This window comes from Silurus aristotelis, assembly GCF_946808225.1.
Source record: "Silurus aristotelis genome assembly, chromosome: 5".
Lineage (NCBI taxonomy): Eukaryota > Metazoa > Chordata > Actinopteri > Siluriformes > Siluridae > Silurus > Silurus aristotelis.
The window spans coordinates 3,131,735-3,203,823 of NC_139578.1; the positions used below are offsets into that span (position 1 = coordinate 3,131,735).

A 72,089-nucleotide genomic window follows, 5' to 3' on the forward strand; every position below is an offset into this window, starting at 1 on the left:
GGTGCTATGATCTGGGGTTGCTACAGTTGATCAGGTCTCAGTTCAGCAACATTATGTGCCCAAATAATGAGGTCACCTGAATATAGTGAATGACCAGGTTATTACATCAATGGAGGTTTTCTTCCCTGATGGCACAGGCATATTCCAAAATGACAATGCCAGGATTCATCAGGCTCAAATTGTGAAAGAGTGGTTCAGGGAGCATGAGTCATTTTTACACATGGATTGAACACCACAGAGTCCAGACCTTAACCCCAATGAGAATTTTTGGGATGTGCTGGAGAAGATTTGCATCGGTCCGACAGTCTTCAATAGAAGATCTGGGTGAAAAATTACTCCAAAAATTTTGTGATATTGCAGAAGCTTATCGAAACAATGTCATGGCGGATGTGTGCCATAACCAAAGCTTAAGGAGGTCCAACTAAATATTAGAGTGTGAGACTTTTTCTTTTGGTTAGACAGTATATATATATATATATATATATATATATATATATATATATATATATATATATATATATATATATATATATATATGAGTGGTAGTTTGCAGACGTTAGCTGCACACACATCCCACTGCTCCCAAGCATTTTCGGTGTCTTCCGCACACACAAGTAGCTCATTCATTCACACACACACACACACACACACACACACACACACACACACACACACACACACACACACAGCCCTGAGTAGTCTTAAATAAATCCAGCACACGTGAATCGGGCCTTACCCTTCTCTATTCAGCAAAAAGGGAAATAAATACCAGTGGAGGGACTGAGCCCTGCTCCTCTGGGATTTGGACCGAGGGATAGAATGAGAGAGCAAAGACTGGAAAAAAAAGGGAAAGAGAGAAATTCTAAAACAAGATTACAGTTGAATGGGGAGAAGAAAAAAAAAACTGGCTAGGCTTCGAAGGACGATAGATAGATAGATAGATAGATAGATAGATAGATAGATAGATAGATAGATAGATAGATAGATAGATAGATAGATAGATAGATAGATAGATAGATAGATAGATAGATAGATAGATAGATAGATAGGAGAAAAGACTAAGAAAAAGAAAAGTGTGAGAAGGAGAGAAAGAGAGAGAGAGAGAGAGAGAGAGAGAGAGAGAGAGAGAGAGAGAGAGAGAGAGAGAGAGAATAGACAGACAGACAGACAGACAGACAGACAGATAGATAGATAGATAGATAGATAGATAGATAGATAGATAGATAGATAGATAGATAGATAGATAGATAGATAGAACTAAAAAGAAACTAAAAAACAAATGGCTCAAGTGTTCCTGAGAAGTATATATACTTTAATGGACTCTAATGTAGATGTTGCCCTGCAGGAAAAACTGTAAAACCATTAAATGGTTACATGTACTTTATGGATGGATGGATGGATGGATGGATGGATGGATGGATGGATGGATGGATTGAAAATCAAGTACATAGACCACACTATCAATATAAGAATCAGAAACAACCTAAGAAATCTTTTAAAACATCCTTAAGGTCATTAGTTTGGAACATCATCAAGCATCAAGCTGAGCTGGTGGTTTATGTGGTTCTGATTGACTCTGCCAGAAGGTTAGGAATTGGTAGAACTTTAGCTAAAATATGACCAAAAATAATAAAAAAATAATTTAATAATTTAAAAAATATGATTAAAATAATGACCCAAACCAAGATCAGTTGTATCCAGTGTAGGGGGGAATACATTTTGGAATAAAGCTTTTTAAAGATTAATGGTCCACTTTTCATGTTTAACAAAAGTACATTTTGATATACAGTAAAATAAAACTGTTCTGCCTGATGTTCTATTTAAAAAAAACACAAAAAAAGAAAACAATATTCACTTTAATACGCTATTAGTCCAGATGATGAGCGCTTTGTTTCCTAATGATGGAACGATCTAGAGATCTGTGCTTCACGGCGGATTAATTGGCCGTACCGAATGCTTCGTGATCCAGCTCTGGGACGGTAGTAAAGAACAATGGTGGCGTAATCCGAACCTCAGGATGCCTGCAGCTCCCAGTGTTGAAATGCACTGCTGGCCCATTTTATCCTGCTGATAGAGCTAATGAACAAGTGGCTGCTTTGTCTGGGAGAAACAGAAAGAGAGATGGAGACGAAGAGAAATGTAAGAGAAAGGGGAGGGTGAAGATGTCGTGGTAAAAGAGACCGTTCGGCCAATAGCGCTTTAATCGCTATAATTAATTAGCAGCTGATCCATTCATAGGTTGTCTTTTTGCTTTTCTCCAACCAATGATAGATAGTATGGCATGGATTACCAATTATGGTTTAATATGGAGTTAACGAGAAACAGGGGGAGAGAGAGAGAGAGAGAGAGAGAGAGAGAGAGAGAGAGAGAGAGAGAGAGAGAGAGAGATCAACAGAGTAAAAAAACAGGTAGAGAGGTAGATGAATAAAACGCGACAGTCTGACAGACGGGTCAGAAAAGTAAAACAGACAGACAGACAGACAGACAGACAGACAGACAGACAGACAGACAGACAGACAGACAGACAGACAGACAGACAGACAGATAGATAGATAGATAGATAGATAGATAGATAGTTGCGTGTTGAACATTAAAACAAAATTACATTTACATGAACAATTACATTTGAATGAAATAAATAAACTGCCGTTGCTTTGCTTGGATGGATGGATGGATGGATGGATGGATGGATGGATGGATGGATGGACGGATGGATGGATGTGACTCAAATGTGTTAGCATCCATTAAGGGGGCCAAATAAACCAAAATATAATTGATTCTCTTAAGTACATAAATACATACATAGTGTACATACATAAGACAGATAGAAAAAAATAGATAGATAGATAGATAGATAGATAGATAGATAGATAGATAGATAGATAGATAGATAGATAGATAGATAGATAGATAGATAGATAGATAGATAGATAGATAGATAGATAGATGTGTGTTGAACATTATCGAATGAGAAAAAGATAGATAGATAGATAGATAGATAGATAGATAGATAGATAGATAGATAGATAGATAGATAGACAGACAGACAGACAGACAGACAGACAGACAGACAGACAGACAGACAGACAGATAGATGTGTTGAACATTATCGAATGAGAAAAATATATATATAGATAGATAGATAGATAGATAGATAGATAGATAGATAGATAGATAGATAGATAGATAGATAGATAGATAGATAGATAGATAGATAGATAGATAGATAGATAGATAGATAGATAGACAGACTTTTCTTCACTGATGTATAACATACATTTAACCTTAATTATATAAATTGCCAGCAATTACTGCTACGTTTTTTTTTTTTTTTTTTTACTTCACGCTATTCATATCACAAATGTTTCTCTTTCAGCTTGCCTTGTTATGTCTGGAAAGTGCTCGGGCCTCACAACACTTTTTCAGCAAAATGTCCAAACAGTTGCTGAATGCAGCACAAGCCGTAATCACAAAAGCCCTGGGCTAGGGACGTTTTATTTTAAGCTAAGCCTTTGGAAGTTTGATCTGACAGCCCAGCAAGATACCGCCGTCGGTCAACATACACAAATGAGATTCATAGGTCTGCAGGCTTATTATTATTATTATTATTATTATACATCTACATGAGACATGAGTAATTGTATAGGGATTGTATAGGTGACAGCTTTTCGACAGGCGTTGCTTATTAAACTAGCAGGATTGCATTTTTTTTCCTCTTGTCCCCAGGCTTGTCATAGCCTCGTTTTAGCTTTCCGATATGTCTGATTAAGTAATTAGCAACTCGATGGAAATGGAAAAGAAATAGCAAGTGGTACTAAACGCTCGTGTGTCTAATAGCTAGCAGACTTGCAGCACAATCAAGAGTTTATTCCACAAAGCTGGGCTTGATCGAGAAGCACCAAACCACATGAAATGCTGTTTGGAGTTTGCTAAATGGCCTGCTGGACACTCATGAATCATATGGAGACAATGTTTGAGTACAAAATAAAAATTCTTGGGGCTTTAACACAAAGTGCTAGCTTTGGCAGAGACCCAAAGTGAACCCCCGGTGGTGGTGGTGGTGGCATTGTATCAAAAGTTACCCCGTGGGCTGGTGGTTGGTTCTTTGGCGAATGCCTTCCTTGCTTTGTCAGGTAATTTTGGAACCTTTGGCATGGTCACTGTTGTGTATTTGTTGTATATAATTTTGTATTATGTTTTTAAACAGCCAAACCAGAAACCTTGTCCAAGAACCATGATGCTGGATTGATAGAAAGATTGATTTATAAAGATATATTTTACATGGGAAAGTTGGGGTGGAAACTCTTGAGTCGCCTGCTATAGAGCACTGACTTCAACCCTACTGAACCCCTTTGGGATAAATTAAAAGGGTGCACCCCATTTCTCCTCACCTTACATAAGGTTGAATGAGCACAAATCTCCACAAGCACACTGGTTGAATCTGGTGGAACATCTTCCCAGAAGAGTGGAGGGTATTATAACAGAAAATGGGGAGTAAATAGGAATAGGATGTTCAAAAAGCACATACAAATCTTAATCAGATGTCCACAAACCTAAGTCGACACTCGTTTGCAGTTTGCAGTAGATCGACTGTCCTGTTCCTCAGCAAACAGAACTCAGGATTACTTTACAGTCCTTCCAAAAAAGAATGCCCTCTAGTTCATGCTTGAAAATCCTTAGGGGGAACAAGACCGCAAATTTATCCTCCTGTGCTTGCCCCAATGTATTTTCTTGAATACGATGCATAAGATATGTCTTTTGCTCAAAGTCATCCATCATACAATTTTATTGAATTCAGGAGGAATTTGCTGACCGCATTTTTGCAGGCCTCCTTTGGGGTAAGTACCTCAGAGAGCTTCGGAAAGCGCCAGAGAAATCCATAGACAAACTTGTGCACTCCAACGCGTTGCTGCTAGTAATGAACATGCCTGCAATGAAACTTTTCCAGGTCATTGGTTTACCAGATGCCCAGGCATGCAAATTTAATATAGATATATTTATTTTTATATATGGGCTTATGTTTTGCTTACGATGCTATTCTCTGGTATTGTTGTATCTATGTAGCTCTGCTTGGATTTTGATTGCTGTTAAAGGCCTTCAAAGCCGTTCATGCTATGACGTTCTTTCCAGACTTAAATTTTGATGTCGTAAGGAGGGTCCAAGTTTTATCTCAGAGTGCTGAGGTTACTTTACTACAATATTTTTGCCATAATACAGCACCCCTGGAGCACAGAGTATTAAGAGCCTTGCTTGAGGGCACAAGAGTGGCAGCTTGGCAATACTGGGGTTTGAACCCCTCATTTTCCAATCAATACCCAGAGCCTTAACCACTGAGCTACCACTTCTCCCAAAGGCAAACCCAAAGCCAGCTTTATGTATATTTGCTTTACATAGGTTGGAGTGAAAGATCTTGAGTCGTCTGCTATAGAGCTTCTACCTCAACCCTATTAAACCTTTGGGATGAATTGGAACCCCCTCAACTCACCTACATCAGTACCTGACTTTACTAAAGCCCTAGTGGCTGAATGAGCACAAATCTACTGGAACATTTACTCTGAAGAGTAGAGGTTATTATAACAGCAAATAGGGGACTGAATGTGGAATGAAATGTTCAAGAACAAGAACACATTCACTACTATTAGCTATTTGGAAACATTCCACCATGTTGCATTATTCCAGATTCCTAAAGATCACAATAATAAAAATATAATAATAATTATTATTATTACTATTTCATGTCATTCGCATGGATGCTAGTTAATTCGCGTTTTGTGTTTTTGCTAATCTTACACTCTAAAGTACACACAACCCTATTTAGCATTCATCAGCAAAAAAAGTTTGTTTCTGCAGATTCAAATTTGAAAAATTAAAACTTAAAAAGTTTATAGGGTTATAAGCCCTAAATTGAGCTAAATTGACTGTTGTGGAATCGCCTGTGAGATGTACGCGATCTAAGCTAATCGGGTCAACGTGAATGCCATTTGCATTCATTTCTTTGATAAATGATGACTTAAGTAGGTCTGCAGCGCATGATAGCAGGCTCAGATTCGCTTAGAAGAAGCTGAGCTAGCAAAATACACCCCTCCGTATAGTGACTGTGTGTGTGTGTGTTTGTGTGTGTGTGTGTGTGTGTGTGTGGTGTTTCGGCTAGGAGGTGAGTCAGTTAAATTGAAATCACGCTCCTCTGTTTGCTGAGCATTCCTTCCTCTGACAGGCGACACAAAGACACAAACACCTCCTAGCCACCTTCCTTTCCTTCCTCAAACATATATCTGTGCGTCGTCGTCTGTTCAACAGAAAGCGAAAGGAAGAACGAGAGAGCGAGGCGGATGAAAGACAAACAGAACGTGGCGGCATGCTTTTCCAGAACGCAGAGATGCAGTTGAATCTTGTTTTCATTACGCCTGAAGATTGAACTGGCACCTATTGAGCCGCTATCAATCATGAATTCCATCATGGCCTGTCAAGGTTGAGTTATCGGCCTGAATGGCCTGTCCCGACTTCCTCTCCTCTATCCGTCTCTTTTGTTACTTCCTTTTTGCCCGCTTTCGATTTATTTCGTTCTAGAACCGTGCTATTTTATTCGGTGGCTTTAAACCGTCAAACTCCGAGAACTCATGACAAGGGTAATATTATTAACATTAATCATAACAGTTTTGTTTGACATCCCGCAGCGCACTCTCTTGGAAGCTCCCAAAATGTCAATGCCACCATTGGCACCATTTTGCTCCTCATAACTTGTAAACTAAGCGTAAATTCAATGTCTGTGCTACAACTTTTTTACAAGATCAACCAATCTCCAGGAACGACAAACAACCATACACGAGACTCGCTAAATCTTGGTGTTAGCATACAGTATTTAACATGTTTCAGGCTGGATTTTTCTTTTAATTATGGCCCACCCAATAGAGTTCCTGTGGACCAAACAAACCACGGCAAGATGATTGACATCTGGTCCAAATCGGAGCAGCAGGAAATGCTTTCATTAAGCAAGCAACAAAAGATGACAGACACTGTTTGCAACTTGGGTGATTATGGGCTAAAATTATGGCCTGTATATTCAGATTCAGGAATCAGGGGGTCCGAGGTCCGGGGATCAAGAAGTCCCTCAAAAAAAACCCTAAAAAAACAATATGAATTGAACATTGGTTGTGCATCTGTGTGTGTGGATTTAAGGGACTCCTTCAGATCAATTTGAGAACAGACATTTGATTTCAGCCATGAATCACCCATCAGAGATCCTTTTATGTCCATCCGGGCTTCGGGACTGAGATCAAGACGTTGTGTGTGTTTGTGTGTGTGTGTGGTGTTTGTATGAAAATGTGAAATTGGGTGTGTATTTGGATGGCCTCCAAAAATTTGCATGTCTCAGAGGGATAAAAGCAGTGAAGAGTGAATATAAAGTATTGTAGTATCACAGGACCGGCCATCAAATAACTGCCAAAAGCTACCAGAGCTACATGTGACCACCTGACCATGGTTAAAATTCCATTCCATACCAAATATAGTCTCTATGTGCTGACATCCACTCTTTTGGGAAAGTTTTTCACTAGTTTTTCTAGCAAGGCTGTTCAAGGATTTTGAAGTTCAGCTTCAAGAGCATTAGTGGGGTCAAACACTGATGTCCTGATAAGGAGGAATGGGGTGTAGTCAGTGTTCCAGTTAAGTTTAGACATGTTCAGTGGGGTTAAAGTCAGCATTCTGTGAAGGACACTTAAGATCTTCCACTCCGATTTTGGCTAAACAGTGTTGCATCGCTGGAACATGTTTGGGCTTCGCTCCATTAAATGGAAACTGCAACGCTACAATATACAAAGTCATTCTGTACTATTGTGTGCTTTGACATATTTTCTTACAGCTTTATGACCATTAATATCCAGGTGTAATCAAATGCCATCTGGTCTTTATCAAGTCCTAAAACATGAGATCTGAACCAAAACCTTGGGTTTTATTCTTTTTCAGCTGTTCAGTTGCGTTGACGCTGGCGTGCCATTAGAGGGTCATTGAGCTGTTGCACGAACCAGTTTCGGCCAAGCTTTTTGCTGCTGGACAGATGGCCTGATATTTGCTTCCAGAGTGCTTTAGGTATAACTAAGAGTTTAAGAGGAATTTGACGACCATAAGGAGCTCTGGGGCGGTGGTGTCAAAAGAAATGAGGAAAACCTTTATATGTAGTTTCAGACCCTACACATTAGTTTATTCTTCTGTAGGCTTTTTCTAATATTCAATCAAATTCAAACAGGAAAAGTGGGCAAACGTGAAGATTTGAGGGCGTTTGATGAGGGCCAAAGTTTGACGTCTAGACGACTGGGTCAGAGCATCTCCAACACTACTGCTCTTGTGGGCTGTCTGCAATGGTCAGTATGTATCAAAAAGGTTTTCAAGGAAGGAACAATGGTAAACAGTTGACAGGGTCATGGGCAGCCAAGGGTCATTGATGAATAAGGCTGGTCCATGTGGTCCGATCCAACAGACGAGGTCCTGTAGCTTAAGTTGCTGAAGAAGTTCATGCTGTTAATGCTCGACATGTCAAGACTGTTTTGGCAACAAAAGGGGGACAACACGATATTAGGGAGGTGGTCATTAAGTTTCATTGTAAATATTTCGTAATTTCTCTGAATATCAGTCTGGTTTTGAGGTGAATTTGCCAGGTAAAAAGACAAGTGTGGCAGTCAAGGCAACAATCTGGAATGCTCTTCATTTGTCTCTTTGAAACGATTGATTTGAAATTGTGGATATTAATTTATAAGCCATTCCCCGACTGATAAATAGCACACATTTGCTGCTCTGAGATCATTGGGGATGTCTTATCTCCTTGGCATTGCGTTGAAACGAATTTGAACACTCCAGACCACCAGACGTCCAAACGTTCTGCTTCTATTCAGGTGGCCACACATCCAGACAATAATCTAACCATGTGCATTTGTTTAGCCGATGATTGATAATCCCACTATCCGGTATCATCCAAAAGAAAATAGGTTCAACTTTTGAGTCTGGTTTTTGTCAAGGGTTCTTCCTCGTGTCATCTTAGGGAGCTTTTACCCTGCCCTGGTCACATCTCTTTAGGGATCTCAGACTTTATCTGGATTGCAGCTGCTGTGTAGCGGAGTGTATTGTTTAGCTTTTGATTAAATTAAGAAGACTCTGAAGTAACTATTAAATACTTTGGAATACAATTTCGCAGGGTTTAAGCACATTTCAATCCTAAAATTCTCCCGGAAATGCCAGATCATTTACAGAACTGGAAATAACTCAAACGTCTCATAATGCATGAAGTTATTACAATGATTTGTCGCAAATACGCGATACGGGGCATTATTGTAAACTTTGCTCTAAAATTACAGCAGTTGTTTAGTGCACATGAAAACATCCCCAGGATGATTACCAGTGGAATTAAATCTAAAAAGTGCCAATGAATGCAATTTATTTATTTATTTTTTTTACCACAAATGCTATTTGTCTGAACATTTGTAATTTATAAAAGAAAGAAAGAAAAATCCCTGTTGCATTTTACAAGCCAGTGCACAAACATGCCAACAATGTTTAGAAGCAATAAACCTGCTAACATTTCTTTTTTTTTTTTTTTTTTTAAATTTTCAGGTTTATTTTTCAAACTATAAACCCTTTATGTTCGACGTAGCAAATAATATGAGCTCTGTTTCTTTATGTTCTTAACCAAAGGCCAGTGTCTTTGTTTCTATCTGCTTCGTATCGGCGTTAACAAGAAAAGACACACTAAAAACATTCTTTCACGGCTTTATAAACTCTGTTAGATATTTAAGCTGTCTTGCGAAACATCTGCTGTAACCACAGATAAATGATAAACTGCAGTGCAGACTTTTTTTTTTAGCAGCCAGGGACCCCTTGAACTGTTGTCCCTCGAGCATAGATTTATTGTATATTTTATTTTTTTTTATTTATGAAAATATTTACTTTATTTAAATGTGTACAATTATATTTGAAATATTTCTCAGAGGTATAAAGCATTTTTCTTACTGAATCTCCCCACAAAATACATTTATAGTTATACAGTTATAGTAATAAAATGTTGACCTTTAGCACAATACTTGCCAGATCATTAATCCCTCCTACTCATTTTCAGTGGATTAAAGAGATCATGAAATGTCTGAGATGAGTTTCTTGTCCAGAAACTCGACAAGATCTGGCAACCCCGTTTCTGCCGAAAAAAACGGAAATGTAAATATATATACCTGTTTGCTTATTTAATTTCATTGTTTTGCTATTTATTTTACGCATGTAGAAAAATGCGTTAATGTGTGTATATACGTATATGTAAATATGCATAATTATGTATATGTATGTAATTATTTATTTTATTTAAATAATGTGTGTTATTTTTGCTGTAGGTCTGGTGATTGAGGTTGGTTTGGGGATGTACTGTGTGTTGAACTTGAGAGTGCACTTTATTCAATTGTTTATTTTTATTTTTTTGACAAACAAAAGTTATTATAAAAAGCAATTCAATTCAATTGACTTCAAATAGTTCCTTCCATTGGGTTTTTACATGTGTGAAATCAGTGTGTTGAAAATGAACATCAAAGTCATAATTCTAGGTAAATCCACATGCAAACAATGTTTATAAAGAAGGTGGTCCATGTTCATTGAATGGGAATGGGCCAAAACCAGGAAGTAAGAAGCCAAAAAAAGGAACAGTAACTAATCAAGAATTAAATCTTGATAATGGCAGGTCAGGGTCGGAAATCAAACACAGTACATGGGGAAAAAAGGACAAAATTCATGGTCTGCCACCAGAGATGTAAAAAATACCTGAAAATCATACTCGAGTAAAAGGATAGATGACTTGAGTGAACGGCTTAGAGCAAAGGGGGTCCCAAAATATGGCCCTGTGAACAATGCCAGAGACATACAGTGAGGAAAATAAGTATTTGAACACCCTGCTATTTTGCAAGTTCTCCCACTTATAAACCATGGAGGGGTCTGAAATTGTCATCGTAGGTGCATGTCCACTGTGAGAGACATAATCTAAAAAAAAAAATCCAGAAATCACAATATATGATTTTTAAACTATTTATTTGTATGATACAGCTGCAAATAAGTATTTGAACACCTGTCTATCAGCTAGAATTCTGACCCTCAAAGACCTGTTAGTCTGCCTTTAAAATGTCCACTTCCACTACATTTATTATCCTAAATTAGATGCACCTGTTTGAGGTCGTTAGCTGCATAAAGACACCTGTCCACCCCATACAATCAGTAAGAATCCAACTACTAACATGGCCAAGACCAAAGAGCTGTCCAAAGACACTAGAGACAAAATTGTACACCTCCACAAGGCTGGAAAGGGCTACGGGGAAATTGCCAAGCAGCTTGGTGAAAAAAGGTCCACTGTTGGAGCAATCATTAGAAAATGGAAGAAGCTAAACATGACTGTCAATCGCCCTCAGACTGGGGCTCCATGCAAGATCTCACCTCGTGGGGTCTCAATGATCCTAAGGAAGGTGAGAAATTAGCCCAGAACTACACAGGAGGAGCTGGTCAATGACCTAAAAAGCGCTGGGACCACCGTTTCCAAGGTTACTGTTGGTAATACACTAAGACGTCATGGTTTGAAATCATGGAGGTTCCCCTGCTTAAACCAGCACATGTCCAGGCACGTCTTAAGTTTGCCAATGACCATTTGGATGATCCAGAGGAGTCATGGGAGAAAGTCATGTGGTCAGATGAGACCAAAATAGAACTTTTGGGTCATAATTCCACTAAACGTGTTTGGAGGAAGAAGAATGATGAGTACCATCCCAAGAACACCATCCCTACTGTTAAGCATGGGGGTGGTAGCATCATGCTTTGGGGGTGTTTTTCCGCACATGGGACAGGGCGACTGCACTGTATTAAGGAGAGGATGACCGGGGCCATGTATTGCGAGATTTTGGGGAACAACCTCCTTCCCTCAGTTAGAGCATTGAAGATGGGTCGAGGCTGGGTCTTCCAACATGACAATGACCCGAAGCACACAGCCAGGATAACCAAGGAGTGGCTCTGTAAGAAGCATATCAAGGTTCTGGTGTGGCCTAGCCAGTCTCCAGACCTAAACCCAATAGAGAATCTTTGGAGGGAGCTCAAACTCCGTGTTTCTCAGCGACAGGCCAGAAACCTGACTGTGTGACCTGAGAAGATCTGTGTGGAGGAGTGGGCCAAAATCCCTCCTGCAGTGTGTGCAAACCTGGTGAAAAAATACACGAAACGTTTGACCTCTGTAATTGCAAACAAAGGCTACTGTACCAAATATTAACATTGACTTTCTCAGGTGTTCAAATACTTATTTGCAGCTGTATCATACAAATAAATAGTTAAAAAATCATACATTGTGATTTCTGGATTTTTAATTTTTTTTTTAGATTATGTCTCTCACAGTGGACATGCACCTACGATGACAATTTCAGACCCCTCCATGATTTCATAGTGGGAGAACAAAATAGCAGGGTGTTCAAATACTTATTTTCCTCACTGTATTTAAAAAAAATTATTATTTTAAATATGTTTCACCCGTTTTAAAAATGTATTTAGTAATAAAATTTGGTTTTCAAACTAAAAATTTCCCTTCGTGATTAACGTAGCCTAATTATATGTTATATTCACCCAACAACCAACAGTATAGTACATTCAACATAACGTAACGAAAGTTTTGATTTCAGAAAAAAAATGTCTTTATGGGAATAATAATTCTCTTTTAATAATAACTCTCATAACAATATAAAAAACTAGTTTAGCATTAGGTGTTATAATAAATACATTTAAAATCTAATAAAATCTCCACAATAATACTGGCAGTCATGTCATGTTTTGTTACGAACCGAACCCATCTCCTCATTAAAGAAAATATTATGTGGTCCTCACAAAACAAAAACTGGGGACCCCAGTCTTAGAGTATATGATTTGAACAGTACTTGAGTATTTAACTCATATTGAACATAGGCTCGAAGTTGCATTAGTATTCAACACCAAAAACATGTTACAAATCAAATTGTACCCTTAGTATTGCATTAAACACGATCAACGAGTAAAAAGAGTAGAAACCAAATCATAAATATAGTAGGGAGTAAAAGCTGCTTATATCTTTGATACTAAAATTAGTAAAATTAGAAAGTAGCCAAAAAATGATGTGTACAATAACAAAGTACATTTACTCAAATACTTTACACTGTATGAACAGCCATGTTGCATAGTAAGCGTTTAGAGAAAGTTTGGACCCCCTCCCTCATGGGAACCCCCGTATTCATAAGAATCTGCAGTTGTGAGGACATGTTTATAAGGTTTGGCATTGTTCGTGACTTGTTCTGCGTTTTGTTGAAGAACAATAGTGGAAGACGTAGGAGTAGACAACTTCATAGTGCTTTAGAGTGCTCTTCTTTCTCCTGCTGCTGCAAAAATCCTGCTCTCCTCCAGTTACAGTGGGGGGAGTTGCTACCCACTGAGATGCTGAGATCTGAGAGAACCATGTCTGACCCACTTTACTGAGGACGAAGAACGAGTTGGAATGAAGGAAATTGTGAAAGCAGAGAGGGGGGTTGGGGAGTTGGTGAAGCTCAAGCAAGGACGGGAGGAGGAACCGAATGGGGTCTTGCATCCATCTGCAGTCACCTCACATAAGCATGCGAACTCTTTGAAGATCACCCACTTCATATACCCCAAGCCCCACCCATTCACACACAAATATACACACTATATATGTGTTATATAACAGTGGGAAAAACGAGGCAACGTGGACTGTGGACTAGCGGGAGAAAGATTACTCTACTATTCACTACGTTCCTTTGTATGAATCAAATGATTAATATGTTAGAAACAATTTGATCAGGATATTTAACGGCGTCACATATACAGTATCATAACATAACATGACACATTCAAGTTTCAGAAATACTGCTTCGGTTGCAAGCCAAAACATCAATAATGCTTTTTTTAATTCAAGAGTCAGCAAATTGAAGTATAACAACAATAAACCATTTCTTCATCCTGATGTATTGTTGCTGAACCACACGGGTGAAACAAGAGCACCTTCCGCACAAAGGAAATACCTGATGTAATAGCGCCATCATGTGGTGGAGCGTGATATCCAGTCAGCAGTGTCCAATAGTAATAGAGTTCTGTTCATACTTAACTAGCACAATTGTATCCTTAATACATCTTACATTTAATAAACCAATTGAGTCATCAGGCTCACCCTTGCAAAAGAATGTAATGGAAATAGGTTATGGGTTCTTGTGGCTAAAGAAAAGATATAAGTAATGGAAACAATGTTTCTACTATTAGGTGGAGTTCCATGCTTACCTACCCTCAAGATCTAAATCCAAACTGAAATCTTCTGATTAAAACTCTACTACTAAATAATAATTTTCACAAAATTAAGATACTGATCGAGTCAGCTTCCTTCAACACTTTAAACCTGGACTATTTTTCTCTTTGGATCCATGGGTTGTGGGTTCAAGTCCCAGACATACAACGCTGCCACTCTTGGGCCTTTAACTCCACATGGGTGCTCAGTTGTGAAAATGGGAATAAAGAACTTCACCATAGATGCTTCCAAGCCTACCTGCAAAAGAAAGAGGGTGGGCATTGGGCTAGCAACCCAACCCGGTAAAAAAAAAAAAATGCCACACAAATGGCAATAAGCCATCAAGCCCTTGTTCAATATTCAATCAAGAACCATGACTGGTTCTCCAAATATCAAGATCCTGACTAATTCAAGTTACTTTAAAAGTACAACCAAGACAAGTTTCTCGAAAGGTTGAACAAAAGGAATTCTCTCGGTACTAACATAAATTACAGTCAAGTTGCCTCAAATTGCAGTCCTGGACTAGGTCCACTAGATTAAGGTCACTATCAAAACTTATCCTTTAAAATGTCCCCATAATAACCAGCTAGGATTGACATTGTAATCATGTTTTAAACACAATGCTGAGAGTGTGATCCAGACTAAGGCTGACTAGGTACTAAGACTTATACCCGTGGTCTTCACAGTCAGATCAGTTATATTTTCTAACCTAACTGACACACAGTATATATTATTATCACAATATTGTTTATGTAAAATTGCTAAATGTTTAGTTGTGTAATAGCTGACATTGCATCCAGACACCCTCGAGCATCATCATACATCATTGCTTATGGCACACTTTCCATTCAACAGACTGTACACACAATGTGACATTTGTTTACTTACATAACTTCAAGCTCCTAAGCCCAGATATATAAAACTGAACTGCAAGCAAAATGCTGGAACTGGAGGCAGGTTGTGAATTTCGCTGTGACAAAAAAGAAATAAGCACTAGACAGTGTAAGCACTATGTCACCAATTTCAAACGCTTGGCAATATCAGGACTTGGAAACCTGTCCTGTATGCCAGGGTCACTCTTTGGGCACTAGCTAACATGGAGAGAAGAATGAAGGGGTTTCAGAATCAAAGGTCATACCATCAGGCTCCCATCAAGAGTTTGTTTGCCTCTTGTTCATTTCATGCAGTTTGCCATTAAATAGGTCCCACGTAGCATGCAAGTGAAGGGGCTGGTGATGGGACACTTGTACCCTGATATATCACTTAGTGGGCAGCAAGTACATCAGTTTAGTGGGGCCAGTGGCTGGTCTGTGTGGTCCGAACCAACAGACGAGACGATGTTAATGCTCGAGGGGTCAGGACTGTTTTGACAGCACAAGGGGGACCAACAGAATATTAGGCAGGCGGTCATAATGTTATGCCTGATCAGTGTATCTCTGAATACTCTGAAGACCAGCCACACAGTTTTTAGTCTAAAAACATCTTCACAGAGAAAGCTAGACACCATGCCACCCCAATAGTGGTAACAATTCAAATTGTTTGATGGAAGCCACCAATGTAAACCTTCTGTATTTGCTAGAAATACCATCTTTTCAAAAGTGAAGTTTCAGCATATGGACGACCCTAAACACTAAAAATATATGTTCTCTTGTGTCAATGAGAGTGGCACATGCCTTCTGCTTGCTAGAGATCCAAGGCACTGTGAATGATATAGGCACTCTTTTGCTTGCCTGTACACTGGCCTTTCTGTGCCCTTAGGTAAAAGCTGTTATGCATCCTTATCCAAGCTAAAACTACTCATGTCGGCATTACAGTGCACCACAGTACTCCTGATTGTGTCTCCTTGGGGCTGTGTAAACGTATTATGCCCTTCTAAGGAAGTGGTAGCTCAGGCTCTGGGTTATTAATCTAGTATTAAACTAGTATTGCCAAGCTGCCATTCTTGGGCCCTTGTGCTCCAGGGCCACTGCGTCATGGCTGACCCTGCGCTCTGACCCCAACTTCCTTACATCGCTGGGATATGCAAAGAAAGAATTTCACTGTGTTGAAAGGTACCTTTATAAGGTCTCCCATTTCTAGCCTAGGCAAGATGCCAAAGGAAAAGTATCATGTATGATTTGACTTGCAATTATGTAAAAGAGACCTGCATGCCGTCGTGCTTTGTTTGTCTTGCATGTGTTAGTAGTCTCCGGGAAGCGCAGCCTCTCCCATGACATGACACACGCATTAGTTTGACATTCCCTCATGGCCTGTGGCATTCATCTCTGAACAACTTTCAAGATAGTCCTACGAGGTGTATGAAAACACAGTAGCACACATTATGCAGCAACAATATCTCCCTCTAGATTCTGCGCTCTTAGGATCATTGCCAGTCTCCTGCAAAGGAATGATGGTGGGGTCCCAGGGAAAGAATTATTGCAACTGCATTATTAAACATCACCTGATTTTGTGAGACTTTCTTGGTATGAGCATAGCAATGATTGTTACCAAGGGTTGAGGTTATTCGTAGAAGTTATTTTACAGTTTATTTCATTACTTCTTTACTCATTTTGCATATGAATCAGCAGCAATTCTGACACTGCATTATTACCCCTGATTTCTGTTTGTTCTTAGAGTTGGCTTCCTGGCATTGACCCTGTTTTATTAGACTGTAGATTTCTGGACTGTTTAATAAACTCTTCAGCTGCCTCCGCATCTCATGTCAAAGCGGGCGACTTTCCAAAGCTTTTTTTTTTAAGATAAATTCCAACATTCATAGCGTAATGAACAGCACAGCCTGCCTTGCTTAATTATACCAACCAAACATTATGCTAATGAAAATGGAAGGCACTGCAAACTTCGCCTAAAAGCCCCATCTGATAAAAGAGGCTTAAATGGAGCCGAGGTTGAAATGAGATTTTTAAATCAGATCTGAAAACGCCTTTCTCACCGAGGTGCATAATTTCACGGCAGATTAAGCTGCCGTTTTCAATTATTCGTGACTCAAATGTCGAAAAGCTACAGTGAAGATTTCGAGCAATATCAATTCCACACAATTGACCCTCACAGTCAAAGCGCAGAAACGCGACGGGGGAAGGGAATTTGATGAAGTTGAATATGTTTAATGATAGAAGGAAGAAGTGTGAAATAGAAATTAATGATGAGGGGAAAAGTTTGGCTACCATTAGTTGTACCGACAAGACTTTATTTTCCGGCACAAGAGGAATTCAGTGGTGTAATGCAGATATATTGCATATAATTTTTTTTTCTCTTGGTTGCTATTGTTGTGGAAGGAAATGAAACCATCGCTGACCTCAACAAAGATGTGGAATGAGAAGTGTAGCGTTCAAATTCCAGTAGTGTACTGAGACCCCCCTATTTTATTGCAAATGCAGTTTCAAAATTTCCTAAAATCTTGCTTTCATGGACATTCCCCAAGCCACTATACTATACTATATGCTACTTCACCCAAGTACCCCAAAACACACTAAATCAGGGGTCTTCAACGTTTTTCAGGTCAAGGCCCTCTTAGGGAATAAAGACATGTGGCAGGGACCCCCTGATAGCCACTGATAATAATAGAAACCAAACATCATGCTAGTTGTATAGTTGTTAAAACTGTGTTGTTGTTGTACATGCATAACTGCCTGTATATTTTCATATATTTTCAAATCTTTCACAGTTGTTTTTTATTTTAATAGATTTGCAGTTTTATATATTTTACTATCAGGTGGACAATTATACATTTATTCTATTGGATTTTTTTAACAAAAAAATAAATTGTGATTTAACATTAATTAGCAGACCCCCGGTTGAAGACCCATGCACTAAATTAGCTAAATCCCTGCACCCTGAAGTCTTTTTGTCACTGTTAAGTATAATATTACATTATTTTAGCCTAATACGTCGTTAGAAATATCAATATTTCAAGGTAGTCCCTGATTTATGATGAAGCTACGTCTTAATGGCGCTATTGTTACTTGAAAATATCATAAGTTAAGTCATGGTCTAGCCTAACCAGTGGTCTTATATATTGGTGATCAGTATATATAGATATATGGGGCAGCGGGCATGTGGACAAGCACCGGTTTATAGTTTTGCCATATCGCATATCATGATCATAAAAATTGTAAGTTGAATCATTGTAACTCGGGAATTATCTGTATTTTGATTTACCTTGTTGTTTTAAGATACACTAATAAAGGGATACTGGGACACCTGGTGGTTCTTTACCCAACAGTAACCACAAAGTTGAAAGTTGAATTGTATAAGATGTCATGTGGTAGCATTCAATTTTCACTTCACTTGAACTAGGAAACCTGAACCTCTACCCTCAAACTAAACCTCTATGCACAAAGCCAGCTCAAATCTTGAGTGGTCTATATTGCTATTAATATTGCTATTAGCTATAAACCCTATTGAACACCTTTGAGATGAATTGGAATGCTGATTGGACTCCAGGCCTACAACACTCTTGTAGATGAATAAGCACAAATCTCCACTTTACTCCAGGATCTAGTGGAACATCTTTTTTCAGGACTAAATAAGGAATGGGATGGTTAAAAAGATCATACGAATTTGGCCAGGTGTCCTCAACCTCTTGTCCATAGTGTGCTCCATTTACATGAAGATATCATGGTGCTAATCAGTAAGGCAAAATCGTGTCACTATTACCACAATGTTTTAGTGTTTACAGAAGGCAGAATTTATATATTTATTGATTTATTTTTAAACACCCCTTGAGACAGTGTCCATTTTTAATGACCAACAGCATGTCTGTCTCGTGAAACACATGAAATCCAAGCGGCTGCCCAACCTGAAATGTTGAACAAGAGACGGAGGCAATTTGAGAATTTAAGTCATATGAGAGTGTGAGAAAAATGTGCTTTGTGTTAGGAACACAGGTCTCAGCTGGGAGTTGGTCATGGGATATGAATTTGGCTTATACACTGGCTCGCCTTGCTCAAATCAAGTAGCTGTTGGTTTTACTTGCCTGCAGCAATCATCTTCATTAGCCAGCAATTCGGAATAGAATATGAGTCAAACTGGGGTCTTCGGTGTGTGCGTTTTTACAATAATAATGTATAATCTTTAGTGTCAAAGGGTACACACATTGTGCAAACTTACACTTCTGTATACAATATTTATTTTATTCTATATTGTGTACCTACTTTATGTCTGTACATATGTTTGGTCATTTTTACATTCGAAATTGGCCTACTTTTCAAGCCACTTTCTGTATACAGTATTTATTTAACTTATTATAGTTCATTTAAAAACTGAGTACGCATTTCGTATCTGTGTATATGTTTGCACGTGACGCAATGACAAAGTAGTGTAAAGTGCTCTTTGCTGAACCCTTTGCTATACCTGGCAATTGCACTTTTTCTGATTCTGATTCATACGGAATCGTTTCACTACAGGGATTTCGGAATGCAATCATTCTTAATCTTGGAACAGAGTTCCCTTGTGAACATAATAATTGGTGGATCGCAAATTGGTTTAGTCTCCGCCTTCCAATTTGAGCACAGTGTCACTGTTTTATTATTAAAAACTCGAAAACATACACAATAATGCCCGGCTAAAGGATTCTTTTTGCGTTTAATGTGCGGGTTTAAGAGTTTCTCTTAAATGTAGAAAATTCAGACAATTTCACATATCAAGGAAGTGAATGAACAAGACGTTTATTAAAGTGTGCTGAAATAAATAGAACACATCTTTAGAAAATGTAATATTAAATGTATTTATTAAATATAATTTATAAAATATACACATCTGTATGGGGTCTAACAAATGTAGACAATTTTATAAAATTCTTTCATGTATGTAATTTTATTTAATGAATTTAATTTAAAAAGTGTAGTGCATTAATTTGATTTATTCTCTTATATTTTTATATATTTAGTTAATTTAGTTATTTAGTTATAAATAAAAAAATATAAACTGTGGATGTTCACCAAAGTTAATACTTATAAACTGCCCTAATAAAAAACAACAGCAGTTTTGTGACTCTTACAGTGTTTACTAATGACTAATGACTTTTTTATTTGTGATCTTAACATAACGAGTTATTATCTCGTGATCTCGACATACCAGATAAAATTTTCTTATCACGACTTCATTTTATTGGGATCTCGACATAAGCAACGTCAAAACGAGGAAACAAAGTTTGTTGCATCAAGATCGCGAGAAAAACAACTTGTTATTTGTGATCATGAGAAAACAACTTCTTATCCAAAAAGAGGTAAAAGAACAAAAATGTCAAATTGCAGATTGTAGAGTTTACTTTTTCCACATTTTGTTTTGTTACAGCTTTAATCCAAAATGGATTTAATTCAATTGTTTCCTCTAAATTCTACAAACAATCCCTCATAATGTAAAATGTATGTCAATGTAAAAAATATTTGTTTAAAAACTTACATTTATAAAAAAAATTAAATTTCAACATTACATGTACATATGTATTCACAGCCTTTGCCATGACACTCAAAATTAAGCTCAGATGCATTTTGTTTCCACTAATCATCAACCTTGAGAGGTTTGTATAACTTAATTGGAGTCCACCTGTGGTAAATTTAGTTGATTGGACATGATTTGGAAAGGGACACTGTCACTGTTAAAGAGCACAAACCAAGCCAGATGCACTGTAGGTTCAAATTCCAACACCACATAACTGCCATTGTTGTGCCCTTAAGCAAGGTGACCCTCAACTGTTTAGATGTATAAATGAGATTACTCAATCTGGATAAAGGTATCTATCAAATGACCTGCAAATGTATTATTCATTTGGTCTAAACAGTCTGAGGATTTTGCTCATTTGGTCTGGTTCAATGGTTCTACTAAGAATAACACCTATTTTTAGACTTCTTATCTGTGGCAAACAGTCAAACATTGACTATTGATTTGTTGGCTCGATTTTCTGTTACTGGGTCACTTCAGAAGAAAACCTTTATAAAGTATCGTGCTAGATAATGGAATATTTCTCCATTAGACAGAACTACTTAATGTATTTCCTTGTTTTTTTTTTTTACTGAAATTGAGAAATTCTGAGCTTTGCAGCTTGCTTGCAGCACTAGTTTCTACAAGTTTCTGCTCAGTCAAACATCAGGGTCTATCTGGATGCTGCCTTGTGAGTTGCTTTGGTTGTAAGATCTATGAATTACTATATGGAATTGCTAAGTTGTACTTGTGTCTTTCACACGTTACCATTGTTAGCTTGAGGTGATCAAGCCTAGGGACATGCTGGATGAAGTGGCACTGACCTTACTCCAATCTTTGTTCATACAGTTAATGCAGCCCCTTCTGTTTTCGTTGCGCTCGAGAAATCGGATCTTGCTAGACCGTAGGTTTAATTGTGAATGGTGTGTGTTTTATTCAAATATTGGATTAGGGATCCGGGTGGAATGCTGTAACCATTGTCAGCTGATGGTGTCACTGTCACAAGGAGTCTGTACCAGGCTCTAAAATTATACCTGAATATTACAGAAATTATTTGGGTACATATTTCGGTTGATGTACGACATTAAAAAAAATCTTTCAGAAATTAGCCATTAATTTTCAATGGAAGACGTTAGCAAATTGGCTTGTACGGACGTGACAACGTGAGTATACTGAGAACAGTTTAAAATGCACTTTATATGATATATTTTTATTTATTTTACTTCCATAAGTACTTTTGTTAATTTAATGTAAAGTTTATGAAGTTGCCTATGGGATGTAGGTGATTGTAGAAAACCACCTATGGCATGTGGGAGATGTGAATTTTCCAACCAATTGTGCTTCTTTCACACAATGTTACCACAAATTTGTAGGCACACAATTGTGTAGAATATCTTTGGAGGTAGTAGTATAATTTTTTACTTGACTTGACCCAAATCTGTTCGACCATGACAATGCCGTGGTGCACTAACCCAGCTCCATGGAGATTATGGTATACACGGTTTGAAGTGGAAGATCTTGAGTTTCCAACTATAGAGCTCTGACCTCGACCCATTTGAGCACATTTGGGATGATGCTGACTGCACCCCAGGCCTCCTCAACTCACTATCATCGGTATCTGACATTACCCACACCCTTGTGGCTCAATAAACCCAAAATCTCCACAAGCACAATCTAAAATCTGCTGAAACGTCTTCCCAAAAGAGTGGACGATATTATAGCAGCAAAAGGAGGACTAAAATCTGGAACTGTATTAAAAAATAATCACAGTAATCATAAGGTCAGGTTTTCACAACTTTTCTTTGTAGTGGGACAATGGGAAGGTTTGCACTGTCTATGGCATATGGTCTATTACTGACACTCCTCAGACACTTCCAGGTCCATCGACTTCCATGAACGGTACAGGCTTTATATTGCTTTATCAACCACCAATGCATCATTGACTGTTTATGTTTATGTCTTATCACTGACCTATGGCTTGTACACTGCTCTGTTGACAATCATTGAGCTGTATAATGCGCCAATAACCATCTTTGGTTCACTTCCTACTAAATGAACTCTATGGCCAACTTGCAAACAGTACATGCCTACAGTCTTTTTATTGTTACCTGGGAATTTAACCACGTGACTCGGTAATCGGTGCCACCGAAATTCCTTGTTGATTTTGCAACCCGTGGTACAAATTGCTTAGACCTTTACGTGAACATTCACGGCACTCTACATTGGCTGTTCATACCGCAGCTCTGTTATTCAGACGACTCCTGAAACACTTTAAACTGGTTCTGAAACAGTCAAGGACCTGGTCTGACACCACAGACGTGGAGGAGTATACAGCACCAGTGATTAGCCATATCAACGAGTGCATAGATGTTTTGATATCCTTCAAGTCTATCTCTGGCATCCCTGCAGTAAACAGACGGAAGACTTTGTCAAGAGTTAACCCATGGAAAGTTGCAGGTCCTGACATCACCCCTGGCTCAGGGAATGCGCTGATCAGCTTGCAGATGTCCTCACTGCTGCATCCACAAAGTCAGCAGGAGACCAGGATCTAAGCCCTCATTTCAAAACCCTACTACCTCCCAAAGCTTACATGGGCTAATCAAACACCTAACCCAATATGACTCAACACCACTGACTACTGTACGTTACAAAGCTGCATCAGACATGGCAGTAATGGCAAAGGGCATGAGGGCAATTGCTGGAAAATGGCAATTCTATTCTATGGGATATATATGGCTTTCCTGATTGTTTATGGGATACATGCACATCTATCAACCATCCAGCTTATATAAATGTCCCTGTCGACTGTTTGTGGCGTGTTTACAGCTTGATCAACTGTCCATAGGATGTGTCAAAAATCCAGAATCAGGTTTATTGGCTATGTATGTTGACCCACACAGTGAATTTGGTTCCAGCTGTTGGTGAAAATATATAAAATAACAACACTATACATTTAGCTTATTCAAGGCATGTATATGGTTCTGTTCACTATCTATGCGATGCAGATGGCTCTGTTGACAGTTTATGGTATTTCTATGGCATGGCTTTGTCAACCACCTATTGGACATATTTGAGTCTATTGACTGTCTGTAGGATGTAAACAGCTCTATACACTGTAATCGGTATGTTTACTAGTGTTCGTACAGGGCTTTGCATTTGTACAGAATGCAATCCTTTTCACGTGCAGAACATCCACAGTTTTCCTCAGAGTTTTCTCAGGAACATATTAATTGGTGGACCACAGGTTTTTTTATTCTCCGCCTCGCACTTTGACGCAATTTATTTATTTTTTTTATTACTAAACTTGAAAACATTCAAAACAACGCCAGGGTTAGCGCAGTGTCACTGTAGCTACTAACTCCATGAAAATGCTAAAGAATCCATAGCGCTAGCGTTAGCTGCAAACCAGGAATTGATTTGTGTTTAGCTTTAAGAGTTTCTCTTTAGGGAGAAAATCCTGACAAATTCTCAAATCGAGGGAGTAAATGGAGTAAATGTCTTGAAAAGTGAAGACATTTGTTAAAGTACGCTAAAATAGGTAAAACAGTTAAGTAGATCAGATCTTTAGAAAATGAAATATTATATGTAAAACACACACTTGCAAACACATCTGTATCACCCAAATGGGGTCTAAAAAATGTAAACCGTCCTGTATGTATTTATTTATATTTTTCTATTTATTTTATTTGTGCCAGTTTAACTGATTGCTCAATTGAATCAATATAATAAAGTGTATTGCATTAATTTTATTTATTCTATTTCTTAATATATATATATATTACAGTGGAACCCGGTTATGTCGATGTCCTAGGGGGGTGCCAAAAAGCATCGAGGTAACCGATGATCGAGATAAACGAAAATCAAAATAGCGGCAGTATATTAACGTGCTTGAAATTTCTTTATGTACATGATGTGCGGTAATAAATGTGAATGTGCATGCACGTGTTTTTGAAGTTTTTTTTTACACAACAGCGTTGCCGTGATTTGTTTGATGAAGGCGTGCTATAAAAATACATACAGTACATGTTTATCTGTCATGAATCCACCTGCCACGCCCCCTTCAGCGCGTCCGGTGCTTTCTCGGCCGCTTTCTCTGAAGCTCCCGGCTTCAATCGCGCACATATGGTGCATGTTTAGCATCATCACCAGCTCCTATTTAAACTTCCACACTCTCACTGTCCGTTATTGTTGGTATATGTTGGTTCACGGCGGTCGTTGTTATCGCTCATGTGTATCCCGGTATGTGTCTTCCCACCGGCACTCTCTCAACGGCTGCGCTTTTCTTCCCAAAGCGCATCGCGGATTCCCAGTTCATTCTATGCTTTTGCTCATCCCACGTTCCGCGCTGCCAAGCGCGGCTTTCGCCTCCCGTTCATCGCATAACATTTAACAACAAAAGGCATATGTGCACTAACTAACAGCAGAGATTCACCAGTATACAATACAACACCTGTAGCATTTGTAAGGCTTGATTTTTCCGCCACTTTCGCGAGTTCTTCTGCGGCTGCACCGAGATAACCGACGTTAAATGGCAAATTTTCCGGCCCTTGTGCTCGAGATATCAGGGTTTATCGACATAACCGATAAAAAATGCTTAGAAAAAGCGGAATTTGGCGGTTCCACTTCAAAAACGTCGACTTAATAGGGTTGTCGAGGTAACCGAGGGCGAGATAAGCGGGTTCCACTGTATGTATATATATATATATATATATATATATATATATATATATATATATATATATTCTCTTTTTTATTATTTAACCAAGCAGGCATTTTATTTAAAATTGTTTAGAAAAATGTAAACTGTTCAAATGTTGACTAATCTCAATAAAAATGAGGATACATTGTGTTAATAAAAACAACAACGAGCTATTTCGATGTTTTGCATTTCTTACCCATAACCGTACCGAAATTGAACCAATATTTGACAGACAGACAGACAGACAGACAGACAGACAGACAGACAGACAGACAGACAGACAGACAGACAGACAGATAGATAGATAGATAGATAGATAGATAGATAGATAGATAGATAGATAGATAGGAGAAAAAAACTGAGAAAAAGAAGTGTGAGAAGGATAGATAGATAGATAGATAGATAGATAGATAGATAGATAGATAGATAGATAGATAGATAGATAGATAGATAGATAGATAGATAGATTATCCCAGGAGTCACAAAATCAGTCTGATTTCATATCAGTTACATTTTACACCATGACACAAGATTCCTTTGGCTTTACAAAGAAGCAAAGAAGGCTGCATGAGGTATTAGTCAGCAGCTAATATTAGTTTAGTAGTTAGCTAGTTCATGAAAGTGACATATAAGTCTCTCATTTATTGGTATGGGTGTATTTTTTGCCATTTACATTCAAGGTAATCTTCAAGGTGATCAGGAAATCAGTAGGCATTGTGATGTCATGGAAATATGGTAATGTGCTTATTATATTTCGATCTAAGCGAATGAGATCATCCACTGAGGATCGTCAGGAAAGCAGAAATCAGGAATGAAATCAGGAAATCGAACACCTGAAATCTGCCTAAAACTGTGGGGTTTTTTTTATATATTTTCGTCCATTAATATGTATTAAAATATTCCCGATAGATGTTTTGATATCCTTCATCCCTGCAGTAAACAGATGGAAGACTTTGTCAAAAGTTGTCAGCACTGAAATCTCGGTTGCTTCAAGCTGTTGCTTTAACCAATCAGATGGCGATTTGGACACTCGAAGCCCTCTAAAAGGCGTCAGAACGTCTTTGATTGGATGGTCAGAGAGTGCGCTAGTTATCAAACTGCATCTACTGCAAACTGCACCAAATATATTTGCGTGTTTTAATAACTTTATTTTTTTTTCATTTCATAATGGCTGACCACGAAGAAATTGATTTGGTCGCAGATACACTTACGAGAAGGACGTTCACAAGAAAAGCTGGACATCGTGAGGAAAGATCGGCCAAAACATTTTAAATCAGTTGTTTGAGATTTTCATTACCCATTTATACTTTTGTGAAACACAATTTCTTCGACCTTCCCGGGAAGAGTCATTTGATGAGGTGAATATCGATGATTCTGATACAGATGATGTATGCGTTCATTGGGTTTCTTGCTTCAGCAACACTATTCATTCATGCTGTATGAGATACTTGTATAAGTACAAGTAATAATATTGAAGGTTTCTAGAACCGTGGAGTCATGATGGGTTTTAAGAGGTAGGTTGTGGTGGAACGCCACTAAAGGCCTAGGTGTGAAATGCCATGTGCTTCAGTAAATCGGAGTGTCGTCGGTTCATTACTTTTCCTTCCTTGGACCACCAGACAATTTTGGAGACGGCGAAGAGATAATCGGTGTTATTTATCGTCCATTTGGCGTCGTCAGGTAAACGGCCGACCGATTTTTTATTGCGGTGGAACCTCAATAGTTCGTGACTTTTGATTTGGAACTGGACTAAGAGTAGCTCGCGAAAAATCCGATAGTTGGCGAGAAGTGGCTGGAAAGTTCGGAGTGACGTTTTAAAACAGGGTTTGTACTAATAAATTGCATCAAAATGTTTATTGTATTATTTAAATGAAACTTTTTGGTTACTCGCAAGAGGTCATAGAAGGTAAGAATCAAAGTTGCACTGTATATATATATATATATATATATATATATATATATATATATATATATATATATATATATATATATATATATAAATGTTTTTCTTTTTTTCTTTTATATTTGTTTTATTTAATAAACACAACCCCCTGAGGAGACTTTGGACAAATCTCGATTCATCAATGAACCCGATCACGTGAAAGGAGCGTGATAAGCGTGTGGGAGGGAAGAGGGGGAGAGGGCGGAGCCGCCGTGACGTCACGGGTCTCCCCGAACCAATCGCGGCGTCTGTTGTCACGGCCTCTGATTCGACTGTAAATAGAGACCCGGCTGTCCGTCTCGCTCTGCTCCGGGGAACCGGGGGAAGAGGAGATGCTGAGAACCGAGAGTGAAATGTCAAACTAAGGCGAAATGGCCCGGAATTTAGGCTCTTTCCTATTAAATAACGTGCATCCTGGTTCTCATAGTGGACTCTCATCAATACAAAGTATAATACTGTAAAGATCGGCGTTGATATTGAAGGAAAAAACCAAAACATTTGTTTTTAACGGAAGGATCATTTATCTAATATCCCCGATCTCGCAGTTCATCCCGAGTGAAGGCGAGGAGAAAAGAATGCTCCAGGATGAGTCAGAGGGACACCCTGGTTCATCTGTTTGCTGGAGGGTGAGTCGCGTTTTACTAGCTAGCATAATCCGCGCCTCCATCCAGGCCTAGCAAGCTAGTTATTCCACCCTAATAACATCCAAACATTGTTTATTTTATACCAAACTATCCTTCAATATATATACATAATATATATATATATATATATATATATATATATATATATATATATATATATATATATATATTTAATATGCATGTTATATACCGGACGCCTCAGCTTTACCGGTCACCGTTACGCGCATGCCAACAGCATAGCGTAGGAATATGTATATATAGATATATATACACACACACACACACCGTTTAGACTTGGCCGCGTTCCAAATCCCGCACTGAGCACTAAATAGGCCACTTCTTTTTATCGCCCAATGAGCGTCCCTGTAGCTCACTATGTAGTGCGTTACTGTGCGTGTTGGGACGTCGCAGAAGTTTCTAGAATATAAATGATAAAAGATTTGGGGTGGGGGCGGAAAGAAGGTGGAGAAGTCACGTGACCTTGCATTTATTTATTTATTTATTTATTTATTAATTTTTTTTATAATTTATTTTCTACTATATATATATATATATATATATATATATATATATATATATATATATATATTAATAGAAATAAAAACGAACCTGTATTCCGATATAACTTTCTGAAAACGAACCCTGTAAAGCGCTAGCGGGTGAATATGCAAATGAACTTTATGAGGTGATAACACCTGCCAGCCAATCAGAAGCAGGGTGTTTGACGGAGTCCTGCCCTTCAACCTTCCAGGTGACCGTTTTGACCCGGTATTTGGTTTGACCTCTTATGACGCATTTGTCAATTGCGGTTTATATCAGCATGTTTCGCTTTCAGAGTTATTGTAACAGCTATATATCTAACAGCACGTGTGATTATGTAAATAAACCCAAATAAGGTAACTGTGCACCTTTGGTTCTTGGCCCCGTTATTATTAAAGACTTTTTTTTTTTTAAAGCAGGATGAACCCCAATAGGAAATATTTAACGTCCGCGGCTAGCAGGGGACGTCCTTTACGAGAGCACCCAGGCGAACACTTCCAAAGTGTTTCATTCCTAACACGAACAACATAGAGCTCAATTTGACCTTCACAGCACATGCACAGTTAGTCAGGCAACTATAAGTCGCTGACCCCGAATTCAGGAAAGGTGAAGGGGACAAAAAAAAGGAAATCAGAGCTCTTTCAAGGATGCTAATGGTGAGAAAAGAAAGGGTGTCCCTTTTGAGGGTTTGTCTCTCAGCTAGTTTTTCAGGGTATCTATATATGAAAGTTAGGAACATGTTAGAAGTATCAGCCTGGTTAAACAGAGCCAAAGGGTGTTTACGGGGAGTCCGGGTCTACTGGATCTGCACCGGACACTTTGACAAAACTCGCATACGGTCCTTTTAATCAAAGATCAATGTTTCAACAAAAATGGGGAGTTGTTGGCACGTATTCCAGACCCGTCCAACAAAATCGGCACGGCTCATTATTTCCCCCAGAGGAGGAAGTGCAGTAATCTAAGCTTCTGCAAACTCAAAATGAAAACATGCACCAGTTGCGCTGACTTTATATTTCAGCAGCTTTGTTTTGAAGACGACAGCCACCCCGCCCCCCCGCCGTCCTGTATGTATGCGATCATGTTTCCACACACAGCCGTGAGCAAGCAAGCGAGCGCATAATCTACAGCGTTGACATGCAGGAAGAAAGTAGGCCGAAGGTCACCGTGTGCGCCTGTATTGTGGGCCGGCCCGCGAAAACAGCCGGAACAGAAATAGTCTCTCAGCTCAGAGAGAGACACAGGGACTTGTGTGTGATCCCCACGTCGACTTTTTTCACGCTAGATTCCAGGTAAATACCTGCGGGGGGTCTCGACAACCTCAAGGTTTTGCAGATAAACACAAGAAACAATCTGATTCCAACTCAAGTTAGTAATAAATAGATTAACATTATGGGGGGAGTCACATGCATGGGGTTGTTTACTTTTTTTTATCTGTGTGTGAAGGCAATTTTATTCCATACCCCTCAGATCTATTAGTTCTTGATGAGATCTTTTTTTTGCACACCTTTCCTCAAGACTTCTTTGATAGCATTTAGACCTGGTTTGATTTTCTCCACAAGCCATTCCTTCATCAATTTGTTTTTGTGCTGAAAGCTGTCTAACAGAGGCCTACAGGGTTTGTGGCGCATTGATTGGTATTTGAAGCTGTCCATGACTTTGACTAGATCTCCTTAGTCCTCAGCTAAAGAGAAGCAGGTCTATAGCATGGACCTTCCACTACCTTGCGTCACTCTAGGTAATATATTGTCTAGATTTTGACTTATCCACATAAACCAGGGGTATTTTCCCTGAGGGACACACAATTTTTCCTTTAATGGGCCCTGGTCGGTCTGTACCAGAAAATGACATGGCTGCAAAGTAACTACCAGCATTATTGTGGCGATTTTATAATAATTTTAAATGTATTTATTACGCCTCCTAATGCTAATGTAGTTTATTTTGCAGAGCATTGCTTTTTAGGAGACCTACTAAAAGAGCATTATTACCATCATGATGATTTTTTCCATCTTCATTGCTAATTGAAATTAAAACATTTACTTACGTATGCCTATGATTGGTGGGTGAAATCAAAAAAATAATTACGCCACATTAATAACTAGAGTTCGAACGTAAAAAAAAAACTTGATGTAAAGTAGTACTGAACTTAATTACGGAAATAAAAAACAGTACTGTATCAAGAAAATGTGTTAAAGAAACTAATTATGAATTTATTCATTAATAAATATAATTATCCAATTGATAAATTATAAACATATAGCACTCTCCGTGCAGCGCGCCTTCTCTCGCGTAAAAAACAGCACGCGGCGTTATGGATTGGCCTCTAGAGGCCGCTCTCGTAGTGGCAGAAATGTTAGTTTGAAAACCAACCTTTATTATCAAATACAGACGATATGCGTGAAACATGTTTAAAATAAAGAAGGCTAGAGGGAATAGGCCGTATTCAGGCCGCAGTTTGGGGACCCCTGTTATAGAGGAAGTGGCAAGTATTTGACAGATATCCCTGGCGCTCCAATTAGGTCGTTGTAGATTTCCATTATCAACAAAAAGGCCCCAAAGTTAATTTCATCCTTAAAGTTTCATCCTCTACGACGAGTGTTTGTTTCCTTTAACCTTTGTACCGGCACCAAACATGCACATGCTGTCCAGTTATCCTCGCCATGAACTCGACGCACCTGATCTGTGACCCATTTCTCAAATGGCGCCAGGACATAACTCGATGCATGTGCAACTTGAGAATGATGCATGCCACGGCCTTTGGCCTAGTTTACAATGTATATACGGATCTCTGTGTAAGGACAATCTCCAGTAACGGCGGGTTTACAAGTGGTTTACACCGCATTTGTTATACAGGTAGTCCCTGCCGATTAACAATTATATCATTTATACAACTGAGCACTTGAGGTGGTTAAGGGCCTCGCTCAAGACCCCCCAGTGGCAGCTTGGTGGAGCTTGGATTTAAACTCCTGACCTTTTGCTTATGGCATCCGCTGAGCTACCAATTTCCCTCAATAAGAAGAGCGTAGCCTTTCTTACAAAGCTGTAACAATTCAGTTCCTTTTCTTCTCCAGTTGTGGGGGCACAGTTGGCGCCATCTTGACGTGTCCGCTGGAGGTTGTAAAGACGAGGTTGCAGTCGTCCTCAGTGACTCTCTACATCTCCGAGGTGCAACTGAGCTCCATGGACGGGGCCAGTGTCGCCCGCATGTCCCCTCCCGGACCCCTGCACTGCCTTAAGTAAGTGACGCATCCCAGAGTTTGCGATTTCTTGTCGTGTTTTTTTTTTCCCCCCTTCTAATTTCCTTCAATTCAATTGTAGATTTTGAAAGAGGTTTTCTCGATTGTTTTGTTTCTTTTCTTTACTGTCGCTTGAATAATTGAGGGAGGGGTTGAGATACATTCAGGTCGGATCACATCTTGGAAATCTGGTATTTATGGGGTAAAATCAAATCAGACCGTTCAGACAATCGTAGCATCACCGCTTTTAGTCTTCAAACTGTTACAAAAATTGGAGGGACACAATCGTATAGGACGTCTTTTGGATGCGGCATGAAAATGTCCTTTCACTTGAACTAGGGTACCCAAGCCAATCCCTGTCAATTCCCCTAAATTCCCCAGTAAGTTTTCATCTAGGTCCCATGGAAAATGTCCTGGAAATTTACCAGACATTTGCCACCCCTTTGCAACCCTAGTCAGGTGAGTTGGGAATTCTCAACTTAAAAAAAAATAAATAAATAAAAAACTCAAATCCAACCTAGAAAACTCTAAATATTTACAGCATTCGATTTAACATTTAAATCGTGTTTAAAAAAAAAAAAAAAAAAAAAGCTTGCTGTAGTAGTGTGGACTGACTTTATTTATTTATTTACTTATTTTTTGGCAGATGTCTTGTTTTTATACCACTGTACATAGTAAGTGGACAGGATGTTCTCCGTGCCCTTTGCCACAGTTCCATGGGAGATAAATGCCAGCCCTAGTTTTTTCCTTTGCTGCCATTGCCAGCAGGTGATCAACATAATAGGAGGTAAAGCATCAAATAATATTTTAGTTGTTTAGAATTGTACAAAATTGTTTTACACTTTACGTAACGTAACACAATTCGACCCGTGTCATTTCCGCCCGGAGTTTATTTACTCTCTGTCCCTTTAAGGCGCCTAAAATGTAGTTGTCGTTTTTTTTTGTTTTTTTTTCCCGAAAGCCGTCGTTTTCCACACACGTTTTCAAATTTGTTCAAAACGTGAATCGCACATGAACGATCCTTCTGTTGCTGTAGGATCGAAGGTTTACAGTTTCGAAATGAAACATAGAAATGACTAACAATTTACTGTTTTAGGATCGCAGTTTTAATAAAACGCTCTGCATTGAATGCTGTCAGGTGTCGATTCGTATAAGCTACAGGCCAGTAGCTACAACCTTTCCGGCAATTATTTGTTAATATAGCAGCATACATCAGAGATTCTGATGCTAACATACATCAGAAATCGACATATCTAATTCAAAAGCGATCTATCTTTTGTTCACCTTCCTCCTGAATTCTTTCTCTCATTCGATCTCTCTCACGCCAGTTAGAGGAATAATTTTTTTTTCTTTTTTAACATTGCTAAACCAACACGCCGTTTTCAGCCTCTGAAGGAACGCGATCCGAACCCATGCTATTACGCCTGAGGGGGGGGGAAGAAAAAAAGAGAAGAAAGAAACACAATAGGAAAAGTGGGTCATCATATAATTACAGCCTTAAACGTGTCTGAAACAAAGTCCCAAAAGCTGGAACACTGTTAGCTTATCGGAACGTTCTGATCAGCCAAAGGAAAGAAAATGCACTCCTTTTTCTGCACCGTTACTGGCTGCAAGACGTTCAGATGGTTCGCTTTGAGAATGTGAAGGCGAACAATGGACTTGTTGGCTTTGTTCAGTCCTTATTTGGAATAACTTGTCGCATATACATTTCAGTGACTATTCTTACCTCATATATTTTACCTAGCTTGTTAGCAAACGTGTCAGAGCACAGGGTCAGCCATGATACAACACCCCTGGAGTAGGGTTTGCTTAAGTGCCCAGCAGTGGCAGCTTGGCAGCCCTGAGGCTTGAACCCCCAACCTTCCAATCAGTAGCCCAGAGCCTTAACCATTGAGCTAGCTTTAACCCAAATTAAGAAGGTGTTTTAGACCCTGAAACCTGAAGTAACTAAAGACCTGAGCAACTCAAGAACTTTGAGGATGTATTCACACGGTAATTGATGTCAACATCAATGACTCAGGACCACTGGTTGCATAAATAGTTCTGCATTTAAGCCCCTATTACTATACACCTCAACAATGGAACTACAATGAACAGACATTCGGTGCCACCCAGATAAGTATGGGTTCCCTTTTGAGCCTCTCAAAGGAAAGGTGTGCCTGTTGTAAACGTAAATCTCCTTGTTTTTCCTTCCTCAGGTTGATTTTAGAGAGAGAAGGTCCTCGATCACTTTTCCGTGGCCTTGGACCTAACCTGGTTGGGGTGGCTCCATCCAGGTATGACTTTCTTTGTTGTTATTTAGATTTAATATCCGTTTGTTAAATGTTTCCGAAAAGGTTGAACATTGATGTCTGCTGATACAGATCAAAATCTCTCATTTATTCTTAGCCAGTTGCTTCAATGCGAACTGGGAATGCAGCCAGTAGCCTTTGAATAGTACTGTGTGTTAGCACGCCAGGATTAGCACACAATGGTGTGTGCGTTGAGTTGGCTTGCTGCATCGGGTCATCAAACCCCAAAATCGTGTTCGTTCAGGTTTTCACCCGATGGAAGCTATAAACCGCCATTCTTAAACTTGTTTCTCTTCAAAGTTGGATCCTGGTTCGTTCCTAACTTCAAGGCATTTAGGTTTAACCTCCAGCGATAACAACATCATGTTCGTCAAGGCTACCGGTTATCAACGCTGCGTCGACCAAAACAAAAACTCAAACACATTCTGTTTAAAATGAGCTAGAAATAAAACAAATAATCGCAAAGGCGTCACCGGGAAAACATTCCTCTCATCAATACCAGTTATTTGGTTCAAACCAGATTTTCATTCATGTTCAATCAACTGTCTTTTTTTTTTATTATTTTTTGGTCAACTAGCATACACAGGTCACAACGGTACCTTCTACGTCAATTTTTGTCTTTCAGCTTTCATGAAGGGACAGTTTTTTTGCAACTAAAGTACCGATCTTAATTCGTTAATTTCTCAGAGTTTTTATAACCAATTTTTTTCAATTTCTTAGATTAGTTATTTCAGCCCCATATGTTTGATGCGGCAGAAAATTAACTTTGAAATGCTGATGTTGATGTTTGATGCGAGGTTGATGTTTCTATGCAACAAACGAGGTCAAAGGCAAAGAATTAGACAGCGAATGAGTGGCAGAATGTTTTGTGAACAGATAAATCCAAATGTGACATTTTCGTCTCTGACAGAAGTAAATATATAAAACCGAACAGGAGAGATGATGTCAGCAGACTGCCTTCAATCAAGTCAAACATGAAGGCGGAAGCTAAATGGTTTGGGGGTTGTTTTGGAGCAGCGTTCCAACTAACGAAAAACATCTTTGGCAAGTTTTACTAGAGGCAAGGCAAATGATTTCAGCGGAATTTTTGGATAAACAAATCGTCCGGATTTCAAGAACGTGTAAAGATGTTCTTCATGCTAAGAGGAGGATTTTTTCAATGGAAATGGAAAGTATAGCATCTGTATCTAGTTTGTTGCATAAAAACAAAAGGAACAATGTGTCTCTGAACAACCATGTTCGGTTTATACTTCAATACAATGATCTAGAAAGTCTATATGCAAATTTTAAACCATCAGCTAACGTTAAGCGATAAGTTGACTCGTTCGTCTAGAGCCAGTATTGTAAAAGCTGCAAAAAAAAGTATTTTGTTCAGGTATCGCAGATGAACGAGTGCACATTCTCTATGTGCAAGATGGAAAAAATGACAACCAAAAACATTTCATGTGTTTTGGGTTTATTGCTTTTCCTTACCGCAGGGGGCGTTTTTATTTTTTTATTTTTTTGACAAGCGAGGCCACGTTCTTGTCTTACATATGTTTCTAATTTTTGCACAAAAGAATACTAAAGGGGAAGAAGGAATACTTGATATGACTAAAGCTTCATCACTTATTCATACCCACTTACACATTCAACATTAGACTTTTAATAAACCATGACACATGATCACCTGGTTTGAGAGTTTGAGAGTTCTAGCAAGGGTGTCCTTGTGGCGTAAAGGGGTACTGCAGATCAAAGCCTTAGTAATGGTGAAAAAGAATAGAAGATTATTGACGGGGTGACCAGCAATTATTGTGTCCCGGACGTTCGTTTGTTTTATTTCACTTTTTACCTATCGGATGCAACAACCAGAAAGAAGATCAAAATGTATGCTTACTAATGTAACATTGAGATCGGCTTGCTAGCTCGCCGTAATATTGCGTCCTTCAAGGTAAAGTTTTTTGCGTGTTTTACAGTACAGTATTTTTGCCTCGTCAGTGCGGGGACAATAATTTTTGCAGACTATTTAGACACAATAAAATGACCTTATGCCAAGAGAATACCGTGACATCTGACAAGTGCAGAACACAACAAACAGCATGTGGGAAACACTAGCAAACTCAGATTAGCAAACAGTATAATTGAGTGAGGAATAATTCAGTTTTCATCCCTTATTGATATCCTCAGCAGAAACTGACATTTAAACCTCTTTGCACCACCAAAACAGCCCTGACCTGCCAAGGTCTGGACGGCACAAGACATCTAAAGGTATTCTGTGGTATCTGGCATTCTTTTGATAGTCGGGCCTCTGTGGATCGGACTTGTTTGTTTCCAGAACACTTCCATCAGATTGAGACCTGGAAAACTTTACGGCCCAGTCACACCCTGGGGCACTTTCGCACAATTTAGGTGATTTTGGCATGCATGAAAGGGGGCACTCTGACCTTTTTATCATAGCTAGCATTAACTTTTTCAGCCATTTAGCAGTCCAGTCTTCTGGGGGCTCATCGCTGTGGGCAGTTCTTTGCTCCTCACATGCTTCCGTGAGCCTTGGGTAACAATGACCCTGTCGCTAGTTTACTGGTCATCCTTCCTTGTAGCAATTTTGGTATGAACCATGCACTGCATACCAGGAATCCCCCTCAAAAGAACTGGTGTTTTGGAGATGATAGCCATCATAATTTGGCCCTTGCCTCCTTGCCCAGATCCTTGCCCATTGTGCTTGCCCATTGTGCTTCCTTTCAACAAACCGACTGGGCAAATGGACTGTTCACTTGCTGCGTAAAACATCCCACTCCTGGACCTTGATATTCACAATAGAAAACACAGATTGATGTATGAAAGTTGATGCACAAGTACACTAGCACACTTCTGCTAGATTTGAATTTCAGTTGTGTCGAATCTTCCATCTCTTTCCATACAGAGCAATCTACTTTGCAGCCTACTCAACGACCAAAGAGAAGCTAAATGGTGTACTCGAACCTGACTCCACACAAGTGCACATGGTCTCCGCCGGCCTCGCTGGTAAGATTCACGCATTTCTTCCTAGTTCTTGGTTGCATTTCTTGTTTTTCTTTTTTTTCTTTTTTTTTTTTTTTTTTGGTTGTTGTTGGTTTTTCTTTAAGATAAATAATTGCACTGTTAGTTTCGTTTTGTGAGTGACATTTTGAACTAAAATGGTACTGACCTCTTTATAGTCACATTGTATCCTCGGATATAACCAGTGTTTTGAAAACGGACATCTTTTAAATTGTCGAGTACTAGCATAAAATATTATATGTATGTAGAGATCAGCTAGCATCTTTATTTGGTGTTTCAGCGATTAGGGAATGGTTAGTTTATGGAATATGAACTAGATTTTCTTTTTGAACCTGATATTTGTTAGTACCTAGAATTTAGACCGAAAGCACAATTAATGACTTTCAGGATCAACGCATAATTTAAAATGTTGCACAGCATGTGAAGCCAAAAATATTATACCTTTTTGTCAAAAGTAACGTCTCCAAAACCAAGCGCAAATTGGTCAGCTCGACGAATCAGCACCAATGACAAACAATTTAATAGTATTTATCGAAAACGAAGAAATCAACCAAAATGTATCAAGTATATAGTAGAAATTAAGTGTAGCACAGCGCTAGTATTAACTTAAATAACTTATGTCTATCGGAAATATTTCTTTCGACATAGTCTGCTTCTACTTACAGGAAACTTATCGCTAATGAAAGTTTTAATGCCACATGAAATTACAAATCAGGTCCTCAAAGTTTAGGTTGTGCTTTCCTTTCCTACATTTTTTTCCCCCCATTTTTTTTGTTTTCTTTTTCTACCTTTCGAGGGCTGGAGGACAAAAATCATTACATACCAGTGTGCTATTAAACAGTCTGGCTTCACACGCTGTCTGTGCTGTGTGTAATAGCGGCCGCTAGCAGGGCGCTACGCTAACATGTAGGTTGCCATGCGCGGTGGGCAGCGGTCCTCGCGGGCGATGCGGGCGGAATCAGGACGCCTCAGGTAGTCACTTCTCATCTCATTGGTATGATCATGATTCTCCTAATGATGATGAATATGATGATGCTAGTTATATAGTCTTTGCTGTAGCCACTCTAGCTAGCTTGTAGCTATGTTTTCTTGTTGTTCTTTGTAACCTCTTTGTGATTGTGAGGTAAACGGAGGGGCAGATAAAAGTTTTTAGACACCTTCTTAAATCTAGTCAGTAAATGCTAACCTTGTCATTATACCATTTTTTAAAACACATTATTTAAGTATTGCATGTACATTTATGGCATTTGGCAGATGCCCTTTCCAGACATACATACAGTTATCTTATTTATACAACTGAGCAATTGAGGGGTAAGGGTCTTGCTCTTAGGCTTGCTCCCTGTATTGGAAGCTTGGGGGTACTGGGATTTGAACTTGAGACCTTCTGAACAGAAGTCCAGTATCTTAAACACTATGAGAGTAGATTCAGTAGCAGCCTTTATGTATCTTTATTTAGTTTGATTTAAACATGAATTCCGATTGGGGTTCCAAAAGGGATTTTACAGAAACATTTCCATGGGAACTTCATTTGGGGAATTTGGGAAATATTCCAAGTTGGAAACTTACCAGGAATTTATGGAAATTCACTGGTATTTATAGGAATTAAATAGGGGTCAACAGATTCATCGGTTTTGCCCACCAATCTGCAACGATAGTTGATTGCTGAAACTATCCGCAATTGGCAAAACTCCATACCGATAGTTTTTCCGGGTTGCGTCTGCAACGGGGTGACTGAGAAGGTCTGCCATCATTCAATCGGCTCTAGAAGAAAATCGCCGATGCCTCGTGCTGTTTGTTAGTTCAAAGTGCATTATCTGAAGTTAGCAGTTAAAATTCATTTAAAAATATATTGGTAAATGTTGAAATAACAAACAAACAAACAAAAAAATTATACTTCAAAAGCATTTATTAGCTTCAGTTAATCTTAGAAATGGAGTTTTACTTTAAAGCATTACCATTTCTCATCAGTCCAAAGAGTCATTTTTAAATGTTTTCACAATGGACATTTATTACAATGTTTGTAATTAAGTTCAGTACTATATTACAGTGTAAAGTTTGTTTTGTTTTAGTTTTTTTATCCAGTGTCCATTTTAAAAAATTATCGTATGATTGATCAGTTATCGACAAGTACGATCCAACCTCTGTAAAATCCAATCGGTCGACCTCTACTGGAGACTCCTCACCAAAACAAGTATAAAAAAGAGTCACATTTTGGCCAGATCCGATCTCGATCGTAGCTTTTCCCATGATCTACACAACATAAACGAACGATACGGCTTTCGGCGTAACAATATCTCACTTTACGCAAAGTTTATCTCAGCGTCGCGGTTAGAAACTTTCCAGATTAAATCTCTCGCCATGTCAACACATTTGGACTCCGATCAGATAACCAGGCCCATGTTTCCAAAGGAAATGTAGGTCACGCCGGGCTTTCTTTCTTTGCGCGAATACAAACCACGTTACCTTATACCTCATATCACGTACCGTATCCACGTAGCATGTAATACGTAATTACTATTACTATTACCATATTGCACTTGAAAGAGCGTATTAATGTAAATAAAAGCGCTGAGTTTATTCGGAATTGTATTGTTTTTCGATGGACTGAAAATGCTCTCGTATTTGGAGTATGAGCCGATTAATGCTAGCTATCGAGTTACACATGCTGCCCGATGGCTAAATTTAACCGCTGGAGCACCCTCGGGCAATCCGTGGCTTAGAACAGTAAAGAACAAAAAAAAACGAATAAAGAGACGGATTACGATTTAAATATAGGCTGTTGCTCAGTTCTGTCCAGACTATTGATAGTCACAATAGGAATTTTAGACTTACGAGATGTTTTCAAAAGTGCGATTGTCCGTTTTTTAAATACTCAGTTATTAATAAGATTGGATAGGATTAATTAATAGGACCCACCATCACATACACCCCTAAATACAATAGCTTTGATATAACGGTTGATATTATGATATAATCTAATATTTTCCTTCAAGCCTGGACACCTGGGGGGGTTCCTGGAGCTCTTTTCGAGAACTACTAGTGTAAGATAGTAGTTCTTACACCGCGCCCCCCCATTGAACGTTCAGCATTTTTTTGTGCTTCAAATCAGAACGGAAATCAGACTCGACATCATGAATCGCCAACGCAAGAAACAAATCCCGGCTCAGACAAATCCGGGACAAAGGTCTGGAAAACTTCATGAGCACCATTAAAAGACTCTCCATCAATGCCAGTGCCTCGAACACCAAGTTACTTGACATACGCTTTACATCTACATTTACATTTTCGGCATGTGGCGGAGGGACTTTATCTTAATCCAATTTATACAACTGAGCAGCTACAGGGTTAAGGGCCATGCTTAGGGGCCCAGGAGTAGCAGCTTGATGTGGTTGGCCAATGGACGAAGGTCTGAGCTCGGATTAAAATCGAACCGGTTTATTTGCTTGTTCTGTTATTGTTCCAATAATTAAAATGAAAATCCTCGAAACTTTTAATCATTCGTTCTCAAGATATCACCCTAAAGCCTTTGCCCCCTAGTGTTTGCCGCAAAACAATGGTGACCAAACTAACCAACATGATACTTCCACCACCATGCTTCACTTTGGCGAAGATCATATTCTCTAGTACGTCTGCTACAAATAAAATGAATTTTTTGTTAGATTTGTAAAAAATTTAATAAAACCCCTGATCAAGTTTATATCTGTAATCTAGTCTTAATATATATATATATATATATATATATATATATATCACACATATACATATATGTTTAAAACTATTTATTTCTTTTATTTCTTTTATTTTATTTTACCAAACATGGATGACAAGGTTAGCATTTGCATACTCTGTACTTGCCCTGCTTTACCTCCTTTTTTTTATTTATTTTTTTATTTTATTGTTATTTTTTTGGAGCCTTTGTCCCCTGTTTACTCTTTCATTAATTTATTTTTACAACCCACTTAAGGTTAATTTATTAAAATGAAGATGACGGTAATTTTGTTTTGAACCAGAGGCACCTATGACGTGCCATTCCAGACAAAAGAAAAAACAAAAAAACAAAGAAAAGAAGCACTGGTTTAATGATGTCCTTTAAAACTCAAGAGACAGCCAATCTGCCTCTTCTTTCTTCCTTTTTCTTTCTTTTTTTCCTCCTTTCTTTCTCTCAATGTACATAAGCCGAAAGTTTTTGGAATTTCGTGTCGGGGCCGGACGGTCTAGACGGTCATGAGAGGGTGGGGCTTATGGTGTATGCGGGTGGGGTTTGATTGATATGCTCCGCCCCTCTGCTGCTGCTGCTGCTTGTGACTATGGTACAGAAAAGCCTGTGTCTATTTTAGGCCTGTACTCTGTGAGCCAGCCTGCTCCATCCTCCCCCCCCATATCTGCAGGCTCCGTCCTGCAGCTGTGAGGAGGAGCTTTGCCCCTCCCCGTGTGAGTACTCGACCAGAGACACACAATCTCTCTCTCTTTTTCTCTCTCTATCTCTCTCTCTCTTTATCCTCCTCCTTTACCCACTTGCTCTAGGTCTCTAAATCCTATCTAGAGCCCCCTCTACTCTCCTCCTCCTCCACCCCCCCTCCCCACTACTCTAGGTCACTGATGAATCTTTCTGTAATATTTGAAGTACTGCAATAGAGCAGTGGCCTATCTGTCATTGTTTTTATCCTTTTTTTTCTTATTTATTCTAGAATTATTCTAGACAGTATTTAATTTCAGTCCACGTCAAGCCGAACCTATTCTCTAATTGACAATACGATGAAGGTGATATTTATTACTTATTACTAATCTCAAGGCATGTCTTTTTATACTTATATATATATATATATATATACACACTATGTTTCCAAATGTATTCTGTCACCTGGTCGGAAGTACAGCATGTGCTTTTTGAGCATCGCATTCCACATTTAGTCCCAGTTGTCCCTTCTAATTCCCTCCACTCTTCTGGGAATTCCCTCCACTCTTCAGCGTTCACATTCTTTCCAAAGGTGTTCAGTAGGGATGGAGCTCTATAGCAGACCACTCAAGATCTTCCTCTCCAAAGCATGTAAACCAGATCTTCTTGGTTCCCAAGTTCAAATTGACTTCCTGTTCAATTGAGCACCTCCAGTTTTGTGGTAACAGTCTGGAAAAGAACCACATATAGCAGGAAAGGTCAGGTGACCCAATACTTTTAGAAATATAGTGTATATATATATATATATGTGTGTGTGTTGTGCTTTGGAAACACCTAGTCTTTTATGGGTTTTCAAGAGACCCGTGCATGTCCCTTTTGTTATTAAGATTTACTTTGACCAAACAAAACTTGATTTCCATTGAAAAACATATTCCCTTAGCATTGATATCAGCTTTACACACTCTTGGAAATCCGGTCAGTCTATTTCTCTCCAAACGTTCACGTGAAATACCTTTTCAGGCCTCTTGGAAAACTTGCCAAAGGTGTTCTCGACAAGTCGGCGAAGTCTGTTCCAACGAGCCTCGGTGCAGATGGAATCGCATGTTGTTGAAGTACGAAATGGTTGCCATGTTGGTTCCTTTTCCCCGGAACAAGTCTCCAACCTACCTCGCTCCAAAACGACCCCAAACCGTTAAGCTTCCGTCCCGTTCTCTGTCTTACAGAAGTTTTTCTATTAGAGCCAAAACATGCCACCATTCGACTTTTTGTTCATCGTTCAATTTATTTTTGTTTGTCACGCAGAAGCAAAAGGAACATGCACGTGTCTTAAAATGCATAAACGACTAGGCATTCCCAAACTATTCACAGGCAGGTTTATATATATATATATATATATATATAAAAAAAAAAAAACGTGCAATCACGCTCACACATGCCCTGTCAAGTTTAGTTAATTCGTCATCCTGCTTTCTAAACCAGGTCATTCTTAAAAATAAAATATTTTTTTTTTTGGTTACTTTTGCTAGAAATGTCCACACTGTGGCCTACTACTCAAAGATGTATTTGTGGCGAATGTGTTTCCCGATTAAAAAAAAAACAAAACATGAATTAATAAAAAAAATTAACAAACAACAAAAAAATTATATATATATATATATATATATATATATATATATATATATATATATATATATATACACACAGTACAGACCAAAAGTTTGGACACACCTTCTCATTCAAAGTGTTTTCTTTATTTTCATGACTATGAAAATTGTAGATTCACACTGAAGGCATCAAAAACTATGAATGAACACGTGGAATTATAGATGGAATTATATACATAACAAAAAAGTGTGAAACAACTAAAAAATGTCATATTGTAGGTTCTTCAAAGTAGCCACCTTTTGCTTTGATTACTGCTTTGCACACTCTTGGCATTCTCTTGATGAGCTTCAAGAGGTAGTCACCTGAAATGGTCTTCCAACAGTCTTGAAGGAGTTCCCCGAGAGATGCTTGGCACTTGTTGGCCCTTTTGCCTTCACTCTGCGGTCCAGCTCACCCCTAAACCATCTCGATTGGGTTCAGGTCCGGTGACTGTGGAGGCCAGGTCATCTGGCGCAGCACCCCATCACTCTCCTTCTTGGTCAAATAGCCCTTGATGCCTTCAGTGTGAATCTACAATTTTCATAGTCATGAAAATAAAGAAAACTCTTTCAATGAGAAGGTGTGTCCAAACTTTTGGTCTGTACTGTATATATATATATATTTTATTCCTTTTGAAATAAATCTTTTACTGAAATCTACACTTAATGGCCCCCTATTTTAAAACCCTAATAAGAATAAACCCTAGAACTTTAAGTCATAAAACATCTGAAAGAAGTCCACAGTGTTGCTTAGATTTTTTTTTTGCTTTTTATTTATACAATTTTTTTATTATTTATTTATTTTATTTTTAAGGACAGTAGGCCTGCTTCACTAGCCTTGCCTATGTTGTGCAACAATGTCATTTCTACGGCTGACCCGATTATCTTCTTCCCCCCCAGGGTTCACAGCGATCACGGCTACCAATCCTATTTGGCTCATAAAGACTCGCCTACAATTGGATGCCCGGTGAGCAGTTATTGTATGATAAATACGTCCTGTTTCATTGTCCCCATTCCCCATAAAGCCCTACTCCATTCCAGGGTTAGTATAGGGCAGTGAAAAAACAGGGGTCGTATTTCACTTTGATCAGTGCTTGCAGTCGAGCCACACTGAAAAGCAATGCAACAAGGTAGTACATTCAAATCAGGCACTAAGGCAGTGATTGATTTTTTTAAAAAAAAAGGAATTTTTGTTGAATTTTGTATGAAATTTTAGATATAATTGCTACAGTAATCCCCGGTGGTTACGTTCCAAAATCGCCCTCGATATACGCAAAATCGCGATAAACGGACCCCAAAATGTTTTTTTCCGTTTAAAACGTAAATCGTCCCACATACTTTAAACACACAGAAAACCTTTGCAAGAATATAGCGAGATAAATTTTGTCAATTCGTAGAAATACAGTACACTGTATCACATTTATATAACATTCGACTTCGTTTTAGAATTCTATTTTTATTAATAAATTTTATTATTTTAACATAAAACTTCATAGAAACAATTCCCTAATAGTTTATGGTCGTATTTAGTTGCACAATTGCTTACACGCAGCACAAGTTTTCAACGTAAATCTGCGTAATAGTTGTCATTTACGTGAACACTCGCCAAAATGGAGGTTATTTTGTGTGTAGAATTCAAGCAATGTCTTTTTATTTAAACCAAGCGGGCAAACTGTTGATGTTTACAAATGTTAATAAACATATAAAAATACGACGTTCAGAACAAAAAAAGCTAGCAATTAAAGTGAGCAATAAAATCTTTTTGCGTTTCTTCCCCCCTAAACGTTTCGAAATTGATTTTGAAACCGAGGTCCGTACCCCACCGTGAATTTTGTGTACCGTTACACCCTTAGTATTGGAGTGGTAATGAGAAACCGAGTGACGGAAGTTCTGGAAGGAGGAATGGGTATCAAAGCTCCAAAGGCCATGTTAGTAACCAAATCAAATCTGAGCCTAATCTCTATTAGCCGTTAGTTTAAAAACGAATTGAAACTGAGGTAACGCAGGAAGCGTATGGTAGCATAAAAAAGTCTGTAGCGGATACCGAGAAATTTAAAATAAAAATTTGTTCCCCCATCCAGGAACCGTGGAGAGAGGCGCATGAGCGCATTTGAGTGCGTGAGGCGCGTGTACAAAGCCGACGGGCTCCGCGGCTTCTACCGCGGCATGTCGGCCTCTTACGCGGGCATCTCCGAGACGGTCATTCATTTTGTCATCTACGAGAGCATCAAGCGTAAACTCCTCGAGTCCAAAGCGAGCACCAACATGGACGACGAAGACGAATCGGTGAAGGACGCCTCCGACTTTGTCGGCATGATGCTGGCCGCCGCAACCTCCAAAACTTGCGCCACGTCCATCGCGTACCCACACGGTACGGCTCATGCATGTTTGCCCGTCTACAACAGCATACCGCAAACATTTCTGGCTCAACCTTCTCCCTTTTTTGCTTTTTTCCAGAGGTGATCCGTACCCGGTTGCGGGAGGAGGGCAGCAAGTACCGCTCGTTCTTCCAGACGCTGAGCGTGGTGGTCAGAGAGGAAGGATACAGAGCAATGTATCGAGGCCTCACAACCCACCTGGTCCGCCAGATCCCCAATACAGCCATCATGATGTGCACCTACGAGCTGGTAGTCTACCTGCTCAATGGCTAAAAAAAAAAAAAAAAAAAACCCGCGAAGGACAAGAAGAGGAATAGGTCGAGAGAAAGACAAGAGCGGCAGAAAAAGAGCGACGGGCGAAGCAGAGAGAAATTTGCCCCTTTCACGAGACCAAATTAGGCAGCGCGATCAACTGAGACGAAGGGCAAAAGAGAGAGATAGGAAGTACAGCTTGATGGGTTACGCCACAAGAGGGTGCTGCTGGCACACGGCTGGAATGATGAAGTTCGCTTCAAACCAACCCGGATGAGAGAAGAAGGAAGGAAAGTAAAGTTGGCCTGTTTCTCTTCTGAACCTGAAATGTGAAAGTCCTTAAAGGACTGTCAAATGTGTGTGTGTGGGGGGGGGGGGGATGCTTGAAAACAAACAAACAAAAACTATTGGTATTTGTCATGAGTTGTTTTTTTTTTACTTTGCGTGTACGTGTCTTTTTTCTCCTTTTTGAGAGGGCCATTGCCCCTTTGAAATTCTGTCTGAATGCTTCTATATGAAGCGTTGATTTATCGTAATTCCTGGCAACCTGCGACGAAACCAATTTCAAGTTCGCACCAGTGGGGGAAAAAAAAGTGCCGTTTGCTCATTTTTCAAACATTTCCCTCTAGAGGTCAGCGTTTTTGACTCTGGCGCTTTGGTTTTTCCAAGTACGCACAACAAAGTTCGTGATCTCCTGATCCTTTTTTTTTTTTTTGCCTACTTCAAACTGAAGTGTTGTCCATTCTGGATTTTTTTTTTTAGACATCCTTTTTTGCCCGAGTTGTTTCTGACAACTGGCTCGTCTGTTCAGACCCAAGCAATTGGCAATTAATTGAGACCCGGATTTTTGTGTGGTGGGGGGCAAAAAAAATTCTAACAAAACACCGTTATTTGAATAAAAAAAAAAAAATTGTATCCAGGAGCACAAATTAGCAAGGGGGATTACATCATGTCCCGCTTTGTAGCTCCTGTCCTAGGTACCAGAAATTCAACCCCTAAACCCCCCCTCCCAAGCAGAGGCTTGGCTTTTCCAACCGTATCCAAATATATATTCATATATGCACTTTGTAGCGTTTTTCCAGGCTACACGTTCTTTGTTTTCTGTGTTTACGACAGTTTACTATAGAACTTATACTAATAGAGTATTTACTGTATAAGCAAGACAGTGTTTTGCACCACAGTTCCTTTTCGAAGGCTGTTGTACAGATCAGTCTAGTAAACTTCTAGTGAAGGACATCCCTGTGTTTTGTGTATATAGTGTATAAAAAAAAGATATGTATGTATAATAGATATTCAGTGTTCCTATGATTTTATGCAGTCGGTTTTAAGAGGAACGAATGATTCATTGTTCCGGGTTCGTTTCAGCCTTCAGCGTGTTAAGAACCAGGGACGTGTCGATCACGGATACGGTTCTCGTTTCCTTCCGTTCAATATAAAAAAAAAAAATACATATACCAAAATGACCAAAATGTGGATTAATATCAAATTCAGTTCAATTCAGCGAGCACTGAAACACTTCCTTTCCCTCGTACTCGTTTCGATGCACCCTTATTTATGTAATTTCTTTTTTTTTTTTTTTTTTTCCTTTTTAAAAAAGATTTTTATTCAAAATTTCTTGAATGATGCAGTTTAATTCCGACACCCCGGAAATGAACCTCTTACTTCCATACGTTATTTCGTCATTGACTCGACACTGCGATTCTTTAGATCCGTTTGCGAACCTTACGAACGGTCCGACTACAAAATTGAATTAAAAAGAAACAAAATGAGAAAAAAAAAATTCAGTATTGATAAATCTAACGAGCTCAAGACGCCTCTCGCATTAAGCTTTGCTGCTGACCAAGCTGTGGTGTATTGTATTAAGGATTATTTTTAAATCCTGGATGACAAAATTGAAATCGAATGAAATTGGCGTCAGGTCACAAAATTGACATCTTAAAAAAGAAATAATAAATCACGATTGATGTAATTAATAACGTGGTACCCAAATAAAAAAAAAAATGACTATTGATCATTAAATATTTAGAGATTTGTACATTTTTAACAGAAATACAAATGTGTTATTATTCTAATTGATTTATGGGAACCTTTCGAATCGACTTGACATCAGATGCCCCCCAAATCCGCCCCGCCATCGTACACCACGTTTCCATGTTAAGGTTTGCTTCGTAATTCGATTGTTCAAAATCTTAATTTAAATGTTCACACAGGGTCAACACTAACTGTTCACATATCAGCATTTGATGTAATTTTTTTTGTGTGTGTGTAAAAAAAAAAAAAAAAAAAAGTGACGTTTGCTAGTTATGTAATATCATTTTTGTACAAAAAAGTGAATAAAAAGCACATAATTGAATCCTGGGTGAGTCTTGTGGTTTGTGTCTACTGAAGAACTTGCATATGTTTATTTTTAACAGCTGTAGTAAAAAAAAAAATAATAATTTTATATCTAATTATTAGTAGATGCTACTATACTTTAATTATTTAGGAAGTGGTGGCTCCAGCGGTTAAGGCGCTGGGTTAGCGATCGGAAGGTCTGGGGGTTCAAGCCCCGGTTTTGCCAGGCTGCCACTCTTGGGCCCTTGAGCAAGGCCCTTAACCCTCTATGCTCCGGGGGTCCCTTACGAGGGAAATAAGGTCTGTGACGTCTGAGTGACGTGGGGCCGCCTTCCCGTGGGCTCACCACCTGCGGGAGGAACCGTAAGGGACGGTGCTGTAAGAATTGGGCAGCAGTCGAAGGCGGGGGCCTGCATAGTATGCAATATTTTGTATGAAGTAATAAAAAAATAAAAATGAATAATACAAAAAATTCCAATGCGCATCATGTAGACTCGTTACGGTCGACGACTAGCTAGCGGCAGCTTTCCTCCGTTTGGAATTTTTCCGAGTTCGAACAGCTTTAAGGACGGGTTTGTTCATATCCACGAAAGTTTGAAAAGTTTACCGTATACCTCTGGCAAGACAAGATGGCATAGCCCCCCCTTCCCATGGCAGGATGTGCTTACACTGAAGACTGCATAATGGAAGTGTTCAGATGCTATTGTTTTCGAGATTTAATATACTCCCGGATACAGATATTCTTCGAAACGTATGCGCTTACTCATAATGTGTAAAGAAACACTAATAGGTGGAAAAAGGGTGTTGCATGAAAATTTTGCGGGGGGATTCTCAGCTAAATTGCATTAGGAAGCTCTTTGCCAGGTCAAAGAGCTTCATTAACTTCTTAAGGAGACTTGGAAAAACGCTAACGATCTCTGTAGGTTGCAAGCACTGGAAAATAGTTAAAGGATAGCCTGAAAGCAGAAGCAGCAACACTTACATAGAAAACACCAAACAGTAACATGCACCACAATCATTTTATTCCTTACAACCACTAAAAACACCTCACAACAAAATAGCTGTACCATAAGGAAAGCACAGAAATGTGCATTTTCAAGAATTTGGACAATTCAGTCAGGGAGACCTTTATACAGCATCAAGGTCCAACCACCACCCTGGTTTTCAGCCAGATGTTATGCTGAATGATTTTACTTCCACATCAATTAAGAAATAAACTTTTCTTATTTCTTATTTCTAACTTTTCTTTTCTTATCTGAAAATAACACTTTTGAGATTCCAGCTTAAAGTTTAAGCCCCTCCTTAAAAAAATCTATACTGAATTATCTTTGCATTAGCCAGCAGTTGCCTGTGATGTAATATATCAGTGGGGCATGTTGCTGACGGTGATGTATGAAGAAGGCTTTAGTGGCAGTGGAGTAATGGAAACTGCAGCCATCCGCCTGGCCGAACTGCCGATACAGAAAGTATTCAGCTCTAATTTACGGCTATGAGCCTCTTCCAGTTTGGAAACTCCACCCACTCTGCAGAGGTTTGTACTTTTCTGCAGGGTGGACAAACCAGGCAGGGTTTTTTTTTTTTTTTTTTTAAATGCTAGTTGATTTGCTACATGGCTTTGTTTCAACGTAACACACTTCAGGGTGGTGTAATGTACCTCCAAACAGAAATTAGCTTTCAATTAGTTTACAGTTGCTAATTAATTTGGTCAGGGATAGTGTTAAGTGGCAGTACTTTTGGGTAACTGGACAGAAAACTCAAACCCCAGCATTGTCCAGCTGCCACTATTGGGCCCTTAAGCAAAGTCCATAACCCTATCAAGACCTGGGGTGCTGTATCATGGATGATCCTGAGCTCCGTCCACCAGCTTCCTAACATGTGGAGACATGAAAACATTTAATTAAGCCATGGCTTAACGATTAAGGCTCTGGGTTACTGATCAGATTGTCTTGGGTTCAAGCTTCAGCACTACCAACCTGATATTGTTGAGCCCTTGAGCAAGACTGTTACACTTGGGTAACTGATTAAAAGCTCAGGGAATCCAGACCCAGAACTACCAAGCAGGCCCCCTAACCCTGTGCCGTTTAAATGCTTACCCCATCTTCTTAACAAAATGGGTTATGTGAAAACATATTTAAGAAGTGGTGAGTTCATTAAGCTCTAAGTTACTGATAAGATGGTTGATGGTACAAGTCTAGCCCTACCAAGCTGCCACTTTAGGGCCCTTGAGCAAGGCTTATATACCCTCTTTGCTGGGGTTTTAGCCCCAGCACTACCAAGCTGCCACTGTTGGGCCCTTAATCAAGGCTCAGTATCTGCTGGGGGTGCTGTATTCTGTCTGACCTGCACTCTGACCATAGCTTAGGATATATGAAGAAAAGAATTTCACTGTAATTCCACAATGCTGAGAAACGGATTGAAACTGGATTAAATCCATTCTCTAATGTTAATCTATTATACTGTTTGTGTATGGACAACCATTGTAAAAAACCTACTAGACACCATTAGAACTTGCAGCATTGGAGTCCATCCTAGACTTAAACACCATTAGCAATTCCATGATGGTTTCTATTGTTTGTTTGTTTTTTTCTTTGCTTTTGCAGTGTCAGTGTTTGGGAAAGTATTTTCACATGGGAAAGTATTCGCAGGTTTCTTATAACACTATATAAATGGGATAAGTCCCTGCACCACTACATACATTTACGATCTGTCCAAATCTGATGTGTACGTTCTATTATCATTCTATTAAATCATGATTCGTTTAATGGAACAGAGCGAGCGACTTGAAAGCAACTGCTAACATCTATTAATCAGCAAAAGTAATAGAGCTATTAAACCAGACAGAAGAGGGAATTGGTTGTTTTGCAAAATGTGCAAAAGCCATTACAGGAGTAGAATTATGCGGCCCCGTTATCAGCGGTGTGGGGTTTGACTGATGGACATCAGGCGGCTACGGAAGACATAATAAAAATACTAATGAAAGAAGGGTTTTGACCCGCTGTGACAGCAACTGGCAAGAGATGCAGCTGTACAAACACGATGACAAATCGATGAAAGATGCGTATCCTGTGTGAAACAACAGGATCTATTATTTATTTATTTATTTTTACAAAGAAAAGTTTATGATACTGTCCCGAAGGTCATGTGAATCCCCGAACTTTGAAGCCCATTTTTTCATTCGGCAAAATCGCGCGACGAAACCCATGGATATGACGGAATTGCAAACGGATGAAATTACGTATAAAGTGAAATCAGTGTAGCGGTTGAGTGCGGGGTCGAATTATTCTTTAAAGCAGTGGTCCCCGACCTTTTTTGCGCCACGTACCGGATTATTGTCAGACAATATATTCACGAACCAGCCTTTAAGGTGTGGCGGATAAATACAACAAAATAAAATAATACAGCCGGCATAAAGACTGGTATTGTTTTTTGTTCATTTTGCTAGCTTTGCGGGTTTCAATTTAGCCGTAATGTATTATTTGTTAGCGGCCGGAGCAGCCCCTTTAAGAAAGTAGTGGATAGAGGTAAGACATGTGACCGAGGCATCTTGACATGCATCAAGAATGAGTCATAGACAGATGTGGCGGAGAGAATCCAGTAATTTTCCAAAATTAAACGGCCCTGAATCAGATAATAAATAAAACGGAAATAATTAAAGTGATGTATTCATTCTGTGTGGCCCGGTACCAATTGACCCACGAACCGGTGCCAGTCCGCGGCCTGGAGGTTGGGGACCACTGCTTTAAAATGTTGCCATGTTTTATGTATTAAAGAGTGCAATGTATTATCATTGCCATTATTCGAATCTGTTCCGTATAAACGTTACAGTATATATATGTATGTGGCAGTGGGCACGTAATCAAGAGGGCGGAGCATAAACTGCTACGTTTGCCTGCTCCGCAAAAATATTTGAACATTTCTGTCATATCGCCTTTCAAAAAATTACAAGTCAAACCATCATAACTCTCAATCTGTATAACTATTTACTGAAAATACACTATTTATATACAAACATTCGTGGACACCCCTACGATTTTAGATTTTTTTAAACATCCCATTCACACATTTAGTCCCTATTTTCTGTTATAATTATCTCGACTCTTCTGGGAAGATGTTTCACCAGATTTTAAAGAGTAACCAGAATTTTAAACGCGTAACGATAGAGTTAAACAACACAAACAAAACACACACAGTTACTTCCTAATCATTGTTACTTCCTTCCCAACTTTATTTTTCTTTTCAAGAGTGGTAGTAAACTAATGATAAAATAAGATACGACCATGGTAATAAGTTTATATTTCTATAAGTTAAGTTCTTTTTTTTTTTATATTTTTATATTCATTTTATAGAATTTACCTACAATTTATTTTTGAATCACACCGTATCCAGATGAAGCCTTGCAGCAGATGAGTTGTTGAGATTTACATTTCTCCATTTATTACTACGGTTTACTTATTCATCACCCGATGCAGAGCTGCAAATCTTTCACCATGATGAAGGCAGTCGTGAGATTTAAGTCCTTAATAAAACAATTTTGTGTTGCATCAGCATGCCATTAACCGCAGTCTACCTTTAAACCTTCATTCTTTTATTCCCTCAATACTAGCAAAGCCATAATACATGTGGGCTGCATCTTGCATATACATAACTCTGCATTTTTATGATGCATGTACTTCCTAACACTCCATATAACAATATTGTGGTTGCAGCCAATTTTTTATTTTGAATTGGCAGTTCTATATAGTCACCTATCCATCCACAAGGGACCCCATACTTCCAAAGTATTAAATATGAAATGGTATTTCTCTAGTACATATATATAGAAATAAATATTGTATCCTAGAAATACCAGAGACAAACTTCTCTCTTCTTCTATTGTCGCTTTACTGCTTTGGTCATACTGATAGCTTAACATTCTGGGTATTTTGGGTATTTGTAAGAACTCCCTCAGCCACCCCTAAAAAACCAACCCCAACTCCAAAATTGGTTATACGAGGCAAAGAGGTTGTCACTGGACTGTCACACAACTGTAAGAATCTTTTGTTTGCCTGCAATTACATAATACATATGGCCCTGATCCCAAAATTGGCCCCCAACCCTTGGGCTCAAGACTACATGATTTCTAAACCCTGTCTCAAGATGTTCTTTCGGACAGAAGTGCACCCCTTGGTCCAGTGCAGTACATTATACTCAGCAAACCACAAGCAGTAGTTACCTTGAGCTTGTCAGAATTAAGAGACTTTCCAAGATTGATCAGCAATTGGCTAAAACCTAAATATGAGGTGGTTTCAAAAAGTTTCGAGACTAATAACTGGTGCTAACTGGTGCTATTCTGAACATGTCTGCGATATTATCTTGGACAGCAAGTTAGAACAAAGAGCAAATGTGAAATCCTGCATGAAACTGGGAAAAAATCTGGAACAGCGACTTTTGACATGACATACGGCGATGCTGCTATGAGTCGTTTGAGGTGTTTTGAGTGGCACACATGCTATTAGAGCAGAAGGACATCACTGCAAGATGAGACGAGAGATCACAAAGGCCTCCAATGAGCTCAACCCTCGAAAATGTCGAAACCATTCAGCAACTTGTTTGGTTACTGATTTTGAGACCAAAACATATGCTAGTCTGTTTTGAACACCATGATGGCCAGTTACACTGATTAAAAGTGTAGGCATAATTTCTGGTGGGGTTGATTGGACCACAAAATGCAACAAACAGGTCATAGGGTATGGCTTTTGTGCACCTGAAGTGGTGCATTGGTTTCTATTGCTGCTCAAAAAAGGGGTCTAAAAACTGTGCCATATTTATCGTTGTATAGAATTGTTGTCAGGGGTTGTTCATTGTTTGGTCCTGTCTAATAACATCCAGGTTGGGGACTGCAAATCAGAGGTCCATGAAGCATTCCTGAATTTAAGCACCCACAGTAAATGTGCTCTGAATACCCTCATGTGGTGCTCTGTGAATGTAAATTGGGTAGATTGTCTGGCTCCTATAATACTTGCCTTCCTGCAGGAACTGCTGGAATCCCAAGAGACCCTTATTTATTAGGCAATGTAGGATGCTGAACTCTAATCGGTTCCTTTACAGACTACCTTTTACTGGCAATCATGTCACCAAAAAACCATTTGAGTGACCTTACAGCATTCCACAAGAGTGAATCTTGCTAAGCATTTTTTGTTATGCAATTATTAGATCAACTCTTTGGTATCTTCGGAAAGACGAAGACAAGAAGGAGGGGGGGTACCCTGCCTGAACTACTGTGAAATTCCACTCACCTTTTCAAGTCTCTACAGGGTCTCCCAAAGGCAGGAGTGTGCTGGACATCATCTTGTACATCTTTCCAACGCTAAGGAAGGGTAAAATATAATGTACATGCAGTTCCATGAACACCACACGACTTGGATTTGTAACCAGAGCTGATCTCTGTGGGAACTGTGGCATGAATGTTCCAGGAAAACAGCGGTTTCATGCCATCTTGGAAAGAAACTAACCATCTGATACGCTCCACAAAAGCAATTTTATACAATTACTGATACATAGAGAACTAATTTTTACCAGGTCTGTCATGGATAACTCCAAGGCTCAAGATAGTATAATCTTTATGGGACAATGGCGACAAGGTTTCCTACTACTGCTTTGAATGCACACACTAGTATTTGTGTTCTAAGTGTTAATGTGGAATTGATATTTATAATTATAGATGGTAGTTATGAGGATTATGATTTATGAGGATCCCAGCACTTCTAGAATGTTATTACCCATTTTACTTTCAATAAAATATTTTTAAATCATTATGGCTGTTAGGAGTGGTGTAAAACCTGAAACAATACACTCTCCCTGCTCTCTAAAAATGATCCTGATGGAAAGTCATAATGATTCTCATTTTGTTTGCTGTGATTTTTTGAAAGCACCTACAATTTGTGAAACAGTATACCTGTTTTCTCTAGCTTTTTTTTTATCCTTGCCCCTCCTTTTATCAATTTCCACACTCACCATTCAAACAATTACCCTGGTTTATTTGCCTGCCTTGTCTGCCATCCCTGAGGGTCATAAAAATACAAATAGCACCACCGCTCAGAGTAATTAATCCTGGAAGGTGAATCTCATGAGCTCGTTCTATTCGCCCCACCGTCAAATGACCCTGATGCTCCATTCATTTGTTTGAAATAAACACTTCTATACCTTAGTTTAGCCTTTGTGAATGTCAGTAGAAGTAAGACAGAGTACATGTGTGTGAATGAGAGGAAGGGCAGTGGAATGGTGCAGTTGCAGGGAGAAAAGGTGGTGTAGGTGGAGGTGTTCAGGTACCTGGGGTCAACAGTGCAAAGTAATGGAGAGTGTGTTAGAGAAGTGAAGAAAAGAGGGCAGGCAGGGTGGAGTGGGTGGAGAAGAGTGATAGCAGGAGTGATTTGTGATAGAAGAGTATCTGTGAGAGTGAAAGGGAATGTTTTAAGGACTGCAGTGAGACATGCAATGTTGTATGGTTTAGAGACAGTGGCATTGAGTAAAAGACAGGAGGTGGAGCTGGAGGTCTGGAGCTGGAGCTGGACGATGATGGACAGGATAAAAACAAGTTTATTGTGTTGGACAGTGGCATGAATTGAGCAATAACTATATCAGTTTTGAGTTTTTCCAAATGACATCAAATGAGTGAAGCCATGGTATAAGTATTGGTAGCTCAGCAGCAAGAGATTAAGATAGTGGATAAGATGTTGGACTTCCCTGCACCGTGCTTTAAGGAAGACCCTTAAGCCTCAACTGCTGATACTAATGATCATATTGCCAAGCCCTAGGACTTGCTACAAACACTGGGGTTATCAGATTATCTGCTTTTGACCATGGTCAGAACTACTGCCATCCTAATTTCCATTTCCATTTGACAAAAGTGTGAAATTCTTATGTCTTATCTTTGCAGGAAGATTAAAAACCAAATGTCATTTAGCTCATATATATTTGTTTTCTTAAAACTGAGATTTTAATGTATGTCATACAGTATACACAGACTTTGTGAAATGGGAACCAGGTGGTTCCACACCACCGCTGTGGCATTATCCTGGGTTTGAAGATCGACAGTCACATATGGCACCTGGTGCCCTCTTTCCTACATATTAGGACATCTGCCTCCTCTAATGCTTATGAATAGTCGATAGCTTGTTATAGGAAACCACTATGTATCATGTATGTATGTTTGAGCTTTTATAATTTTTGTCTGCTTTTGCTAGGGAAATTTATAGCTTTTAACTCTCACATAATGTCAAATCTCATGAATAAATGGCATCGACCACAAAAAATTGAACTCTCTGTGGAGCATGTAGTTGTTTTGTATGACAATTGTGAGCTCAGCTGGCCTCCATGCTAGTCCCTAGGGATGGGTCAGGTGCCACACTTAGCCTACTTTAATTGGGATCATTCAGTGAGATGCTGTGTGGGAGTGATGGATGTCCTGCTGTGGGGCGAAAACAGAGCATACTCCATGCTGACCACGGTCGATTTTTTTTATACCTGCATGATCAGCCATTTGAATTAACCAGGATTGAATTATTTTTTCGGTCTGTACTTGCAAAATGTGTCTTTGATAAATGTGTCATTGTTAATGGAGAAGTATAGAGAAGGTCAGAAGGAGTTGCATTGTGTGTTTGTGGATTTAGAGAAAGCATACAACAGGGTGGAGAGAGGAGTTGTGGTATTGTATGAGGAAGTCTGGTGTGTCAGAGAAGTATGTGAAGGTGGTGCAGGACATGTATGAGGACAGTGTGACAGCAGTGAAGTGTGCAGGAGGAACGACAGAATGGTTCAAGGTGGAGGTTGGACTGCATCAAGGATCGGCTCTGAGCCCTTTTCTTTTTGCAGTGGTGATGGACAGGTTGACAGACGAGGTCAGACAGGACTTTTCCTGGACTATGATGTTTGCAGATGATATTGTGATTTGTGGTGAGAGTAGGGAGCAGGTTGAGAAGAGCCTGGAGAGCTGGAGAGAAGGGGAATGAAAGTTAGTAGAAGTAAGAAAGAGTACATGTGTGTGAATGAGAAGGAGGGCAGTGGAATGGTGTGGTTGCACAGTGAAGAGGTGGAGGAGGTGGAGTAGTTCAGGTACCTGTGGTCAACAGTGCAAAGTAAAGAAGAGTGTGTTAGAGAAGTGAAGAAAAGGGTGCAGGCAGGGTGCAGTGGGTGGAGAAGAGTATCTGCAAGAGTGAAAACGAAAGTTTATAGCACTGTGGTGAGACCTGCGATGTTTTATGGTTTAGAGACAGTGGCATTAAGTAAAAGACAGGAGGTGGAGCTGGAGGTAGCAGAGCTGAAGATAAGATTTTCGTTGGGATTGATGAGAATGGACAGAATTAGACACTAGATTATTAGAGGGACAGTGCATTTAGGACATTTAGGGGACAAAGTGAGAAGGCGAGATTGAGATGGTTTGGACATGTTCAGAGGAGAGACTTGGGGTATATCAGTAGGAGAATGCTGAGGATGGAGCCACCAGGAAGGAGGAAAAGAGGAAGGCCAAGGAGGAGGTGGTGGATGTGGTGAGGGAAGACATGAAGGTAGTTGGTTTGAAAGAAGCAGATGTAGACGACAGGTGGGTATGGATGATTCGCTGTGGCGACCCCTAATGGGAGAAGCCAAAAGAAGAAGAAGATCCAAATCAAACCAATCTTGGGTTCGGTACCATTTTGCGATTCCTGGCTGCATGCTAGTTTTCACAGCTAAATCCCCTTTAAAAAACACAACAAACTAACAATAATCCACAGAAACACTGATTGTGCTACCTGCAGACTTTTCTTTTTATAACCAAAGCAGTTGCTTTGCCTCACGTCTCCGTTTTGCATATGTATCCAGGCTGTTGATATTTCACCTTACGACACAACAGAATGTCCTATATATATTCACCGGATAGATGAACACACCTTAAATAGCCCCAAGCCCGGGTGCAAATGGAAGAGCGTAGGCGTTAAAGTTTTAAGGACAAATCAACCCTTTAAAAATGCTACAGGAATGGCATGTAAGCCAACAGGCCCTTGCCGCCAAGGCACCTCATGGCGAAGGAGGAATAAAAAAATAAATACATGCACAAGGAAACAGGGACTAACTTGTTTCTTGGAAATTTGACTGGGTTTTTTCCCCATTCAAATTGTAATATAGCGTTGTATATTTAGTACAAGCTGATATAAAGGCAGCAACACGTCCTGTTCAGGAGAAGAGACCTGATACATGCAAGTGTGTTTACATGACAGGCTTGCTACGAGTTCCCATGATGACACACTCGTCTCTTTTACAGCCCTACAGCGTGTTTTGCCTCATTGCTTGAGAGTTTTATAGGGGTGATATCACACTTCAAATAGGAAGTAACTGTGTTTCAATCCTTAATGATGCAATGAGGACTTGCACGCACCTCCCTGGTGAACTCTCTGGTGCAGTACACTTGCGATATTGCTTTTTGTCCTTTATTAGCAATACATATGTCCTATGCGTAAGTAAGTTGTCATGACAAGTCAGATAAATGACACCACTATCTTCACTCATCACAGATGTGTGTGTGTGTGTTGCAGACAGCGGAGAGAGCAAAGGCTGAGACACGGAGAGGGACACGTCTGGAAAATTGGTTACAACATTCACAGAAATAGCGCACGGCTCCACCCTTTTTTTTATTCATTCATTCTGTCCTAGGAACAAATAATAACTGGGGCAAAGCCTCAAAGAGCACCTGAGTGTATAAGTGTTCCGGATTTACATTCGGGAGCTGTCCGGAAGACAAAAGTCTTCGTCGCCGTGTAAAAGCCGGTGAGAAGTGTACAGCTTTGGCCTGATTACTTCACTTGTGAAGTCTGAGGCGATAGAATTCGACTCCATGATCTCGATATCTCTCAATTTTTTTTTAGGTTGCTAAAACAGAAAAGTATTTTCAAGAAAAAAAAAAAAAACAATAATTAATCAATAATCACCTCTTTCCCAATCACCAATTACTAATCTTCATTGTTTTCCGGTAAAGAACTAATCAACATTCGAAAAACAAAAATTACAAATCACCATTCCTGCCAATGGAATGCCACTAATCGCCATTGTTTCCCAAAACAAAATCATATTTCCCCAAAGAACGAATCACTAATCACGGACTTTCACGGAATGAAGCGAGCGCACTTCCGATTACGTGATTTGCCTCCATACAGGACAGGGTTTATGTGCATTCTGTGCCAACAAACGTTGTTTACTTTGCCTACGTTTGTTATTCCTTTACGTTCAGGGACATGCCGAGAGTCCATTAAATGACGCACAAGACGGCAGTATAAGAGCTTTTATCTCAGTGCTGTGTGGATCCCAAGTCCGATAAACTGACGTCGAAATGTCTAGCCTGGCACTTTATCCGTTTCGTCCACACCAACTCCCAGCCTGGACAGCGCTTTTTTTTTCCATTAGTGTGTTAAAAACTATTTTCTAACACCCCTTTTAAAGTTAATAAGGTTATTATTTGGACCTTTTTTCTAGTAATAGTTCCATTGTGTTGTAACACCACAGCTAACACATTTCAATATAACAATAAAAGAAGTACAAATGCCCAAGACCTTCCATATAAACAGGAACAATCGATTACTTGGCAAATTTTTCTCAAAATGAGAAACTGAGAGGGTCTCAAACTGTCAGCTTTTTGTAATAGTCTGGACACAAATAGAAAAAGGTCTTCATCTCTTTATTTAGCTATGATGTCACTACATTAAGTATAAAAGGATAAAAGTATATACATTTATAAATTAAGCAAAAAGGAGAAAAATGAATAAAAAATAGATATGGGTATCCACTCTATAGCTTCATTTTGAAACATTTTGTCTTTAATCGGATTAAAATAAGGCTATTAAATATACTATATGTGTAATATTGATAAATAAGTGAGAGGTTTGTTTATTTTTAGACAGAATTTTGTGTAAAAAAAAATGGAAATGGGACAAAGTCAGGAACAGCAGCAATACATTGAAGAAACCATGTCAGAGACAGGTAGATGCAGTACAGTGCAGTTGAGAACAATTATTGTCTGTTCAATGTTTTTTATTTATAAAAAAAAGAGAGATGAGTTGTCCATGCACTTGTTCAGTGACATTTTTATGTAATCCCAATTTTCCCATGGGCCCCCGTGGTTCTTGGTTCTTCCTGTGACACCCCATTAAAAACCAATCCTAGAATCGCCCCAAGTATATTCTCAAGCATATTCCAGATTTTAGTTTTTTGTGTCTTGTGTCCAGAATATAATGAGAATGAAGTTCTTGTTTATCGAAAAGTTCTCTGTGAAAGGAAAAGCTGGGCCAAGGTCACTTGTTACTTTAGAACACTGATTAGTTGCATTTCAACCCTGTCAGAGCCAAAACATTCGTTTTTTGTTACACCCTGTTCAAGTGACTCATATTAAGAAAAATGCAAGCGAGTTCGGATCAGTGGTACGCAATAAAAGTTTGGTTAAAGTGCATCAGGAATTTTGGAAATAGTGCCGAAAGCTCGTGAAGAAACAATGCTAGAATAAGCACAAGTGTACCGATGGCACAAGGCTTTTAAGGAAGGACTACAAGACGAACAATGATCATGATACCCCTCTTCTTTTGGGGGGTTTTGGGGGGGGGGGGGGGCAAGTTCTTGATCGTTGGAGACATCTACCCTACAACCACGACTTGGCTTGTTACAACTTTTTCATATTTCCAAAGACAACGAATAGCAACTACACAGGCTCTGAATGTAATTCCAATTGTGTACACTCACAAGGGGTACATTTTCAAGGAGACAATATTCAATTCAATTGCCTTGCATATACAAGGGCAAAATTAACCAGGTGTTTATGTACTACTCCTGCAGATCCTACAGGCAGGTACTTACTTACTACACACATAGTAAATATTTGAACTATAAGGTCAATGTATGGAGGGTGAGATGTCTGAAATGTAAATCCAGAGCTCCTGCTGGTTTTCAACCCCAATTCCGATGCTGAGAGTTTTAGAGTCTGTCAGTATAGATACTTTGTATCTTTGTATACTTTGTTTTTCAAGTTGGCTTTACATGTATTGGATGTTGTCGCAAAGCAGTGTTACAGAGATACAGATGTAGATGGAACAACAGGAAAGAAACCCCCTGAAACATCAGGAGGGACAAAGCATTAGTGGTACCTTGGGAACTTGGTAGTAAAAAGAAAGCCATCCTCTTTTGGTTCAGGCTTGATTGTGGAATTAGACCCTATTAAAGAGTTTATTGATGTAAAAGAGCCTTATGAGATTTCAAAGAGATTTTAGCGATTGTTCTAAACTCAAAAAATTATGGCTCTCCAGCTTACATTACAGCTGCTGGTTATATAAGGTAATAGAGCAGGTTCAGTTGACGTACCACCAATGTGTAAACAAGTTGTGAGTCTACGCTCCCAACAAATAAGCACTGATCATCATTTTGACCAAAGTTAAATTAAGGATCGCTCCCAACAACCAATTACCGTTCACCATAGTTCAAAACAACCGTCAATTATTCGTAATGTACAATCATTGGTCTTTTTTAAACAAAGAAAATAACTGGTCACTGTTCTTCCCCTATGACCAATTAATATTCACCATTTTAAAACGATTAACAAATATTACTAATGACCAATCACTGATTAACATTTTCCCCCAACAGCTATTTACTTATTATCATTGTTACCTTTTGACCAATCACCGATCAGCATTATTACCTTAAGACCAATCACTGATCATTCTTAAACACCAATCACTGATCACGATTGCTCCCAAAAACCAATTACTGATCCCCATTTCCATCGACAGCCAATCACTGACCACGATTTTCTCAAATGACCAATTACTAAACTTCTTTGTTCCCAAAGACCAATCATTGTTTCATAATTTTTACCAAATCACTGATCGCCATTATATCCTACTGACCAATCGGTGGTAACCGTAAATTCAAAACATCCAAACATTTAACACAATTGTACTTAAAGCCCAACCAGTGATCTTTTTAAAACAATGCCCACTTAAGGATTACCATTGAATCCCACTGACCAAACACTGATCACTATATAAAACAATGAACAAATGTTCTCAATGACCAATCATTGATTAACAATTTTCCCAGTAGTCATTGACTAATCAACACTGTTACTTTCTGACCAAGCATTGTTCTCCTGATCATCATTCCTAAAACACCAATTACTGATCACCATTGTTGGCAAGACCCCGATTATTCCCTATAGATCGATCATTGATCACCATTGCTCACAACAACCAATCACTGATCAACTTCTTCTCAAATGACCAATAACTAAACCCTTTTGTTTCTAAGACCAATCATTGATCGTCATTGTTTCCTATGACCAATCACAAATATTCTTTGTATATCCCCAATAGATGCATTTTCACATTTCTTAAATTAACCCTGCATGTCGAATTCAATTTCCAGAATTCACCACTACTTCATTTTGTTTGGGTTCTAGGAAGAAATTATATTGTTTTCCAAATTCTTTGTAACCAAAGATTTATTTTTTGTGTACGTAGTTTGGAAAAGTACATTCCTTCAAAAAGGCATAGTCTAAAAAACCTACCACTTCATTGGAGGAATTCTAGTGACTTTGTAATCAAAGGTTCTTCAAAAGAGCAAGTCTTGTTGGGAAGGACGCCCAATATAAAACTTTTTGGACAATGTGCTAGGTATTTTCTTTAGAATAGCAAATGACTACGCATGCAGTCATTTATGAGACACCAATGATGTTGCTTTTTTTTTGTGCAGGAGTAAGAGAGAGAAAGAGAGGGACAGGGAGGAGAACTATTTGTTTGAGCCGAAGCTCCGCTTACATCCTCTTCTCATATGACTCTGACTAATTCAAGCTGCACCTATTGATTTCGGCATGGGTCACCTTTATCAATGCGTGCTACTGTTGCGCAGAGAGGCCTGGAGAGAATCGACGCTGGAGTCGAAAATATTTCAAGATATGCAGCATTTGAGTGACGGCTGAAACAGTAAAGAAAACGAATAAAAAGGAAACAAAAAAAAACCCCAGATAGCTAGTCTGGCTCTGTGACTTCGAAAACTGCATTCATAACCGAGTGAGCGGCAAATGCTAAGCTTGTGCCTTCATGTTTATTCAGCATTCAGACCTCAGAATTATCAATGTACTCTGAAAGTGATGCAGGTTGGGTTGGTGTCGAGCTGAAAAAAAAAAAGCTTGCCTGAGTTATTCATGATTTGGGCTTTGACTGTTTTTCTTTTGTTTTCTTGCGTAGCATCATTCTTAGCTAAGTGTGGCATCCCTATCGGGTAACGCAGTAAACACAACATTATACCATCAAATTTGGGATTCAAGCAGTGTATATACAAGAAAAATGGGACATCCTTCCATCCATCTATCAAAACAGTTGCAGGATAGGGGCCTTGCTTAGGGGCCCAGCTTGGTGGTGCTTGAATTTGAACATTTGACCTTCAGATCTAGAGTCCAATGACTTAAACTCTTAACCTCTGAGCTGCCACCTCCGCATTCATTCTTATATTTTACTGAGTCATAGGGGAGCCTGGAGTCTATCCCAGGGAACTCAGGACACAGGTCAGTGAACACCCTAGACAAGGTTTCAACCTGTCACAACACACTTTGGAACTCCTACAACACTGGACTGGGGGAGGGAAACCAAAGTACCCTGAGGAAATCCCAAAAGTATTTGTAAAACATGCAGAGTAGAGGTGGCATTCAAACCCCTAACCCCAGAGGTCAGCAACGTTTCTAGGCATAAGCAAACTAGGCTGTCACCTAGGGTGGTGACTGAGGAGGGCACCAGTGAGCATCATTTGAATAATTTACCTGTTTTACTGTTGAAGTTGAATATACAGTATATGTTACATATTTGAATTTTTGAATTTTTCAACAATTATTAAATGTGTTTAACCTTTTTTATGGAAGGTTGCAATGATTTGTAGGGTGTGGGGTGGAGCATTGTGGAGGGAGGACAGTGGCGGTGACAATAGGAATCTCGCCTGGGGTGCCAAAAATGCTATAAACGGCCCTGCTATAGGGGCAAGTCAAACATGCCTTTCTCAGCTTCCCATTTCCTTTATAGTGTTTAAATAATATATAAAGATGGTACATAAAGTGGAATCCATGAGTGTGTAAATTGATGGACTCTCAGTGCGGATCATTATTCAATACTGCTTCACAGTGGTAAATTAATGCACTTATTCTGATATGTGGTCATTTACGAATCACTAATCACATTGTTGCCAATTAACAATCACTGATCACTTTATTTTGATTTTCAATGACCAATTAATAATCACCACTGTTCCCCAATACCAAATCACTAATGTTTCTAATGACCAATCACTATTTTCTTCATCGAGTAATCATTAATGCCCATTGTTTTCCAATGACCAATCATTCGTTCACTGTCTTTTCTACTGCCAAATTACTAATTACCATTGTTCCAAATGAATAAATGAACACCATACTCCAAAGCCCAATCATCAATCATGGTTTCCTCCAATGACCAATTACTAATCACTACCAGTGCCAGAAACCAATCACTTCTCAACATTATTTCCGGTGACCAATTAATTTTTACCATTTTCCCCCAACAACCAATTATTAATCACTATTGTTAACTAATGACTAACCCCTTCTCAGCATTGTTCCCAATGACCAATGGCAGCAAAAGCCAATCGATTAAAAAAAGGTTTCCCTTTGACCAATTACTAATCACTATTGTTTCTTAGTGACCAATTATGGTTTAACAATGTTCAATGTTTAATTCAATTACATTTTTATTTATTAATGCTTTTCACAATGGACATGTCTCGAAGCAGCTTTACAGAATATAAGAACAAAAAGTCATATCTAAATGATGTGTATTTATCCCTGATTATGAAGCCCGGGGGCGACTGTGGCAACTTGCTTGATGGGATGAGGAAGAACCCTTGAGAGGAACCAGATTTAAAAAGGGAACCCATCCTCAGTTGGGTGACGCCAAGAGTGCGTGTATAAATCATTACCACATTGCAAACGCCAGAGAGTGAGAAATATTATAAGCAAATACAATTAATGACATTTCTACAGTCTTCTTCAGTCAGTGGGAGATGTGGAACCAGGAGCTCCTTAGCAACTTAAATTAGCTCAACATCTGGGATCATTATAAATTCAACACCAACATCCTCCATGCCAAAGCCTTGAAATGCTCAATGATGGAGAACCAGCATATGTAAAATTTTATTTTGAGTGGGTTGTTTAACCTCATATGTCTGAAGTGGGATCCAACTCCAGCTGGTACATCTCAAGATGGTTTGGGGGTTTTTGCAGGGAGGTTGTTTCTAATGACTTATTAGTGATCACCTTTGTTTGTCTGCCATACACACACTTCTTTACTCTTAGTTTTCTTTCTTCTTGGATATATTTGCACATAGTAAAATGAGCTTTCTCAGGATGACTTCCTAAATCCTTACCACCACTGATTTATTTTGTCTAGGTTCTTGATGCTCTATTTTCTGTAGTCTGTTTGTTCTTGAAAGATTTCTAAAATATAGTATAAATAATAAAACAGAATAATTATGCGCTGCTTTTCTAACCTAGTTGCAGTTCCTGGTGTACCCTTCACAATTGAACAACTGAGCAGCTCTGGGGTTACGGGCCTTGCTAAGCGGCCACCCTGCTGGTGTGGCCGGGATTTGAACTTATGACCTCCGGAGCCAATGCCTTAATCACTAAGCTACAATCTCCCCAACCTATATGGTGGACAACCTTGTACGGTTAAACTTTATGCAAAGAGTCTCCAGTGTCACCGTTTTTGTAACATTTTCAGGGACCCTGGTTTGATCCTTAGCTCAGGTTCATGACTGCATGTTCTGAAAAAACCTACTGGAAGGTAGGTTGCGAGTGTGAAGAAAATGGGAGTGAAAGAAAATGGTCTTCAGGACAGCAAGCTTTTGTAATTACTCCATCATGAAAAATTGCTGCGGTATAAGAAGAATAAAACACTTTAGGACATGTGGCTATTAGAATAATAATCAACCCACAGCTGGGGCTGTATCTCACCAAGCCTTTGCTGATTACTTTCTCTCTAAAGGCACACCCTGTCTTGTTTTATTTATGACGATATTCCCTAATTTCCTATGCTATTCATCTTCCCCTAGGGAAAGGGAATTCTCGAATGGGTGTAGATCAAGGCCGGGACATGCTACATTAATAAAACCCTCCCGTACCTTTCAGACACCAAAAGCACCATCAACTAAATCACACCGTCAAGTATCTTATGATGCTGGTCGCCCTTTGTCATTTCGATCAAGCAACATCAAGATGAAAGAGTGGCTTGAAGGGTCCACAAAGGCCCCTATTGTTCTTTATGCACACATTCAATGCTATATATTTTGGTACAACAAAGCGGTCAGTGTTTTCTGATTTCTTGCAGTCTTGCAGTCCATTACCTTTGGGCCATATGTGACTGCCTTCGGGATTACCAAATTTTTGGAGTCTCCAAGGTCAGCATTTTAAAACAATATATTTAACGTCTTCAGGATGGAGAACTTCCTGCTTTCCAGTTTCTCCAAAAAAGTGAAAAACCATCTCTACCGACTTCAATAGAAGCTAGTGAGAAAACCCATAATGGAATATCATGGGAACAATATATCACTTGCGAATCAACCTGATAAGTGCATACAACAGTAGGTGCACAAACTATATTGTCTAATGTAAGGAAAAATAACATATGATCAAATTAAACCATGTTCTCTAAAAGGGAGAAATACCATGTGGAAAGAAAGAATTAATGTGTAGTAATAACATGAAAAATGTAATTGGTTTTTTTTTCGAGGGGAGGCACGTAAATATCACATAGTTAAATTATTTTAAAGGATAAAAATCACAAATCGTAAAATTAAACTAATTGTAGGTGAAATAAAAATTGTGAAAATATTTCAATCGTGTGTATATAGTACATGTGCCACAATTGTAAAAAGTGTAAATGTCGTGAAATCGATCGATTCTTAACGTACGTGTGAAAAACAAATCACGAGTACAAACAATTAATTTTTGCAAATATTATTCATGGAATTAATTGTGGAAAATAAAAAAGAAACATATATACTTCCAGTCATGATTCTTCCCCAAACCATTATCACAAATTTGGGGGGACACAATTGTAAAGGTTGTTTTTTTCCTTACAAGTAAGCTAGAAGACCGAAGCCTGTTCCAGCATGACAAACCCAGCTCCATAAAGATATGGTTTATATGGCTTGGAGAGGAAAATCTCCTGCTATAGACCTCTGACTTCAACCCTATTAAAAACCTTTGAGATGAATTGGAATTCTGAGTGAAACCCAGGCCTCCTCACCTTCCCTACATCAGTACTTTACTTTCCTAACACCATTACGGCTGGACGAAATCTCACAAATCTCCACAATCACACTCCAAAATCTGGTAGAACATCTTTCCAGAAGAGTGAAGGTTATTATAATAGCAAATGGACACTAAATAGGGAATGGGATGTTCAAATGTATTGAGTGCACTGAGCAGTTGAGGGTTTAGGGCCTTGTTCAAGGGCCCGGCGGTGGCAAATTGGTGTGTTTGGGACCAAACCACTGAGCTACGAGGACATATAAAGAGTTGTAAAATACGAAAAGTATGATATATTTTTGTATAATATAAAAATAAATAGTATAATAATGTAATACATTTATATGCATGGAAGGCCTGGATACCCTCATTAGCAATAAATTAGAAACATCCAATTCTATAGGATCTTCATTGGCCTATTGTATTTTCCCTATTTGCTTGCCCCTTTACAACTCTCTTTCTCTTTCTATCTCTTTCATTCCTCCAAATGCTCTGTCTCTCTCAGCATACCTCAATTTTACCATCAATTCCCCAGTTGTCATGGAAACATAGGAATTTTTTTTCTCCCCGCATTGGGGGTCGCAGGGTCATGGCGTATTAGCTCTTCCTCCTCTTCCTGTGTATTTATACATGAAGAACTTAAAAAGTGGTTCTTTCCATCATGCCCCGGTGGTGAATGCATCATGGTTGTTGAAATTATTTCGCTGTACATCTTCACCTTTTTAAGCTAAGCAACGTAATTTATTTATTTATTTATTATATCTAAGCCTTGATACATGACTATCTATTTAGTGTTCTGGTTGATGTCTTGATTTTGGCGAAAATGCAGCGCCTAAGAAAGCAAACAGTGTCCAGGTTATCTTGCTTGTTTGGAGGAAGTTGTGACCTGGCTGACCTTTGGCCTTCAAGAGAAGTTTGTGTGTTTATTTGGATGTCCCTGAAGGATGGATGGAGAAAACATTAGCCGAGGGTAAAGACAGGAACAGTCAGGAAGTGAAGCTACCGTTCTCATACCCTGATTATTTCCCATGATGTCCCAAAGTCCTACTTTTCAACAATTGCTATGTCAAATCCTTTACGAAAAAATAGTGGAAATGGAACCTGCCAGAATGGCACCATTCTGAAAAACAAAGTTTTGTTTGTTATCCTTACTAGTGAAACTGGTTACTCCTTCCATTTATGTGGAAAGTCTATCAAATTGTATACCATATAAAAACGAGCACATTAGCAGTTGATTTCTTCTGACCAATCAGAACTAAGATTTTTTTGCAATTGTTTTTCATTGGTTGTATATCATAAATTTTTTTTTAATAAAAAATGCATTTCCAAGCCATTTGGCTTAAGTTTCCTTTAGCCACATGGCAGAAATACATATTTTGTTATTTGGGATTTGATCAAAGTTGTCCTTTTATCCAAGCAATATATGTTTAGGTAGCAATGAAGTGTCAGTTCCATGTGAATTAAGATGAATAAAGCTAAGTAACCCGACTGTGACATTCCGCTCTGCTCTGTTGACTTACCCTCTCACGATGGTTCGACTGGTGTTTATTTGGATTTGGATTTAAATGCCATTTTAGGGATCGTTTTTCATCCTGGTTTTATCCACCAATGGGTAAATATTCATCTGTCCCAACAGGAGTGGGGGTAGGGGTTGGGTGAATAGGTGAGTAAGGCGACACTCATGGCAAACGGAGGTTAAACTGAATTCAAAATGACTGATTGGTTGGTCTGGGTACAGACAAAGAATAGTAGGCAGCTGTGTCCAGAATAATGTGAGTCAAGGCTGGTAAATAATGCAGAGTAGGCTGTCTTTTTTTTTTCTATTTAAGCTACTAAGGTAAAAAAAAATTGCAGCTTGTTATGCTAGTGGTAAAACTATAACATTTCATCCTTTCATCCTGAAAATCTGAGGTGACACTGGAGCCATCAATGTTAAACAGAACAGAAGAATGCAACATGTGAATGATGTTACGATAGAAATTATCGCATATTAGAACAGATACATTAACATAGACAGGTGATTAGTGATGGATGCCACAAACCATCCAAATCATTCAAGTAAGTGTTTCTTTTAAACTTTCGCTTGAGTACAAAGTACAAAAGTATTTGCTTTTAAAAGTATCCAAAGTACTTTGCTTTATGATGAAGATGATGTTCCTATTATCATTATTGTCACATGATTCTTTCTCAGTTTAATGTTACTCTCAGCGCACCACTTTATGAATAGAATGATATTAAGTCCAACACTGATTGATATCATAAAATGATCATGTGCCCAACCTTTAAATAAAAAAATAATAAAAAATCACCCAAAAGTGGCGAGTTCGAGTCTGGAGTTTCTTCCATCATTTATTACTCTCACAATGTCTGCTTGATGTTGCAGTGATGCTGAAATGTATGTTGGTGATAAATAGTTTCCACCAAGCGCCAATCGAAACGAGTTTAAAACAGAGTGTGCGTTTTACTATGATTAGCGGCTTGCTGTGTTGACTAGTTACGTTTTTATCCGCTTAATAAAAAGGAACGACCGATTTCGCAAAATGTAGTTGATTGGAAAGTGAAATATTTGACTTTGAAATGTAGCGAAGTAACCAAACGAAAATACTTCAGTAAAGTAGATACGTGAAAGAAGCTAGTACAGTAACCAATTACATTTACTTCATTACTGTCTACCACTGCTGGTGATTTATCTTCAACTCATCCCATTACACACAAACAACTGCTCCAGCACTCCTAGAACAGCCTGGACTAATTGGAAAGTGCATCTGAGCCTCTTGCCTGCCAACCAGGTAACTGGAAACTGTGGGTTTGAATATTTTAGACAGAAAGAAAACAGGAGGTGGGGGGCAGTAGGAGGAAGAAAAGCACACATCCAATACCCTTCGAATGTATCATGGTGCAAATCCATGGAGGTGCTATGAAAAGGATGGTAATAATACATACAGTGTATTTGCCAGCTGCTCTCAAACCAGCAGAGCTTGGTTTGGAGGGTGCTAGAGATTGTCCAGCACAAGCCAAAAAGAATGGAATCAAATCGCAATTATAGCTAAAGCTAAAAAATGTAATCGTATGTGGCCTAAAGGTGTAACTGCAGTTTATTTGTGTGGGGTGTAACTGCAGTGTATTTAACTACCATATAGCAGTCGTTTTTGGTTGTAGCAATAGTGGTCACTTGTTGTGGGTCAGCTTCCTGTGTGGTTGGGGTCAGACACAAACCAACCACTGATGTAAAGGCTCCGAAGGTGGCGGGGATCATTTGTGTGTATGAGACGAGGGGGGAACTGAAGGCCATTCAGTCTGATAAAGCCCTGACCTCTGACCTTGTCCAGAGACCTCAAACCAGCTTCACGAGTTTTGGATTTCATCAGTAGGGATTTGGGTGAAGACGGAATGACAAGTGTTAAGGGAGGTACCGGTTATGTGTCCAATTCAGACATTGGAAATAATCATGGAGATAAAGTTTTTGCAGATAGTTTGGTGGGAGTACCACAGGGTAGAGTTTGCAGGGTTTCTATGTATTTTGGAAAAGTATAGAAAAGTATGGAATTTGATTTGAGTGATGTCTAGGTCTACATATACACAAATCCGGATACATTTGAAAACAAAGTTTCTGTCTAAAAACGTTCCCCTGTCCACACTTTCGTTTTCAATCGTATTCCAAAAAGTGTTCTGAAAACGTCTGAAAACATTTACGTCCCTGTACCGCAAGCAAAAACGTCATTTTGCCTGGGGTTTATTTACTTTCCTGCTCTTTGAAGCAACACAGTAATGACAAAAAAATTGCCATTGTTTTTGAAAGTCTCTGTTTTCACAGTCCATAATGCGTAGTGAAAATGGCGTTTTCAACTGTATCCACTTTGGAACGCATTTTCAAAAAGCTACATTTGAATCGACTGGAAAAAAAATTCTCGATGTGGGAAAAATGCGCTATTAGAGTGGACATGGCCCAAAGATGTTTTAGTTAATGGACTTTAGTTCTGTTTGGTAGTTTATTGTTGAATTACACATGAACTTACTTTCTTAAGGGAAGTCTGCATATTTAAGTCTGAAAAAGTGTGAAGGAAATGAAAATGTGTAGGACCCCTGAGTTTGTTTAAAATGAAGGTCCCTGGACCTCAATTAGGTCCTTTTTCCTTGCATGATATTGGCTCAAACGAGCTCTGGAGGTTTGAGTTACCATAATATGTTACATTGAATTTATGCTTTGAGCTGTGAAAAGGTATAAGATCAAATTTGAGGCCAACGTTCAACACATAACCATGATACTTCTAATAAATAAATAAATGGAAGCACACTTTCTAAAATCCATGAAGGACATTTTATGAACAAAGTGAGCTGTATGCCTGACAGAAGTATGCTTGGTCAGCTTATCCTTTAAACCCCAGACAGGCTTTGACAGCTCAAAAATACTGAATTCAAATCTTACTAAGTTTTTCATTTCATGACCTCGTGACTTCGTAAAGCTTTGCATCTACAGCCTGCAATTTCAATTTCGCCCGATTTATTCTGGGATTCAAGGCGAGCGCTTGTGCTTAACTCCCACACACCTTCAATGAAGTAAAACCTGCACAACCCATGAGAAAAAAAATGGTCTAAAAGCCTGAACGAAGCCTGGTGGTGCATCTCAGATCTTGAGCTCCATAGGTCATGAATCACTATATGGTGTA

At 39.0% G+C, this 72,089-nt stretch overlaps 1 protein-coding gene across 2 annotated transcripts; it reads left to right on the plus strand.

Annotated features, from left to right (window-relative positions):
• The first annotated feature begins 27,629 nt into the window (after positions 1-27,629).
• slc25a36a (solute carrier family 25 member 36a) lies at positions 27,630-48,120 on the plus strand. Of its 2 annotated transcripts, XR_014533698.1 has the most exons (8): positions 27,630-27,998; positions 31,625-31,789; positions 33,988-34,065; positions 36,983-37,083; positions 44,038-44,104; positions 45,219-45,508; positions 45,595-47,732; positions 47,815-48,120. XR_014533698.1 is itself a non-coding variant. In XM_083541843.1 (7 exons), exons 1-7 carry the CDS (start codon positions 27,958-27,960, stop codon positions 45,786-45,788), a joined length of 936 nt encoding a protein of 311 aa, XP_083397969.1. In that variant the 5' UTR covers positions 27,630-27,957; the 3' UTR covers positions 45,789-48,120. The 2 variants fall into 2 exon arrangements, 1 of the variants encoding a protein (XP_083397969.1); XM_083541843.1 differs by having other exon boundaries at positions 45,595-48,120.
• The last annotated feature ends 23,969 nt before the right edge of the window (positions 48,121-72,089 follow it).

Coding starts and splice junctions, on each gene's coding strand:
- slc25a36a (XM_083541843.1), top strand. CDS start 27,958: ATGAGTCAGAGGGACACCCTGGTTCATCTGTTTGCTGGAGG. Junction 34,066..36,982: donor GTTGGGGTGGCTCCATCCAG/GTATGACTTTCT, acceptor CTTTCCATACAG/AGCAATCTACTTTGCAGCCT. Junction 44,105..45,218: donor CGCCTACAATTGGATGCCCG/GTGAGCAGTTAT, acceptor TCCCCCATCCAG/GAACCGTGGAGAGAGGCGCA.